Source organism: Brassica napus, chromosome C5 (assembly GCF_020379485.1).
Source record: "Brassica napus cultivar Da-Ae chromosome C5, Da-Ae, whole genome shotgun sequence".
Taxonomy (NCBI): Eukaryota; Viridiplantae; Streptophyta; class Magnoliopsida; order Brassicales; family Brassicaceae; genus Brassica; species Brassica napus.
The window spans coordinates 29,236,724-29,308,305 of record NC_063448.1 but is presented as its reverse complement, the minus strand read 5'-3'; the positions used below and the strand labels follow the sequence as shown (position 1 = coordinate 29,308,305).

General features: G+C 39.9%; 5 protein-coding genes and 1 long non-coding RNA gene across 9 annotated transcripts; 5 read left to right on the top strand and 1 right to left on the bottom strand.

Moving 5' to 3' along the window:
• The first annotated feature begins 203 nt into the window (after window positions 1-203).
• Window positions 204-3,292, top strand: LOC106431066 (aspartyl protease APCB1). Of its 3 annotated transcripts, none has more exons than XR_001286123.3 (10): window positions 204-948; window positions 1,047-1,158; window positions 1,246-1,475; window positions 1,552-1,791; window positions 1,872-2,016; window positions 2,109-2,194; window positions 2,275-2,389; window positions 2,468-2,540; window positions 2,625-2,799; window positions 2,889-3,292. XR_001286123.3 is itself a non-coding variant. In XM_022711219.2 (10 exons), exons 1-10 carry the CDS (start codon window positions 359-361, stop codon window positions 2,891-2,893), a joined length of 1,713 nt encoding a protein of 570 aa, XP_022566940.1. In that variant the 5' UTR covers window positions 204-358; the 3' UTR covers window positions 2,894-3,292. The 3 variants fall into 3 exon arrangements, 2 of the variants coding, with proteins under 2 accessions (XP_022566940.1, XP_013727325.1); XM_022711219.2 differs by having other exon boundaries at window positions 2,625-2,741; XM_013871871.1 differs by lacking the exon at window positions 2,889-3,292 and having other exon boundaries at window positions 870-964; window positions 2,625-2,887.
• A 15,292-nt stretch (window positions 3,293-18,584) lies between these two features.
• LOC106431053 lies at window positions 18,585-20,455 on the top strand. Its single transcript, XM_048757389.1, has 4 exons — window positions 18,585-19,305; window positions 19,380-19,696; window positions 19,884-20,173; window positions 20,254-20,455. The coding sequence occupies exons 1-4, from the start codon at window positions 18,585-18,587 to the stop codon at window positions 20,453-20,455; spliced, it is 1,530 nt and encodes a 509-aa protein (XP_048613346.1).
• Window positions 20,456-21,721: 1,266 nt separating this feature from the next.
• On the bottom strand, window positions 21,722-23,246 carry LOC125587194. The gene is made up of 3 exons (XM_048757388.1): window positions 23,007-23,246; window positions 22,304-22,903; window positions 21,722-21,922 (listed from the first exon to the last, which is right to left on the bottom strand). Exons 1-3 carry the CDS (start codon window positions 23,244-23,246, stop codon window positions 21,722-21,724), a joined length of 1,041 nt encoding a protein of 346 aa, XP_048613345.1.
• Window positions 23,247-26,616: 3,370 nt separating this feature from the next.
• LOC125587738 lies at window positions 26,617-34,606 on the top strand. Of its 2 annotated transcripts, none has more exons than XR_007324056.1 (2): window positions 26,617-30,707; window positions 33,821-34,606. It is a non-coding gene; the product is annotated as an uncharacterized LOC125587738 (long non-coding RNA). The 2 variants fall into 2 exon arrangements; XR_007324057.1 differs by having other exon boundaries at window positions 31,876-34,606.
• Window positions 34,607-56,553: 21,947 nt separating this feature from the next.
• On the top strand, window positions 56,554-56,880 carry LOC125587193 (uncharacterized mitochondrial protein AtMg00810-like). Its single transcript, XM_048757387.1, has one exon. It carries the CDS (start codon window positions 56,554-56,556, stop codon window positions 56,878-56,880), a length of 327 nt encoding a protein of 108 aa, XP_048613344.1.
• A 5,429-nt stretch (window positions 56,881-62,309) lies between these two features.
• Window positions 62,310-65,766, top strand: LOC106453817. Its single transcript, XM_048759182.1, has one exon. The coding sequence runs from the start codon at window positions 63,991-63,993 to the stop codon at window positions 64,843-64,845; it is 855 nt and encodes a 284-aa protein (XP_048615139.1). The 5' UTR covers window positions 62,310-63,990; the 3' UTR covers window positions 64,846-65,766.
• Window positions 65,767-71,582: the final 5,816 nt, after the last annotated feature.

Sequence of the window (71,582 nt, the reverse complement as noted above, 5' to 3'; positions counted from 1 at the left end):
CTGTTAAATTTTTCACCCACTTAATTTATAAGATTAAAAAGAACTCAATTTTCTCTAAATCTTCAAAGTAAATTATACTAATATTTTTTACGTAATTAGTATCTTTTTTTTTTGTTATCAAATAGGGTTTAAGTGTTGACAAAAAAAGAGAAGAAGATCAAATAGGATTTAAGTACCTTTTTAATTTTCAAATATTAGTAAAAAACAACAGACCTCTCTCCTTCCTCGCAACTTCGCATTGGCTTGTTGACAACGCCTCTTGACTCTTGACCACATCCCTCCTACTCTGCCATTTCAATTCTCGATCGAAATCTCCCTAAAATCAATTTTGTGTGATTTCGATCGGAGAATCACTCAAATGGAGCCACAAGTTGACGACCAGCGAGCCCATGCCGTAGTCATAATCACTCTCCCACCTTCCGATGATCCTTCCCAAGGCAAAACTATCTCTGCCTTCACCCTCACTGACCACCACTACCCACCCGAAACCCATCCGGAGGACCACCCAAACCCGAATTTTCAACCCGGCCCACTTCACCAAAACCCGGATCCCGGACTCTGGCTCTCGGATCTCTCCACGGGCTCGCCGAGACTAGTTCTGAGTCTTATCGCTATTTCGCTTCTCGCGATTGCCTTCTACGCCTCTGTTTTCCCCAACACCGTTCAGATGTTTAGGGTTTATGATGAGAGGGATCGTGACGATGAAGCCAATCGCCGTGAAACGTCGTCGTTTGTCTTCCCTGTCTACCACAAACTGGGTGCCCGGGCTATCCCAGACCGGAAGTTAGCGGAAGTTGTGGATGTAGTAAAAAGTGGAATCCTTGTGGAGTCAATCGATCAAGAGCTGGTCAACCCTGTGAAAGTCAACGATGCTTTTTCTGCTATCGCTGCTTCTTTTGACTCCTCCACTACGATTCTTCCCGTTGGTGGAGATGTCTATCCTAATGGGTAATAATAGAGCATTGTATTGAAATGTAAAATGTTGTTTTGTTACTTACAGCGCAAGTAACGAAAGCTTTTGTCTTTTTTATTTTATTTTATTGCAGGCTCTACTTCACACGGATTCTTGTTGGAAAACACTACTTCTATCTCGACATCGATACTGGAAGTGACTTGACTTGGGTCCAGTGTGACGCTCCTTGTAGGAGCTGCGCTAAGGTAAAGATTCATTGTTTAAAAAAGATTTTTAGGAGAATTGTCAATGTGAAAGTGCCGATGAACATTCTGGATTTGGTGGGTATTTAGGGAGCAAATCAATTGTATACACCAAGAAAAGGTATGTTAGTGAGATCCGCGGAGTCCTTATGTGTAGAAGTTCAAAAGAATCAAATGACACAACATTGTGAGGATTGTGAGCAATGTGACTACGAGATTGAGTATGCTGATCTTAGCTCTTCCCTTGGAGTTCTCACCAAAGATGAGTTTCATATCAATCTCCACAACGGCTCAGTTGCCGACTTGGATATTGTTTTCGGGTAACCATTACTCCCTTTTTTTAAACTATTGGTGACTTTTCTTACGGAATATCATTTTTGTGATTGAAACTTTAAGGTGTGGATATGATCAGCAAGGGCTGCTGTTAAACACTCTGGTAAAAACAGACGGGATCCTCGGTCTAAGCAGAGCTAAAATTAGCTTGCCTTCTCAACTTGCAAGCCGAGGTATCATCAGCAATGTGATTGGCCACTGCCTTCCCTCTGATCTAAACGGTGAAGGGTATATCATCATGGGAAGTGATTTGGTTCCCTCACACGGAATCACATGGGTTCCTATGCTTCACCATTCTCACTTGTAAGTATAATACTCCCAAAAGTTTTCAACCTTTGTCATTCACATAGTCAAACAATATTTGCATTTCTGGGATCTTTCAGGGAAGTTTATCAGATGCAAGTTTCAAAAGTGAGCTACGGGAATGGTATGCTTAGCTCAGACGGTAGAGTAGGCAAAGTCTTATTTGACACAGGAAGCTCTTATACATACTTCCCTAACAAGGCTTACTCTCACCTGGTCAAATCAGTAAGCTATCACATTATGAAACCAATAAACACTTTTTAGATTAAACTCTTCTTCTGGTCAATGATTTTGTTATTGTGTTCGTTGGTGAAAAGCTTAAAGAAGTTTCTGGGTTGGGACTAACACTTGACGAATCAGACAAAACACTGCCTATCTGTTGGCGAGCTGACTTCGTGATCAGGTAGTTTTCAGAACTTATTTTAACAAAAAATATCCAATTTCATATCTGTGAAGGTTAACTGTTGGTGTTTTGATATGCAGTTCCTTGTCGGATTTTAAACGGTTCTTTAGACCAATAACTCTGCAAATAGGGAGCAAATGGTGGATCATATCAAAAAAACTTGTGCTTCAGCCAGAGGATCACTTGATCATAAGCGTAAGCGTTTTTGTTAATGCTCTCACGATTATGATTTGGCTTTTGTTTATTTCAGTTTCGTACACACTTTTGATGCAGAAAAAAGGAAACGTATGTCTTGGGATATTAGATGGAAGCAGTGTTCATGATGGATCCACCATTATTCTTGGAGGTAAAATCAACATACATAATTATATGAATCTGAATCTCGCAATAATCGAACATTGAAACATCTTTTGTTTTTTGTTTTCTGTAGACGTGTCGATGCGTGGACACCTGATCGTGTACGACAATGTAAAGCGGAGAATCGGATGGATGAGATCAGACTGCGTTCGGCCTCGTGATTCTGATTTCAATGTACCTTTCTTTCAAGGTTGAGGAACATCCATAATTCTTACATCCCGACACCATGCGAGTGTTTGATATATAGTGTATGTAGTAAGTGTAATGTAACATAAGAAAGAAAAGATTACTCATGTTTTGATCTGTATCTAATTCAATTCATGTACTTTGGGATTAGGTTGAATTAGAGAGAATAGAGAAAGAGATAAGGGCGAGAAGAGAAGTGTCGTCATTGTTGTATCTCGAGAGCTCAATTGAGCTAAGATTGCTGGAACTTTCCAGCTCCAGAGAGTTATAGCGGCTCTTCCTCATCGGAGGAGTGCAGTGAACTCCGGGTGACCAAATCGCCGTGTTACTGTTTTTTTTTTCTTTCTTCGTTCTCGTATCGCACAAGTCGTTAGATCTAGGCAGAGGCGGACCTACGTACAAAGAAGGAGGTGCAATTGACACAGGTTAAATATAAAATTTAGGTTTGTAAGCCTGTTTTTGTAATTGATCTTAGCTCGGTTGGTTATAGGTTCAGCCCAGTGACCCCTTTTCCCGAGTTCAAAACACCCATCATGCAATCATTATTTTTTTTTCTTTGTTTTAGTTGGGCCTGTGACCCAGATAAAAAAGTTTTCTGGGTCCGCCACTGGATCTAGGTGAAATGAGTTAAGTTCTAAGCCGAGGTTTAACAACTCTGATCAACTTCTCAGTATGAATCCCCCATGAGAGGATCGCTTCGAGATCTTCACGATCTCACACTAATCTCCAGTTCAAAATGCATAAACCATGAAAGAGAACGATGGATAGTATTTAAAGCTTCAGCTTTCTAACAGCAAACCCTTTCATTCCAATCAGAGTTTTTGCCTCTCTCAAACTCCACGTCAGCATTATCTCACTTCCTCTTTTGACCAGAGCATGACCAAGCGTATCATGCACGCATCAAATTACAATTTTCCAAAAACATGAAAACGATGAAATTTGGAGGGTTAGATGAATCAAAGATGTGAAAGTTTAGTTAATAAATAACAGCTTTAGACCCTACTTGTTTCCCTAAATGCTAACTTTCCCCCTAAATATCTGCCTAGCGAATTTAGATAGATGCTTGCTCACAATGTTATCATGTAGAACAATGGATGTATCGGTAGATATTGCTCTTACTATCTACACTAACCACTTAAAAGGTCTCTTGCAGGCACACTGGCATTTAGTGCTGGGTTCGCGGGTCGATCCGCCCCGCCGCGGGTCGATCCGCCCCGCCGCGGGTCGATCCGCCCCGCCGCGGGTCGAATCATTTGTTTGATTCAAAAACTCGACCCGCATAAACCACAAACAAAAACTGTTATATCCCCACCCGCCCCGCCAAAACCCGCGGGTAATATTAATTATATTAAAAATAATTATTTTTAATTAAAATAATTATATAATAATTATTTTTAAAAAAATAATACTAAAATTATATATTTATAATTAAAATTATATAAGTATTTACGATATTTTATATATTTTACAAAAAAAGTTTTTTTAAAACTTTTTTTTTAATTTGCGGGTTGGCGGGTATCCGTGACTCAAATTCGACTGACCCGCATCCGCGATTCAAAATTTTCAAATTGTTCGACCCGCGGCGGGTCAAATGGGACAGGCCCGCATGCAATGATTAAAATTCCCAGCGTGACTGGCATTTCTGATATGCCCCAGTCTGACTGGCATTTCTGATATGCCCCAGTCTAAGGATCAGTTCATGGAATCAGACCAGTACGAGGATCATAACGTCAAAAGATTTCAACCGAGGTTCAGTCTCCCGACCGTACCGGACAGACTGACCGGGCCGCGTACCGGATAGACTGACCGGGCCGTGTACTGGATCGACCCGCGTACGTCCGGAGTGGAGCTTCAGCATAATCCACGACCATACGACCGAATCGACCGTACTGAAGCGCGTCTTTCTCCACCAGTTCTCCCTTTTGGCGAGTTCATATCCCCTTAGTCCGATTGAGTAATCTTTCCCTTTTTAGGGTCCTTCAAGTGGTATCAGAACCACTCTTCCGGTATCTCTTTTCATTCCATATTTCTCATCTACCATTTTCTTCATAAAATTCTTTTTCTACCTTTCTTGAATCCAGGCCCCTCTTTACCATCCATATAAAAAAAAAGATCTAATAAAAAAAAAGAGAAAAAGCTTTAAAAAAAATCATAAGTTTTCGATTGTGGATTGGTGGTGGAAGAGTAAGCCTGCTGGCTGAGGAGAAATCCAACCTTTGAGGTGGTTAATACGGATTCCCCCTTTAAATCTCTTATCTCTCTATCTTGACCCTTTGGTGGTTCACTTGGGATTCTCATTTGGGTTACCTAGTTTGTTCTCTTAGAACCTTGAGGGGAACTCTTTGTGTGATTACCAAAATCGGTGTGAAACACGTGTGTGGATGAGGATAAACACCTGAGAGTGTGAGGTTTTATCTAACTTTCCGTGTTTAAGATTTTCAGGAAACCATGAGTAGTGAAGAAGAAAGGAACCGTCCCGAAATTCTATGGCCAGATTGTCTAATTTGCAAATGAGAGCTTTGAATGATTCTATGTCTAACTTGTTGAATACAGGTTTGGAACAGATCCATAAGAGACTTGATGAGCTTCAAACCAACCCACAAACTCGTTCTCAAACCGGAGCCAGAAGAGATCAACCAAGGAGACACAGCCGGTCCGACCATGACATCCATGAGGAGGAGAGCCATGATGACGATGACAAATCCATCAACCGACCTAGGAGAGGTCCTAGAAACCAAAATCAAGGTGATGTCAATCCATTTGGTACAAATGATAGAGCTGATAATGGTTTGGGTGGATTGAAATTGAAAATTTCGAGTTTTGATGGCAAGAATGATCCGAATGCTTTTCTTGAATGTGAAAGAAAAATTGAACTTTATTTCGATTGTCAAAATTTTTCGGATCTTAGAAAGGTTAGACTTGCTGCTGCTGAATTCTCCGGCTATGCTATTAATTGGTATGATCAAGTTGTGACTCACAGGAGGGAGCAGGTGAGAGACCAATTGATACTTGGGCCGAGCTTACCATGCTGATGAGGCGACGCTTTGTTCCTGATCACTATCACCGTGATCTCCAACACAAACTGAGACGTTTGCTACAAGGAACCAAGTCAGTGGAGGACTATCACCAAGAAATGGAAATCCTCATGATCAAGGCGGATGTGGACGAGCCCTTAGACGCCACCATGGATAGATTCCTCACTGGCCTCAACCGTGACATCCAAGATCGTATGGAGCTTCAAGAGTATGACAACATGGAACAGATGTTACACAAAGCTATCCTGATCGAACAGCAAGTCAAGAGAAAGGGTCTCTCTAGACCGTCCTTTGCTCCCAAACCCTCTTTTTCGTCCAAAGCAAATTATCAAGACAAGGGTAAGTCTTCTTCCACAACAAATACTGCTTTTAAGACTACTGCCCCTGCTCATGTTGATAGAGAAAAGAAAGAGGAGGCTTCAAAAGGAACCAGAGACATTCAGTGCTTTAGATGTCATGGCCTTGGCCACTATGCTAACCGATGTCCAAACCAAAAGGTGATGGTTCTTTTGGAGAATGGTGAAGTAGAATCCGAAGATGACAAGGAGGATCTTGGACCAGTCTTTGATGATGATAATGAGGCACTTGATTACCCAGCTCATGGTCCCCTTCTTGTTGCTATAAAACCTTTGGACGATGCCTTTGGTCCCATTTTCGATGAGGAGGTCGATGGTGTGATTGATGAATTTTGTTTGACCTTTCTGGAGGATTCTGGTCCGATCTTTGATAAGGACCACCTTGAATATCCGGTTCATGGTCCACTACTGGTTATTAGAAGAGCTTTGAGTGTGCAACCAAAGACCAACTGCAAAGAACAAAGGGAGAATCTTTTTCATTCTAGATGTCTCATTTCTGAAAAAGTTTGTTCTTTGATCATATACGGAGGTAGTTGTACTAATGTGTCTAGTGACACCCTTGTAAAGAAACTTGGGCTTGTTACTTGGCCTCTTTCTCAACCTTTCAGGTTGGAATGGCTCAATGAGGCTGGAGAACAGTATGTGAAGGAACAAGTTACCGTCCCCTTTACCATTGGCCGATATGAGGACGAGGTCGTTTGCAATGTTCTTCCCATGGACGCATGCCACATTCTCTCGGGACGGCCATGGCAATTTGATAAAAGGGCCGTGTATGATGGATTCACAAACCGACACTCTTTTGATCACAAGGGAAAGAAAATCACTTTGGTTCCCTTGACACCTTTGGAGGTTCATCAAGATCAAGTTAAACTTAAGAGGGGTCGAGACAAAGAGCCTAAAACGGATAAACCAGAAACATCCACCAAAAACTCCAACTTCTTTATCAAAGAAAGTCAGGTCAGAAAATCTCTTTACTCTCAAAAGCCATTTCTTTTACTTGTGTATAAAGAATCTCTTATGGCTTTATCTTCTTCTGACCTTGCACCGGAGATTCCGAGTGAGTTACTAGCTGTCTTGTAGGACTTTTCTGATGTTTTTCCAGATGAAAATCCTAAAGGATTGCCACCAGTGAGAGGCATTGAGCATCTCTACCGAACCGACCAGCATACCGCACCAATCCGGTGGAGACCAAGAAGCTTCAGAAACAAATTGGTGAGTTGCTTGAGAAGGGATGTATCAGAGAGAGCCTCAGTTCTTATGCCGTGCCTGTTCTACTCGTACCAAAGAAAGATGACTCATGGAGGATGTGTGTAGACTGCCGTTCCATCAACAACATCACGGAAAAGTATAGGCATCCCATTCCTAGGCTAGACGACATGCTTGATGAGTTGCATGGTTCATGTGTTTTCTCTAAGATTTATTTGAAAAGTGGCTATCACCAGATTAGGATGAAAGAAGGTGATGAATGGAAAACTGCATTTAAAACAAAGCTAGGATTATATGAGTGGCTTGTCATGCCATTTGGTCTTACTAATGCACCTAGCATTTTCATGCGTTTGATGAATCATGTCTTGAGATCATTCATTGGTCATTTTGTTGTTGTCTACTTTGATGACATTCTTATCTACAGAAAAAACATTGAAGAACATAAGATGCATTTAAAATCCGTTCTTGAAGTTCTTAGAAAAGAAAAACTCTTTGCAAATCTTGGTAAATGCTCTTTTAGAACAGATCACGTGGTGTTCTTAGGTTTTATTGTAGGTGCTGATGGACTAGGGTGAACGAGGAGAAAATCAAAGCCATCCGAGACTGGCCGAGTCCAACGACCCTGAGCGAGGTGAGGAGCTTTCACGGCCTGGCCGGTTTCTATAGGCGGTTTGTTCCGAACTTCAATACCATAGCAGCCCCACTTACTGAAGTGATAAAAAAAAAACGTTGGGTTCAAGTGGGAACAAGTTCAAGAAGAGGCATTTCAGATTCTCAAAGGAAAGTTAACTCAAGCTCATTTACTTATACTTCCTAATTTCTCTAAAGCTTTTGAAATCGAATATGATGCCTCCGGAGTTGGTATTGGTGCTGTGTTGATGCAGGATAAGAAATCCATTGCTTACTTCAGGGAGAAGCTTGGTGGAGCCACGCTCAACTACCCCACTTATGACCATGAGTTGTATGCTTTGGTGAGAGCTCTCCAAACGTGGCAGCATTATCTTTGGCCTAAGAAGTTTGTGATCCACACATCATCAGTCTTTGAAACACCTTAAGGGCCATCAGAAGTTGAACAAGAGACATGCGCGTTGGGTCGAGTTTATTGAGACCTTTCCTTATGTGATCAAATACAAACAAGGTAAAGAAAACGTGGTGGCTGATGCCTTGTCTCGAAGGTATGTTCTTCTTTCGGCCCTTGAAACCAAGTTACTCAGTTTTGAATTCATCAAGGATTTGTATGCAACTGATCAGGATTTCAAAGAGATTTTTCGAAAATGTTCCAAGGTTGCCTATGGGAAATATTTTCAAAATTCTGGATTCTTATTCTTTGATAACCGCTTGTGTGTGCCCAAATGTTCTTTGAGGGAATTGTTTCTCAGGAAAGCTCATGGAGGAGGTCTTATGGGACACTTTGGTGTTAAGAAAACCTACAAGGCGGTTCATGATCATTTCTACTGGCCGAGTTTGATGAAAGATGTGGAAAGGATTTGTGGCCGATGTGTGGTGTGCAAGAAGTCTAAGTCCAAGGCCTCCAACCACGGTTTGTATTCTGCTCTTCCTATTCTTTCTCATCCTTGGGTAGACATCTCTATGGACTTTGTGTTGGGATTGCCTAGGTCTAAGGCTGGACGAGACTCAATCTTTGTTGTTGTGGATAGATTCTCAAAAATGGCACATTTCATTCCTTGCCACAAAACTGATGATGCCGTGCAAGTTGCTGATTTATTTTAGAGAAATTGTTAGATTGCATGGAATGCCTAAGACCATTGTATCTGATCGTGATGCTTAAGTTCCTTAGCTATTTTTGGAAAACCTTGTGGTCTAAGCTAGGTACGAGATTGATGTTTTCTACAACTTTTCATCCGCAAACTGATGGTCAAACTGAAGTTGTTAATCGAACCTTGTCTGCATTGCTTAGATCTTTGGTTAAAAAGAATCTTTGACTTTGGGAAGAATGCTTGCCACATGTTGAATTTTCTTATAATCATGCAATGCACTTTGCTACGAAGTTTTCTCCTTTTGAAGTTGTTTATGGTCCTTTGTGTCCACTTGATCTTTTACCTTTGCCTTTGAGTGAAAGAATTAGTACATATGGTAAGAGGAAGGCGGACACTATCAAGAAGCTACATGAACAAGTTCGTGCAAACATTGAGGCCAGACCGAGGTCTACAAAAGATATGTCAACCAGAAAAAAAAAGAGAGGTCATTTTCAAAGAAGGTGATCTTGTTTGGATTCACTTGAGAAATGAGCGATTTCTGGAGGAGAGAAAGTCCAAACTCATGCCTCGGGTTGATGGTCCATTTCAAATCCTTAAAAAGATCAATGACAATGCTTATCAGATTGATCTTCAAGATAAGTATGACATTTCTTCAAGTTTTAACGTTTCTGATCTTTCTCCTTTTCTTGTAGATGATCCGGATTTGTGGACAAATCCTTTTGAAGAAAGGGGGAATGGTGTGCCTCAGTCTGAGGATCAGTTCATGGAATCAGACCAGTACGAGGATCAGAAAGTCCGGAAGATTTCAACTGAGGTTCAGTCTCCCGGCCGTACCAGACAGACTGGCCGGGCCGTGTACCGGATCGATCCGCGTATGTCCGGAATGGAGCTTCAGCATAATCCACGACCAGACGACCAAATCGACCGTACTGAAGCGCGTCTTTCCACACCAGTTCTCCTTTTTGGCGAGTTCATATCCCCTTAGTCCGATTGAGTGATCATTCCCTTTTTAGGGTCCTTCAATTTTCCTTTCTCTTTGTCGTATGGGATGGGGGTCCTCACTCACTTGTCATTATTGTTGATGTATTTGTTATACGGGTGAGTCACTATAATTTGCATTAAAAAGTAACGAAGCATAGCTATGTAATTATTGTCTAGTAGGAAGTGACACATTGCCATAGTTCTGGGCATTTGGGTCCTCGGACAGGGTTTGGATTGGTTCTTGTCGGGTCCGGATCCTTTGGATCCTAGACATTTGGATCCAACTAGGTACTAAGAAAGAGTTATTGGTAAGCGAATTTTCATAAACTTTGAAAATTTTGAGATTTCATTGTTATTGGTTCTTAGATTTTAAAATCTTAATAGAATACATTATTATTTGTTTGAAAATTTTTAAAATCCATTCAAATCTCTTGTTATTCACAAAGTTTAGTTATTATTGATTCTCTAATTTTAACTAAATCTGGTGTTATTAGGAGATGAATTCTATTCATTTTTACTCTTAAGACTCAACTTTCAAAATACCGTATGTATCCATGTGATTTTCAAAATCCATATGATTAAAAACTCGAAAATAAAATAGTTATACTTATTAAATCCAAATTATATGTCCAAAACTATAATTCATTACAGTTTTGGATATATAGTTATTTTTTTATTGTTTTATCATTTTGAATATATAATTATATTTATAAATATTAAAAAATAAAATAAAATTTTAAAATAATTTCAAAAAGTTCTATAAAGTAAAAGGTAAAATAGTCTTTTGCCATTTGAATGAAACCTTTTTTGGGTCATTTTCCTCTTTGAGTGCTCTTTTGTGATGAAAACTTAAAAGAAACTATTTAAAGGAATTACCTAATTTTGTATGTATCACTATTATTATTTTCTTTAATTTGAAAGAATAAATAATCATATTATATGATTTAAAAAAATTATATATTTACTTTACAAAAAGAATGATAGAAAAGATGTAATACAAATTCGTGAAAATCTATACCAATCTAAAAAGTTATGATTAAATTTTCATAAATCAATGTATATAAATGTTCACAATCTATATAACTTTTTTTAAATCTATCAACTCTTAAAATTCACAAACTCTATACAAATTCATTTCCCAATAATCCTCTTTAGAAATTTCCAGTTCGGGTTGGTTCATGTGGGTGCGGTTCGGATCTAAAATTTTAATACTCATAAAAAACTCGTAAAATTTGGGTATCTTTCAGGTTTGGATCGGTTCGGATCTTTAGAACCCAAACCGGATCCAAAGTACTTGAAATACCCGAAAAAATACCTGAAGAACCGAAAATACCCAAAAATATTAAAATACCCGAAAATACCTGAAAATTTATCCAAAATCTGATCAGAAAAACGAAATATACCAGAAATTTTACCTGAATACCCAAATACCCGAACCAGACCCGAAAATATTGGTTTTACTTTTATTCGACGCTGTACGCACAATTTGTATGAGATACGATTTTAATATGTAGAATAATATGTATATTTAAGAAATATATGAAATTATGATTTGAACATCATTTTAAAGATATCTATTTTTAATACGTCTATGGACAGTAAGTCAACAAACTCCGCAAATAAAAGGGTCACATACAGATTTATCATCATTCTATATATATAGGTGTGTGTGTTATTCTATAATAAAAATAATAAAGAATATAATTAGACATTTGTTAATAGCAATTTATACATTTTTCAAAGACACTATGTCCGTTTCAATATATATGTAAATATAACATGTCATATATAGAAATATGTATATTTTCCCTTATATAATTATGATGACTGAATCAAATTGGTCAAAAATCTATAAAACTAAATAACAGGAGAAAAAAGGAAAATAGAAAAATTAAAAATTAAAGTGGTCAAAGATCTTTAAAGATATTTGTTATTCTGTAAAAATAATATAGAATTGAATGGAACATCTTGTTAGTAACAATTTATATATGGTTTAATGCTGAATTATAAATTTTTTTATGGTTGTACAAAATATTATATTCATGCTTTTAGATAAAAAAAATTTTCTGGAGAAGATTACGAGTCTTTACTATGATGTTGAGCATGGTGATGTGACTCGGATATCAAAATGGTAAATAGGTCTGACAATAGTTTTGTATTTTAAAGTGTACTAAACTTTAATCCGCGCAATCGCATAGGTATTTACCTTCATTTTTATATACGTTAAAAGAAAATTTATACATCGTTATTGATAAATATTCTTAACATTAACCATAGTTTCAAACGTTTATGGAAATTTATTTTGGTTAAGATTCGATTACGAAAATTTATAATTTCAATTAGACTAAGACAAATATACTTAAGTATAGGTTCAATAAATATCTCAATGGCATGATATTGTAAATAAGTGGTAAATCTAAGGGGTAATCTAATTTTGTAATCTCCTTTAAATAGATTAGATATTTTATTTTATGGGCCAATTACTCGCAGATTCGCGTATTGTGATGTTCACTACATGAACTGGTTGTTTTTGTAGATGCATTTATGATAGATGGAAAATTGGTTTTCTGGTGCAAGTCTTCCCACGAGAAAGACATGATGGAGTTAATATTATGGTGTTTACATTTTTCATGGTTAGGGCATTTTCAACTCCATTCTATTTTCTATTTTAAAATAGAGTTTAGAGTAAATATTTTCCAATAGTACTATATTTTTCACTCCATAATAGAGTAAAAAATGAGTTTACTCTATATATAGAGTAAGTTGTTTTTTTTGTTCATCACTCTATTTTTTACTCAAAAATAGAGTACCATTGTACTTTTCTGATGTTTATCCAGATGAAAATCCTAAAGGATTGCCACCAGTGAGAAGCATTGAGCATCAGATCGACTTCGTCCTGGGCGCATCTCTACCGAACCGACCAGCGTACCGCACCAATCCGGTGGAGACCAAGAAGCTTCAGAAACAAATTGGTGAGTTGCTTGAGAAGGGATATATCAGAGAGAGCCTCAGTTCTTATGCCGTGTCTGTTCTACTCGTACCAAAGAAAGATGGCTCATGGAGGATGTGTGTAGACTGCCGTTCCATCAACAACATCACGGTAAAGTATAGGAGTCCCATTCCTAGGCTAGACGACATGCTTGATGAGTTGCATGGTTCATGTGTTTTCTCTAAGATTTATTTGAAAAGTGACTATCACCAGATTAGGATGAAAAAAGGTGATGAATGGAAAACTGCATTTAAAACAAAGCTAGAATTGTATGAGTGGCTTGTCATGCCATTTGGTCTTACTAATGCACCTAGCACTTTCATGCGTTTGATGAATCATGTCTTGAGATCATTCATTGGTCATTTTTTTGTTGTCTACTTTGATGACATTCTTAACTACAGCAAAAACATTGAAGAACATAAGATGCATTTAAAATCCGTTCTTGAAGTTCTTAGAAAAGAAAAACTCTTTGCAAATCTTGGTAAATGCTCTTTTGGAACAGATCACGTGGTGTTCTTAGGTTTTATTGTAGGTGCTGATGGACTAGGGTGAACGAGGAGAAAATCAAAGCCATCCGAGACTGGCTGAGTCCAACGAGCCTGGGCGAGGTGAGGAGCTTTCACGGCCTGGCCGGTTTCTATAGGTGGTTTGTTCCGAACTTCAATACCATAGCAGCCCCACTTACTGAAGTGATCAAGAAAAACATTGGGTTCAAGTGGGAACAAGTTCAAGAAGAGGCATTTCAGATTCTCAAAGGAAAGTTAACTCAAGCTCATTTAGTTATACTTCCTAATTTATTTAAAGCTTTTGAAATCGAATATGATGCCTCCGGAGTTGGTATTGGTGCTGTGTTGATGCATGATAAGAAACCCATTGCTTACTTCAGTGAGAAGTTTGGTGGAGCCACGCTCAATTACCCCACTTATGACCATGAGTTGTATGCTTTGGTGAGAGCTCTCCAAACGTGGCAGCATTATCTTTGGCCTAAGAAGTTTGTGATCCACACATCATCAGTCTTTGAAACACCTTAAGGGCCATCAGAAGTTGAACAAGAGACATGCGCTTTGGGTCGAGTTAATTGAGACCTTTCCTTATGTGATCAAATACAAACAAGGTAAAGAAAACGTGGTGGCTGATGCCTTGTCTCGAAGGTATGTTCTTCTTTCGGCACTTGAAACCAAGTTGCTCGGTTTTGAATTCATCAAGGATTTGTATGCAACTGATCAGGATTTCAAAGAGATTTTTCGAAAATGTTCCAAGGTTGCCTATGGGAAATATTTTCAAAATTATGGATTCTTATTCTTTGATAACCGCTTGTGTGTGCCCCAATGTTCTTTGAGGGAATTGTTTCTCAGGGAAGCTCATGGAGGAGGTCTTATGGGACACTTTGGTGTTAAGAAAACCTACAAGGCGGTTCATGATCATTTCTACTGGCCGAGTTTGATGAAAGATGTGGAAAGGATTTGTGGCCGATGTGTGGTGTGCAAGAAGTCTAAGTCCAAGGCCTCAAACCACGGTTTGTATTATGCTCTTCCTATATCTTCTCATCCTTGGGTAGACATCTCTATGGACTTTGTGTTGGGATTGCCTAGGTCTAAGGCTGGACGAGACTCAATCTTTGTTGTTGTGGATAGATTCTCAAAAATGGCACATTTCATTCCTTGCCACAAAACTGATGATGCCGTGCAAGTTGCTGATTTATTCTTTAGAGAAATTGTTAGATTGCATTGAATGCCTAAGACCATTGTATCTGATCGTGATGCTAAGTTCCTTAGCTATTTTTCGAAAACCTTGTGGTCTAAGCTAGGTACGAGATTGATGTTTTCTACAACTTGTCATCCGCAAACTGATGGTCAAACAGAAGTTGTTAATCGAACCTTGTCCGCATTGCTTAGATCTTTGGTTAAAGAAAATCTTAGACTTTTGGAAGAATGCTTGCCACATGTTGAATTTTCTTATAATCATGCAATGCACTCTGCTACAAAGTTTTCTCCTTTTGAAGTTGTTTATGGTCCTTTGTGTCCACTTGATCTTTTACCTTTGCCTTTGAGTGAAAGAATTAGTACAGATGGTAAGGAAGGTGGACAAGAAGCTACATGAACAAGTTCGTGCAAATATTGAGACCAGACCGAGGTCTACAAAAGATATGTCAACCAGAAAAGAAAAGAGGTTATTTTCAAAGAAGGTGATCTTGTTTGGATTCACTTGAGAAAGGAGCGATTTCCAGAAGAGAGAAAGTCCAAACTCATGCCTCGGGTTGATGGTCCATTTCAAATCTTTAAAAAGATCAATGACAATGCTTATCAGATTGATCTTCAAGGTAAGTATGACATTTCTTCAATCTTTAACGTTTCTGAGATTTGTGTGGAGTCTGAAAATTTTTAAAGTTCAAAGATTTTTCAGAGTTAAGTAGATTTGATGAATTCTTGTCATATGTATTGCATAAATTGTCATTGATTATGATTGAATAGCATGAATTTCCATATATGTTTTTCTTTCCAGATTTATCTTTCTATAAAAATACTTAATTTTTTTTTTCAAGAAATATAGTTATTTGATGTTAAATTTTTTTTTTTTATTTTTAAATATTTGAATTTGTCTTGTTTGATTTTTGTTTAAAGTTTTCTAAGGTCAACCTATGATTTTTTCATGATCCTTGATTATGTTATCTTTAATAATTTTTTTATCTTTAAATTTTCTTTTTACAATTATCTTTCACATGACAACAAAAATGTAATACACAACTTTTTGTGTTTGTATATTTGTGTTTTTTGTTTCATAGATTCTAAGAATCTCATGAGTATAGATGATATTTATAAAGTTGAGTTTTATGAGTAAAACTAGAGAGAATTTATGTCCCAATAACAAAAGAGTTTACTAGAATTAGAAAATCAATAAAAACTAAACTTTTTGAATAACAAAAGATTTTATATAGAATTTAAAAGTCCATAAACCAATAACAAAGGATTCTAACAAGATTTTAAGAATACATAAACCAATGACACTAAAATCTCTAAATTTTATAACTCCTTCAAAATTTAACTACCAATAACCCCCCCCCCCCCCCCCCCCCCCCTTAGAAATTTCCGGTTCGGGTTGGTTCATGTGAGTCTGGTTCGGTTCGAATATACTCATAAAATACTCGTAAAATTTGGGTATCTTTCGGGTTTGGATCGGTTCGGATCGGTTCAGATCTTTAGGACCCAAACCGGATCCGAAGTACTCGAAATACCCGAAAAATATCTGAAGAACCGTAAATACCCAAAAATATTAAAATACCCAAAAATACCTGAAAATGTATCCAAAATCTGATCAGAAAAACTAAATATACCAGAAATTTTACCTGAATACCCAAATACCCGAACCACAACCGACCCGAAAATATTGGTTTTACTTTTATTCAATGCTGTACGCACAATTTGTATGAGATACGATTTTAATATATAGAATAATATGTATATTTAAGAAATATATGAAATTATGATTTGAACATAAGTTTAAAGATATCTATTTTTAATTCGTTATTTTTAATACGTCTATGGACAGTAAGTCAATAAACTCCGCAAATAAAAGGGTCACATACAGATTTATCATCATCCTATATATATAGGTGTGTGTGTTATTCTATAATAAAAATAATAAAGAATATAATTAGACATTTGTTAATAGCAATTTATACATTTTTCAGAGACACTATGTCCGTTTCAATATATATGTAAATATAACATGTCATATATAGAAATATGTATATTTTCCCTTATATAACATGTCAAATTGGTCAAAAATATATAAAATTAAATAACAGGAGAAAAAAGGAAAAATAGAAAAATTAAAAATTAAAGTGGTCAAAGATCTTTAAAGATATTTGTTATTCTGTAAAAATAATATAGAATGAATGGAACATCTTGTTATTAACAATTTATATATGGTTTGATGTTGAATTATAAATTTTTTGATGGTTGTACAACATATTATATTCATGCTTTTAGATAAAAAAAATTTTCTGGAGAAGTTTAGTTCAAAGATACACAATAAAGGCTACATCATATATATGAACTGGTGAAGATTACGAGTCTTTACTATGATGTTGAGCATGGTGATGTGACTCGGATATCAAAATGGTAAATAGGTTGTGTGGAACCGAAATTCACACCGTCGAGTTTTGTTAATCGAAGGAAAACCAAGTTAACCTAGCTTTCCCTGAAAGTCCCGGTTATTTGCTGGGCCACACACGACACGATCAATATGAAAGAATAAAATGAAAATAAGCAGAATAAGAGAATAAGAGGATCTTATTCTCGAATTCGCGTTTGATCATGAACAACAAGTAAAGACCTAGGCTACAAGAGCTGTCGGTACGTTCGCTAGTCTAGCGACCTAAATCTAAACTAGTTGAGTCGCAGCTCGATTAGTAAAAACGGAAAAAGATGTCTAAATTGTTCTAAGTGTTAAGTTGCTCTGATGTGCTCTGATCCCCCCTTCCTCTTCGTCCTAGGTCCTCCTTATATACTCCTCCTTAGGTCGGTTTACCTCTTCTTGGGCCGAATTTGTCGCGAAACGGGCTTTTCCATATTTCCTTCTTCTTTGTGATTATCTTCGGAAATTTGACATTTATCTCTTCCCGCGGATGAGATAAACCGTCATACCAGTATTTGGGCTCAAGTCTTTTGGGACCATAGATGGGCCGTTGTCCGCAATTCGGACCCTCTTTGGGCCTTATCGAGACTTAAGCGTTTTTACGATTTTACTCGCGAAGTAGCCGTTGTTATAGGCATGGTTCTTCCAACGGAACCCTGTTTCTTCGCAAAGTCGAGGCAGTTGGTGTTAAGTTAACCGTAACTTGCTCTACTACGAAGAATAGGAAACCGTTCGAGAGACATAACCTTCCCAACTTCCCGAATACTTTCGATGTTTTTTAGACGGAACATTGGTGTCGTATCCACGGACCCGAAGACTGAGTTATGGAAACTTCGGACGAAGATGCATGGTTATGGGAAGGGACCGGGTTCGGAATGGTCCACGGAGAATTGGCCGTGCTCGCCGGGCGAGCTGGCTCGTGTCGCGGCCGAGCTCGCCGGCGAGTCGACTGGCAACACGGTCGTGCTCGCCGGGCGAGCTGGCTCGTGTTGCGGCCGAGCTCGCCGGCGAGTCGACCGGCAACACGGTCGTGCTCGCCAGGCGAGCTGGCTCGTTTCATGGTCGAGCTCGCCGGGCGATCCGTTTTGGCTATTCGTTTTCTCGGCTTTTGAAGTTTTGACCGAGATTCGGTTTTTCTGAGGACTTTCGGACATCGATTCCGTCGTGACCGATTTTGACCCCAACAGTTAGCCCCCCAACTACCTAGGATCCGTGGACCTGGGTGTTAGGTCCTAGCTTGCGGTATGGTCTGTTCTAGGTGGAATTAGACGTAATCGTTTGTCGAAAGATTGAAGGTGAATAGTAAAAAAAATTGTATAAGTAAGGGAAGTAAGTTTTTCAAATTCTTTATTCACTTCTTCCCTTAAGAAAAGATTCCTCCAAAATAGAAATTTTTTCTCTAAGATCTCTCTTTGCTCAAAGAAAATGTCTTCAAGAAAAGGATCTTCAAAGAGGAATTCTTCCTCACATTCATCTTCGGGTGACTTTTCTGCCAATGAGGTTATCGCCCCAAAAAAAGAGTTTGAAGTTGAGGAAGAAGCAAAGGATGCGTACTACAAAGCTCTTTGCGGCTCGCCTCCACCTTCGCAAGACATTCCGATTCCTAAGAGGCCCGTGAGGTCGCCAAACGCACCCCTCACGCCGAGCATGGTCTCTCCCGACAACCTCACGACTCTCAGGGACTTTTACCATACTCCAAGTGGAGTCGTATTTCGGATCCCGAGTGGCAACGAGAGTGCGAAGAACCCTCCGGAAGGTTTCTTTACTTGCTACGAGGCCTTCCTGGTGTATTGCCGCATGTGGTTTCCGATCCCTGGTACCATCGTCCGCGCGCTTCACCACTTTGGGCTTTCGATCAGCCAGCTAAGCGTTTCGGCCTTGCAGCATTGGCTCGGTGTGTTGATCTCGAGTTACGAGCTAGGAATGGATCTTAACCCTGGCAACTTCGAGGGATTTTGGTCTACGAGAGGAACGGGGATCGATGGCTCATACCGCATGGCGCCAAAGAACGGCATGGCTATAATTCAGGGGCACACTTCACATCCTAAGACATGGTTCGAGCGCTTTTTCTTTGTCTGGATAGATGGGGAGTCTGTCGAGGAGAGCTACCTCCACCTATTCCGTCGGGAGTGGAACTTCACCCGTGGTAATACGAATAGCTATGTTTTTCGTTTTGATACCTTGAAAACATGCGAAGATGATTTTTTTATTATCTTCCAGTGAACATGATCCTTCCGCCGACTCCTGCCGATCTTTTTTCCAAGCGAGATCTTCTCCGCGGCAGGCCATTCTTCTGGAATTCCTTCACCGTTGAACGGATTCGAAGCACGGTGGAGCTCCATCGATCTCGAGCCGTCTCTCAGCCTCTTGATGTTCCGTATGACGTAGAACCGGTAATTGATGTCTTGCTTGCTCAGAGGCAGAGAACCAGGTCTCGGAAAGGCAAGGGAGTTGCCTCTGAGAACGTCTTGGGAAACCCTCCGCTGCCAGAATGGAACCCTAGTTTCTCCCTAAGGGAAAGGAGTGGAACCAGCGAGGTTACCCTCCCAGCGACTTTTTTGCCGACCTCCCTCCCGGTTTTACTACTCATGAGTCGCTGGACGAAGAATCGAGGAGGAAAGTAGTCGCCGAAGGCTCCAACTTAATCAACGAGGTTTATCCTTTGAACTTTGATCTAAATTATATATTTTTTTTGTTTCCTTTTCCGATCTTAAGTTCGTACAGGGGATGAGGGTGTTCAATGCGGCGCTCGACGGAAGTTTCTGGGAGTCGCGTATCTCTCACTTCAAAGCCGAGGAGGCTGAAAGAGAACTCTTTCGGTTTCGGAAGGAGGTCGAAGAACAGAGCCGTAGACAGGCTGAGCTCCATTCTCGGGCCCTTGTCCGTGCGGAGAGGAGAGGAAAGAGAGCGATTGTCGCCGAAATGAAGCGGAGGGCTGCTTTGTTTGCCACCAAATTCGAGAGCTTTAAGGATGCTCAAGAATTCGTGGGCAATTTCGCAAGTGCCGTGGCTCGGTTGCTATCCTCTACAAGTCGCAGAACGAGGACTTCTCTTTTCCTGCCGAGGTCGTTGAGATGTCGGGTCTTATGAACAGGTGTGCCCATGCCGAATCCTTGGTTCCTCCGATCGAAGGAAGGGTCCGACAGCTTTTGGATTCCATCGAGGTCTCGGAGGACACGGCAGAAGCGGGAACCGGTGTTGGTGATGAAGGTGCCGGAGTCGCGGACGGAGAGGTGGACCAGCCTGCGAGCTCGTTCGGGGTCTCCATGTCCGGGTTCTTCGACTTTGAGCTTTGAGGATTGTTGGGATTATTTCCCTTAGTTTTATTTCGAGGTTTGATGTATCTAGTCCGAGTGTGGCCGTATTTGATTTATGTGTGTTATGGCCTTGCGAGGCTATGTGAACTATGTGTTTGAGACCGGCCGTTTGGTGGCTTTGGGTCCTAGCCGTTTTTTGCGGCTTCTATATATATGATGAATGATTGACATTCTGTGCGTTTTAGTTTATACTTCTGCCAACTGTGAGGGAAAGATACGAGTAGTCACTTCGTATCTTAACTCTTAGTTTATCGTCTTGTTCGTTTGCTCTTACTGAACGAGGGCGTTTGGAAACGTTTAGGAGTTTCGCGAAGTTTCGTGAGCGTATTAGATATAGACGATGGGACATGTTTTTAAGATCTCGTATCATGTCTTGAGATGTTAGTGGACCAGTAGGACTGAGTTTAGGGAAAGTCCTAGGTTTACTTTCGGCTCTAAGGCTGTGCGACGACTGATCGGCTCTCGTTTTGCCTGTGGGCGATTTCCACCTGGTTCTTTCCGATTTAAAGTCCGCGACTTGGCGCCGGCTTATATGACTTGTATGGAACGAACCGAGCACTCTCCAGAGACCGTCTGGAGTGCTGACCAAAATTTCGGATTTCTTGTATAGCGCGCTATGGTATCCTCGTCGGATGTAAAAGAACCTTTAATTTTACGAAAGGTTAGACTACGAGTTCTTTTTTAAGAACGTTTTGGGTTTGTCCGTCGGGGCCAATCGACGGGCAATTTGTTTTTTTGTTTTTATTTTAGAGTCGCGGACGGACCTTGTGTTTGGATAATATCTCTCGAAAATATTTACGACGTCTCGCTTTTTCTGAAAGGTATATCCTTTGTAGTGAGAAAGTTACGATCTTCGGTTTTAGAGAAGATGTATTTGGTCTTGCTTGAACATTGATATGCAGTGATTGTTGTTTAAGTTAGTTCCCATCCAAGGACTGCTTGAAAGGTATGCGTGTTTGGAGACCCTTGTCTTGGGTGTTTCTCAGGTTAATCTCCGATTGTTGGGGCTTACTGCAAGTGAATCGGGAGACCGAAATAAAATGAGTTTTATTGGAAAAGTTTCGAAAATATCGAGTACATGTGTAGATATTCCGAACTTTGTGGGAGTATACGAGTATACGTACCCACTCCCCCCCCCCTTTTTGGAGAGGGGGATAGCTGAACTTGTCAATAGGACAAGCTGCCTACGTCCCTCTTTCGAGGATCAAGCCATCTCTTAGTTCTGCTTTGTTGTTGCGGGCGTTCCTACTCGTTGGATAGGGCCATTTCTGTTACTTTGGCCGTTGAGGCTTTAGTTAAATCGGCGGCCGTTTCGTGAGTCGGGTTTTCCGCTGGTAGGGCGATGGACTCCGGGATCGCGTCGCTGTCCGGAGCCATTGTCTGGGCGAGTGATTCCGAATCGCTCTTTGTGGAACCTTCAGGAGTACTCTGAGTTTTCTTGACTCGCTTCGGGCTAATCGCAGGGGTATTCCGAGTTTGTCATAGCTTATGCTCGGCCAAAAAGCAGAGCCTAGATTGTTTCTGGCATCCCCAGATTACTGCTGTTCCATTTGGTGTTGGGAACTTGATGCTAAGGTGGTAAGTTGACGGTACCGCCTTCATTGAGTTGATCCATGGGGTTCCCATGATAACATTATAGACGGCCGGGTTATCGACTACGGCGAAGTCAATGATTTTTGTGACTTCCCTTGCAATGACCGGAAGTTTGATCGATCCGAGGGTCATTGATGTTGTGCCCGAAAAACCGGTCAGGGGTTTTGGTTCCGGGACGACTTCCCCGAGTTCGATGTTCATTCTCCGGAGAGTGTCGCGGAAAATGACATTGACCTTGCTGCCTGTGTCGATGAGGATTCTTCCCACTTCGAGGTCTCGAATTACCAAGTCGATGACCATCGGGTCGCAGTGAGGTTTATCGAGTCCGACGGTTTCCTCCTCCTCGAAAACAATCGTATCGTTTGGAGCGTTGACGGTCGGAGACCGAGTCGTCCAGTTAGAACTTGTTTCCGCCTTTCTTCCATAGGTCTTGATGGATGAAACAGAGTCGCGGTAGAATTGCGATTCTCCGTTGATCATGTTTATCCTCCGGCGGGTACTATTGTCTCCATGGTCATCCTGCCTTATTCCGCGTTTCTCGCCAGACTGGTTTGTGCGTGTGTCCCTCTCGGGAGACTCTTTATCAGTCCTGGGAGGACGGTCGGAATCCAGGATGAGGTCTTTTATGCTAGTGACCTTCGAGAGGTTGCCAGCGAGGAGTTTTGCGGCTAGCCTTGCGCCGAGAACTTTGCAGTTCGTAGTAGAATGACCTTTGGTCTGGTGGAACTCGCAGTAGGAGTTATCCTTGTACTGGTTCCTGGTCCAGGTGTTTCCGGAGGTCTTTCCTTGTTCGGAATTGATAGTGTATTTGTGCTCGCCCTGGACATCTTCTCCCTCGTGGAGGACATACTTGTCGTTTCGAGAGCTTTTCTTTTTTTGTGGGCGTCTTCTGCGGGTTGTACTTCTGGGAGAGGATTTTCATCTCCTCTTCCATTACGAAGAAGTCCGTTGCCTTATGAAGAGCATCCTGAATCGTTCTCGGTTTTTCGAGGGATATCCATTGCCGGAATTTCGACCGGTACCAGAGAGTTTTCTTTAGAGCATCGATCGCCACTTTGTCGATGATCCCGGTGACTCTTGCCATTACTAGCTTGAATCTGTTCATGAACTCGCGAAGTGGCTCGTCTTCTCTTTGAGACAGGCTCCAGAGATCGACCTCCGAGGTTTCCCTGTCCATGAACATGGAATACTGCTTGAGAAACTCTGAAGCAAGTTGGCGGAAACTTCCGATGGAATTTCGTTTTAGGCGAGAAAACCATTAGAGTGCAGCTCCTTTGAGGTTTTCGACGAAGAGGAGGCAGTAGCCAGCGTCTCGTTCGCGTTCCTTGTGTTTGCACCTCCCCATCGCGATCTGGAAAGACTGCAGGTGCGCTTTCGGGTCAGTGGTGCCATCGTAGATGGGAATTTTGATCTTCCCTGGGTCCGAGACGTTGGTCTCAGTAATCCGGGCAGTGAACGGGGTTTTGCGTGCTTCCTCGAGAAGTCTGTCGATCTCGGGCGCAGCGCAGCGCTTGTCGCGTGGTGGATTTGTGATTTCACCGCTTTCACCTCCGCTGCGGTTTTCGCGATGTACTCGCGGAGATCATGGATCTCATCAGGATTTCTGGCAGCCTTGCGAGCTTGTCTGTGTTTGCTGCGGTGGATCATGGCCTGCTTTTCGGCCAGCTCCTCCTGTTCTACCCAATAGAGGTTTTCTTCTTCTTCGGTCATGGGTCTTTCGAAGGACACGTCCTGCCGAGCGGACTGGCTTCGCGTTCTTCTTGGGTGGATGTCAGCACCCTCGTCCGAATGATCGGACTGGTCGCTTATCTCCAGGTCGATGCGCTTGATTTCTTCTCCGTCGTTGCTCTTGGTAGGAGGTGGAAGGTTCTCCGCAGTTGACTGTGAGCGTTTCATCAGGGTTTTGGCCTGAGGAAGCCTTGTCCGCTTGTGCAGCTCGATTGTCCGGAGTCTCGAAATCAAGTCTTCTACCGCTGTGGGCTCTTGTGGTCCCGCGCGGGGCTTTGCTCCTGGCTTTCGCCGTTAAGGTTTCCACCTGTTTTGCGAGGGAGGCCACGAGTTATCCTTGTTCGTCCGACTTTTTTTTTGAGCGGAGGCAAACATTTCCTTCATCTGGTCTAGTATCACGGTGTCGGCAGTGACCGTTGATACGTTTCCAGCTGGAGTTTTATCAGCGTTGGCATCGACGGGAGTCCCGTCGTGAGTTTACGGGTCTTTGTCAGCGTTGGTCGTCATATTGGACTGAGCGTGTGTGGTTGCGAGAGAGATAGATCCGTACCCCCCCTCCTTTTAGCGCCAAACTGTGGGAACCGAAATTCACACTGTCGAGTTTTGTTAATCGGAGGAAAGTCAAATTAACCTAGCCTTCCTTGAAGGTCCCGGTTATCTGCTGGGCTACACACGACACGATCAATATGAAAGAATAAAATAAAAATAAGCTGAAAAAGAGAATAAGAGGATCTTATTCCCGAATTCGCGTTTGAGCGTGAACCACAAGTAAAGACCTAGGCTACAAGAGCTGTCGGTACATTCGCTAGTCTAGCGACCTAAATCTAAACTAGTTGAGTCGCAGCTCGATTAGTAAAAACGGAAAAAGATGCCTAAATTGCTCTAAGTGCTAAGTTGCTCTGATGTTCTCTGATCCCCCCTCCCTCTTCGTCCTAGGTCCTCCTTATATACTACTCCTTAGGTCGGTTTACCTTTTCTTGGGCCAGATTTGTCGCGAAGCGGGCTTTTCCATATTTCCTTCTTCTTTGTGATTATCTTAGGAAATTTGACATTTATCACTTCCCGCGGATGAGATAAACCGTCATACCAGTCTTTGGGATCAAGTCTTTTGGGACCATAGATGGGCCGTTGTCCGCAATTCGGACCCTCTTTGGGCCGTATCGGGACTTAAGCGTTTTTATGATTTTAGTCGCGAAGTAGCCGTTGGTATAGGCATGGTTCTTCCAACGGAACCCTGTTTCTTCGCATAGCCGAGGCAGTTGGTGTTAAGTTAACCGTAACCTGCTCTACTACGAAGAATAGGAAACCGTTCGAGAGACAAAACCTTCCCAACTTCCCGAATGCTTTCGACGATGTTTTTTAGACGGAACATTGGTGTCGTATCCACGGACCCGAAGACTGAGTTACGGAAACTTCGGACGAAGATGCATGGTTATGGGATGGGACCGGGTTCAGAATGGTCCACGGAGAATTGGCCGCACTCGTCGGGCGAGCTGATCCGTGCCACGGTCGAGCTCGCCGGCGAGCCGACCGGCAACACGGTCGTGCTCGCCGGGCGAGCTGGGTCGTGTCGCGGCCGAGCTCGCCGGCGAGTCGACCGGCAACACGGTCGTGCTCGCCGGGGGAGGTGGATCGTGTCGCGGCCGAGCTCGCCGGCGAGTCGACCGGCAACACGGTCGTGCTCGCCGGGCGAGCTGGCTCGTGTCGCGGCCGAGCTCGCCGGAGAGTCGACCGGCAACACGGTCGTGCTCGCCGGGCGAGCTGGCTCGTGTCGCGGCCGAGCTTGCCGGCGAGTCGACCGGCAACACGGTCGTGCTCGCCGGGCGAGCTGGCTCGAGTCGCGGCCGAGCTCGCCGGCGAGACGACCGGCAACACGGTCGTACTCGCCGGGCGAGCTGGCTCGTGTCATGGTCGAGCTCGCCGGGCGATCCATTTCGGCTATTCGTTTTCTCGGCTTTTGAAGTTTTGACGATTCGGTTTTTCCGAGGACTCTCGGACATCGATTCCGTCGTGACCAATTTTGACCCCAACAGGTCTGACAATAGTTTTGTATTTTAAAGTGTACTAAACTTTGATCCGCGCAACTGCACATGTATTTGCCTTCATTTTTATATATGTTAAAAGAAAATTTATACATCGTTAATGATAAATATTCTTAACATTAACCATAGTTTCAAACGTTTATGGAAATTTATTTTGGCTAAGATTCGATTAAAAAAATTTATAATTTCAATTAGACTAAGACAAATATATTTAAATATAGGTTCAATAAATATCTCATTGGCATGACATTGTAAATAAGTGGTAAAACTAAGGAATAATTAGATATTTTATTTTATGGACCAATTACTCGCAGATTCGCGTATTGTGATGTTCACTACATGAAATGGTTGTTTTTGTAGATGCATTTATGATAGATGGAAAATTGGTTTTCTGGTGCAAGACTTCCCACGAGAAAGACATGATGGAGTTAATATTTTGGTGTTTACATCTTTCATGGTTAGGGCATTTTCAACTCCACTCTGTTTTCCATTTTTAAATAGAATTTAGAGTAAAAATTCTTTAATAGTACTCTATTTTTCACTCCATAATAGAGTAAAAAATGGGTTTATTCTATATATAGAGTAAGTTGTTTTTTTTGTTCATCACTCTATTTTTTACTCTAAAATAGAGTGCCATTGAAATATATCACAACTCTATTATAGAATTACTCTAGGATGAATCATTGGAGATGGTCTTATGGGTCTTCGCTATTTCATTGGGCGCAGCGTTCCGACATTCGGCATTAAACAAGGTCATAAAAGTGGCAAGCCTTTTGAACAAAGTAAACCAATACTCATAATTCGTGAATTAGCAAATAGAATGAGGTAAAACTCTTGATGATATTTCACAACATTGGATTGGATATTGGATGATATTATGTGATTTCCTATGTTTGTTATTTGAACTTCTAATGTCACTATATGAAATTTGGCAAAGTTTTTTGGTTTTTCGGATTTGATTGATATTAAGAGTTTATGGAAATAGAGTTGGGTCAGGGAATGATTTGTTGACTTTATTGAATTTTTTTTTACACCAACATGATATCGCTATTTATTTGTGGATTGCTATTAGTTGATGGTTATCGAATGAAAGGAATGAAGACATGCTTTCGGCCTTTTGTTTCATTGATTATTCTCGGCCGTAGTTGCCATTAGTCTACCGGAAATCATTAATCGATGTTATGTTAAACAACCAGTTTTCTAGGCTTTTTTTTGGCAATTTCAGCTTTTTAATTACTTTTCCGTCTTTTTTCTTTCTAAAAAGTGGTCAATTATTATTCTTTGCTTCTCGGTATAAAAAACATCTATCTATAATAATAAAGCAGAGTTTTCTCTCACCTTAGGCCTCCACATCATCGAGAAGGAGGAGGCAATTAAGGACACGTGTCCATCTTTTATTTCCGCAAGCCAGTTTTCTTGACTTCAATTTGGGCCATTTATGTTTCTGTAGAAATGACAAGGCCCAATCTCTCATTTGACCAAAAAAACTCTAACATGTCTCCTTCACTTTGTTTGTTCGTTTCGATCTGAGGAACCCCGTCCGTTTCGATTCCTTTCCCCAGCTGAGAAATGACAATCGTTATGGAATTGGAACCTCAATACCCACTAATCTGGTTATGGTCAAGAAAGGTGGAGCGTCGATGGGTAGTGATCTGGTCCTGGCTTGATGGAAAGGTACTGAGACATTTCCTTTTCTCAATTATCGATCCCTATATTGCTATCCCATTATCCCGTTCCTTTTTTTTTTTTTTTTTTTGCGCAACTCCTTCCTTTTTCTATGATCATACTTCTTTCTCAGTGTTTATATTGTTGGTTTTGCTAGAGATTTCGATGTTCATGTTGTTGTGGAGCTCTATTTCTCTGAGCTTAAGGCTAGCCGTTGTAGGAAGGTTGTGGTGACGAGGCTTCTTATGTTTTTGGAAACTTGAATTATTAAGAAATTCTGTTCTCGGAAGCTGGAAATAATAAGAGATTGGAGAGTTGATGGGCGTGGATCTGCTAATGGTCAATCGAAAGGTAATTATTCTTACTGTCTACTTCGATTTAAAAACCTGTACACCTTCTAGATTATCCTTCTTACAAGTGTTCTTATTTGGCCGCAGTCAACAAAGCAACATAGCTTCTGCTCAGGCTCTGAGCCACCGATACCATCGCTATGTACATCATGTACCTTATGGCCGTCACAACCCTTCGGTATTTGAACTGAAATACTGATGATATGGGTCAGATGTACGAGCTATACTTCGAGCTTACTATTCAGCTTCATGCAATTTGATGGGGTTAGTTCTTTCTTTTCTTTTGTGTGTATTCACATGCCGATCCTGAAGCTGTATTTAAATCTCTAGATCAGATTTCAATTTCTATGTTTTAACTAAGAAAGTTCTATTTGGAAAAATTCATGATTTTGTAAATACCATGATTTCTGAAATTTTATTGCTATTTCGGTTTTCTCTTTCGGATTCTCAATGATGATTCATGAAGATTAAGCGTTGACTTCAAATATGTGTTTTTTGAATTGGTAATTATTGTGAAAAGCTGTGGTCGGAACATGAATTTATGAATTTTGTTGCGTTCTATTAGCTCTTTGACTCGCTCTCTATAGCATCCCATAAATGATGAGATGATGTGTGTTTACGCTCCCCTCTGTTCTTGATGCTCTCTTTTTGATTCCCGATGGATAGTTCATCAAGATATATGTGTCTGATTTCATGTATATGTTTATAGGATTGCAACATTTAGATTGCCACTGATGGGAACATGAAAGTATAATATTTTTAGTAGTGTTATATTAGCTCTTTGACTATACTTTTCAGATGCAATACTTAATGTTGTGCTCTTAGTGTGGAGAAGCAGACTCTTATTTCTCAAATATGCTAAAAATTTTCCCCGCGTACTCTACTATCAATTTGTTTTTCTTCTTAAACTTGATCAGCTTAGTTGATGACAACCAACAATCTGTCTGGCCCTTTTATCTAGGATTGTTCGGCCTTGAATCTGCTTGCATCAAAAGCCTTTGACCTTCCTCATCCTACCAAGGGTCGATCATCTTCGTAGGTATCTTATTTACGCGTTACTGCTCTCCGATGAGGCGATGACCATACATCACACTGGAAACAAAAATACCAAGCCTCTAAATGTGTCCCCAAATCTCACTACCGGCCCACCGTCTACAGATATAGCACGGTATTCAACTGTACTGCTCTCAACTCTCTTAATTTGTGCTTACAGTCATCTTTCATGGTTTTGATCTTTGGTTCTAGACTCAAGTCGGAGCGTGTTAGAGACCATGGAGAAGAAGGAACAAATGCAGTTTCTTATGAACCTGCTGCAGACAAGACAAGACACCAAGGAGAAACGCTTCGTTGAACCCCTTTTGATATGCAAGAGCCCGCACAATACTCACTCATTTCTGTTTTTAATGATTATTCCAATAGAGGAGAAACAATTAACACAAAATGTGTTGGTTGTTTAGTCTTCATGCGAGATATTCATGTGAAATACTAGCTCCTCTTTCACTTTTTTGGTGCGACGAGTATGCTGTGATTAAATTATTTGATTGTGTTGATTACTTAATTTTGTTGAGCATGAAATTTACTTGCATAATTGTAATATGATGCTTGATTTGTCGTGATTCCTTTTCTTTTCTGTAAGGTAGCCAATAGGAAAATTCAAAACCTCAATCTTTAAGACAATGACCACTGTCGGGCATGTAATATTTGTTACAAATTTTCCAACAATCAAGGTTGCACCATAACAAATCCAGGTGACCACAAATTTTGAAAACCAAAAAATAAATACCATTCATCTCTTTTTAATTTTATTATGTTTATTTTACTCCAAGTTAGATTGCAGCTTAGATTTTATCGGTCTTTAGACAAGGAACATGGCTGGATATATGCGAAGTAATTGTGTGAATTTATCAAATGATCTTATATAATAACTGACCAATTTGGCTATTATACTTTCTAAACTAAATTATTTAATTATTGAACAATTTCCAAAATATAAAAGTTAAAAACATCATATATGCTACCAATATAATAAAACAATATCACAAAATAACAAAAGAATCAAAAACAAATATAATTAATAACACAAATTATTCTATTAAATAATTTAAAATAATAACAATAATAGAAAAACTTACCTATCTCTTAATTAAAGCTAAAATAAGTTTTATAATTATAAACTTACCTCTCTCTTCCTTGCGTCACGTCAGCTAGAGCATAGGGGCAAAGATCACACGTGTCATCTTATAAAGTCTTCAACAAAACCAATTTTCGTTCTGAAATCTATAGCATGTTTATTGCATTCACAGATTCTTCGTAACTGGGCCACAACTTTTTTTTGTTTTTGGGCTTTGTAAAACTATTATGGCTAAATTTAGGTATGATCCGCTCAGTCAAACTTATGAAAGAGGTTTTGTTTGTGACGTTTGCTGTATATCTTTTATCTTCTCACTGTGAAATCTAACCCTTCCTAAGAAAACGTACGCAATTATGTCAATTAATAAACGACATCCATTTTATGAGCTTCAACGCCTCTTTGTTTCCTTATCAAACACTCTGATTGAGTACATATACACAAACTTTCATGTGAGGAAGAGAGCATTTTCTTTTATTGTTCGTGACCTTTCTTCCTCTCTCCCTAGCCTATTGTGCTTTCGTCTTCCATTGGCGTGGCCGACTCAACTACCCGGTTATCCATTGGTCTATGGATCATCACGAGTTCCCAAAAATTGCTTCAACCCACACGAAACGTTCTTTGCGTCGCTCAGTTTCTTATTCGGATTGCATCAGAGCCGTGCCCCTTCGTTTCCCTATTTCAATGACTGTAAATTTGATTGCCAAACAGATCTGAAACCTAAGGTGAGTAATCTGATCTGGGTTGGATTGTGTTGATTTGATCTGATGTAATTTTGGAATCTAATCCATGGTAAATTGAGAGAAAAAACGAGCATGGCTTCACAAACAATGCCAACATCTCTTTGCAGTGAACCCAAATTTTCTTTGTCTTCTAGAATTATTAACTTCTTACACATTGATTTTAGTATTATCTGCACCATTAGGTACACTTGTACTTGAAACGTGAATACTAAGATTGCCCTTTATAAGATAATTTGGTTCAGTTTTTTCTCTGACTAAAGTAAAATTATCCGTCTTTTGGCCAGACTTTAATCTCAAATAGGACAAATGAGTGAAAAAAAATCTACAACCACCTATTTTAATCTACATAGCACAATAATTAAAAAATTACAATATTGCCATTAATGAAAGAACAATATGAGCCATTCGATTTTTTTTTCTCTCTTTAAACTAGAGTCGTCGGATCATAAAAAAAGAAGATGATATGATATTTATGAAAACGTCATTAATGAAATATCAATCATAACCGTTAGATCATCTTGTCTACGATTTAATCATAGCCACACGATTACATCTATCTCTCCTTCTCTCTCTTTTCTCTTAATCTCAACTGCATGATCATTTCTTCTTTCTTCAATTACAACCATAGGATCTTCCTTATCTCATTCTTTAATTCGACTGGGTATAACTAGGTTAACTCGTACAACTGAACATGTTAAGAAATTTTATAAATAGTATATAAATGTTATAATCTATATATATTATGTAGCTACTATAATTAACACGACTAGTAAATCATGTTTTACATATGAAATAAACAAACAAATATCATAATTTGTATATAATGATAAAATTTCATATATTTTATTTTAGATTTATCAACTATATTAGTCATATTATAATGATAAACAAACATCGAGCATATTTTTGCAAAGCTATGAAGTGAAAATATTGGTACAATTTCTAAACCGAGACATATAAACAATTGATATCATTTTTATTATATATTAAATGAGTATTACTGGTACAACTTTGACATTTCATAAATTTGACAAAACCAATTTGGTATTCCATATGAGAAAAAATAATCAAATATCTCAATTTGTATGTACTCATAAGTTTCTCTTAATTTATTTGAAGTTTTGGAATTTTTTTTTGAAAATTATTACAGATCTCCACAAGCTTACATGATCCACCTTACACTTTTAAGGTTAGTTAACTTGTTTGTCCACTAAATTTTTGGAAAACATACATGAAATGTATTTTTACGAAATTGATGATTTCAGTGTAACCGGGCAAAGACATGTAAACATAAATAAGTGGTACAACTGATGTAATTGTATTTATTATGTGGTACAACTGATATTTTACGATTTCACTGCCAAAGTACAACTATGCACAAACTGATACAACTCAAAAACTAGTACAACTATGTACAGCCGGTACAACTAGAAAACTAGTACAACTACTTGTTATTTTATTTATTATATATGACTATATTACCCTTGATGAAAATGCATTCTCAACCATTAGATCATCTCACCTCTTATAATCTGAACCACACGATCTTTCTTCTCTTCTTCTCTCTTTCGGTTGGGACCCACTTCCTCTTTCTCTCAACCCTAGATCATTTTTCCCTTGTTCGATCATGGCCACACGATTTCTATCATTTGTATGTGTATAACTAATATAACTTGTACAACTAAACAAGCAAACAGATGATGTAACTAGTATTTACGTGACACGACTAATAAATCATGTTTTCCATATGAAATAAACAATAAAATATCTTAATTGGTTAATGGTGACAAAATTTTGTTTATTTTAATTGAGAGTTTTCAGTATTTTGTTTTATTTACCAAATGGAGATGCGGTTTCTCTCTTGCGGTTCCAAGCCTGCTTGGTTAGATTTGACGAGGACCACCGTGGACACCACCATCGAGCTTCCTCTTCTTCGTCATGACTTCACTCTTCTTTGCTGTATCTCTCTTCTTCTTCTTCACTGTGTATTTCTTCTTCTTCGTTGCGGCACCTCTCTTTTTCACAGTAGAGTCCTTTTTGTTCATCGCCGGTGAGTCATTCTTACTCATCGTCGACACTCCCTCTTTCTTCTTTTACGGGTGACTCGTGTATTTGGAACCATGGTTGAATTTTTTTCTGGCTCCGTATCTACCTTTTTGGTCTCGAGAGCAAAACGATGAAGATGGTTTTTTTCCGAAAATAGTACAACTAGTATAACTAGTACAACTTGTAACAAATCATTATCCAAATCAAATATTATTAAAAATATACTCTTCATGTATTTAATACAGGCGGGGAAGATTAGACAAACATGTCTTCTTGGTTCTACATCATCATTTTTTTATCATCTTCATACGCTGAAAACAAAAAAATAAAAACCACTATATTAATTGCAAAGTTGTACTAGTTATACATGTTTTACTTGTATCAGTTATAATGGTTATACTCAGACTATTTATACTAGTTATACTCATTGTAGTTGTACTACTTGTACCAATTTGAGTTGTACTAGCTGTACTAGTTGGAGTTGTACTAGTTGTCTTAGTAATACTCTGCGTTTCTTCTTTATCTTCAATCTCGTAAGTAAAAGATGAAATTTGATTCTAGATAAGATATAATTGATTAAACATGACTATGAGTTGATCGATTTGAGATAAGAAAAAGAAATTTGGTGGATTATTAAAGAAAATTTTTGATTTTGTTTTAAGGTGGAAGAATATTAATGGAGAAAATAAAAGAGGAATAAGAAGATTAGGGTTAAAATTGGGTCGGATTTTGGGTATGGATCCGGATCAAATCTGGGTAGGAAAGTCATGGCATAAACTAGTTAATATGTTTAATTTTGTAGGTCTTATGGTCTTTTACCCCTATTTTTGATTTATTTTTAATATATTGTTTAATTAAAAATAGAAGAGGTCCATAATAGATTTTTTTTTACCCCCTTTGTCCCATACTAGCATTTGATCCCTTTTGGCCACTGGTTGATGGAAAGGTATATACATTTAAAGTATGTCTTTTAAAAGAAAAAATTGGCACCTGAAAACACTTATTCCTGATAATAATTTTGAATCTCTGTTTGTTACTCTTTGTTTCAGCCAGAAGTTTTGCTACCAGAAGGATCGAAGTGGTGAAAGACACTGAGTTCTACAAATTGGAAATGTGGCAGATGTTCCTCTATTTACAAACCTGAGGGGGTAACAGAAGGTTTTCGTTGCTTTTTCATTTATGGTTGCCTAATCATCTAGTTCGTAATAGAACCGTGCGAGTTATTTTGAAAAACCAGAGGAGTCTGAGTCTCTGTGAGACTTAGACTGAGACTGAAGAAGTGAAATGTTTAAGATCAGGGATTTTGCAGAGAATTGTGAAACATGTGAGATGATTCTTGGCGTGGACCAACGGTCTACTTCCACCCTGAAGAGACTTACATGCCTTCATCTGTGCCATACTATATATATTTTTTTAAAACACAGCTTTTTAAACAGGTTTGGTACACCCCAAGTCAAACCGGTTAGCTCGAGTGGTTTGAATTACCCTGCAGGTGGACAAAACAATGGGTACTTCTGGATTGATCTCCCTCAAGAAGACGTGAAAGTAACAAGCAAGCTAAAATATCGGGCTTCGACTTTAACCACAAACCGCATCGGGAAGCATGTTGTCACTGCAAATGTGATCTTCATGAAAAGCAATTTTACGGCCAGCTTAAGTAGATGTTATTCTTGCAGCATAGCGGGAGCGGTGGCGGATGGGTTGATGTATCTGATCTTGAGTTTCTCAAAGCTAGCAACGCACCAGTTGTCTTGGACTTCTTTTTTGTAAAGAACTTCACATTTTAATTCATATCAACTTCTCATAGGAATAAAAATTGAGAAATTCTAGGTTCACCACCCAATAGTGTTTGAGTATTTGATATTTGATATCTTTTAAAAAATGAAATAAAATTGAATATCCAAATTAGATTATATTTTTAAAATAAAATAATAAAAATACATAAAAATAGTTAAAAAAATAAATTAATTAATATTGTTAAATCTTCAGCAAAATACTAAACCCTATACCCTAAATCCTAAACCCTAAACCCTAAACGTTAAACCTTAAACTTTGGATAAACTCTAAACCGTTGGAAAATCTTAAACCCTAAATCCTACATTAAAAACTAAATTTTACTAACACTAAACCCTAAATCCTAATCACTAAACCCTAAACCCTTGGGTAAACCCTAAACCTTTGGGTAAACTCTGAACCCTTGGATAAATCATAAACTCTAGGGTTTAATTTTAAATATTTTTGATTTAGAGTTTATGATTTATCCAAGGGTTCAGGGTTTATCCAAGGGTTTAGGGTTTAGCGATTAGGGTTTAGGGTTTAGTGTTATTAAGATTTAGTTTTTAATGTATGATTTAGGGTTTAAAATTTTCTAATGGTTTACGGTTTATCCAAGATTTAAGGTTTATAATTTAGGGTTTGGAGTTTAGGATTTAGGGTATAGGATTTAGTATTTTGCTAAAAGTTTATCAATATTTATTTATTTTTTTTTTGTAACTATTTTTATGTATTTTTATTGTTTTATTTTAAAAATATAATCTTATTTGGAAATTCAATTTTGTTTCCTTTTTTAAAAGATATCAAATATCAAATACTCAAACACTATTGGTTGGTGAATCTAGAGGTTCACCCCCTAGGGTGAACCCAAGAATTTCTCATAAAAATTTGCTGATTTAGATATTCATATCAGAAATCATCCTTTATCTCATTAACTTAAAAGTTTTTTTAAATAAGAAAACCCTTTTTAATTCTACCACTGCCTCATAAAATGATAAAATATATATGGTTTTATTGTGCCAAAAAATAACCTTTTATTTTGGAAGCAAAAACCCCTATTGATTATGGGAACAAAGAGGGGTGTATTGAATTTGAAACTTGAAGTGATTTGAATTTAGTGAGTTTTGAGATGATTTTAGGTGAATATTAGAATTTGGTGTAATTTTGGTTAAACAATTCTAGAATCTCATCTAAAAATATGGGATTTGAATTTTTATTTTTATAACTAAGAAACCCCTTTCAAACACCTTAAAAACATTTAAAGCACTATAAAATTTTCAACTTAAATTTTGTTCAATAACCGTGGATTTCAGAGTGTTTTATAAAATGACAAGTTCAATAACACCGGATTTTAAAGTGTTTTTAAAAAAATCCTCATTTAAATAACAATGGATTTGTCATTTTAATACAAATCATCCCCCCCCCCCCCCCCCCCCCCCCCAAAAAAAAAAAAACTTTCAAAGGGCAAAAAGAAAAGACACAATATCATTATATACCATATTTGTTTTCCTTTGTACTAAAGAAAGTTATCCAACAAGTAAAAAAATTATTTACTTCCCCAAGCTATTTAACTGAACCAATGTGCATTTATTAAATGGCCGGCTCCTCCTTGGGAATGTGTTGTTAGCAACTGAGTTGGTGAATGACTACCAAAAGCCTGCTGTCTCTTCACGGTCTTCAGTCAAACTCGACATTTCAAAAGCTTTCGATACGGGGAAGTGGTCATTTGTTGAATCTACGCTCAGGGCAATGCACATACCGGATCTCGTGCTTTGTTCTCAGTCTCCATTAACGGCGAGCTGGAGGATTTTTTCCGAGATCACGGGACATAAGGCAAGGCTGTTCGTTATCTCTGTATATCTATGTGATTGTAAGCAATGTGCTATCTAAACTCCTAAACAAAGCTGTGGTGAATAGGAGTATAGGCTATCACCTTATGCGTTGTGCAGTCAACCTCACACATTTGAGCTTCGCTGATGATATTGTTGTATTCACTGATGGATCACCTGCTTCACTCAACGGTACTCTGGCGGTATTTCAAGAGTTTGAACGAATGTCTGGGCTGCGAATAAATGTGTCAAAATCAACTGTATTTGCGGCAGGGAGAGGCAAACATGAGCTGGAAGTGCCTGCAGGGGAAGTTGGCCTCACTGTCTCAGCGCTTCCAATTAAGTACTTTGGTCTGCCTCTCACTACTAAGACAATGACGCGTCATGACTATGAACCCCTGCTGGTGAAGATTCGGAACAGGCTACTTAGTTGGACAAGTAAAATACTTTCCTTCGCTGGTCGACTCCAGTTGATTAAATCGGTCATTGCCAGCATTACCAACTTCTGGTGCTCAGCATTTTGTCTACCCCAAAGCTTTATTGATGAAATTGATAGTATGTGTGCAGCGTTTCTCTGGAGTGAGTCCCCCAATATCACTACTAGAGCTAAGGTTGCGTGGGAAGGGGTCTGTAGCCTTAAGAAGGAAGGGGGCTTAGGAGTACGGAGAATCAAAGATGTGTCGCTGGTTTTTGCACTTAAATTGATTTGGCGCCTTTTCACAGATTCCGAGTCCTTGTGGGGTAAGTGGGTGAAGCAAACATTTCTGCGGGGAATCTCCTTTTGGGATGTTAGGGAGGCCTCAACAGGTTCATGGGTCTGGAAAAAGCTTCTCCAACTCAGACCTGTTGCGCAAAAATTGCTCAAGATGGATATTCATGATGGTAAATTGGTGAAGTTTTCGACATATATTTGGCACCCTATTGGCCGACTGATTGAGATTGTAGGTTACTGTGGGGGGCTGAAACTAGGCGTAGACAATAGAGCTTGTATTGCGGATGTCCTTGTGGGAAATGTGTGGAGATTTAGACAAACTCGAGATACAAATGTTCAGAACATGATCACCAAGGTTAAAGAGTTACATGTTGAGCTGGAAACAAATGTACATGATGGAGTACTTTGGAAAAGGAGGGAAGATGAGTATGGACGGGAATTCTCCACAGTGGCGACATGGGAACAGATTCGTTGCAGACGGCCTACTGTAGCTTGGAGTAAGCTCATTTGGTTTGCTCAAGGAGTTCCAAGGTATGCATTTATCTCTTGGTTGGCAGTTAAAGATAGGCTCTCAACATGACGCAAAATGCGATCTTGGGGACAGGTTCAATTGCTGTATGTTTTGTGGGGAGCCAGATGAAACTAGAGATCACTTGTTTTTCGCTTGTCCATACACATATAATCTTTGGCTACAAGTGATTGGCACACTCTTGCAGCCAGAACCATCACCTGACTGAAATGAGATTGTAGCACGGATTATGGCAGGGTCTGTGGGGACGTTGCGGTCCATACTTTTGAGGCTAGCATTTCAGGTATCCATTTACTACATGCGGAAAGAACGGAATGAGAGACAACATGGGCAGCCTGTCAAGCCTGTCGTTCAATTAGGGAAGTTCATTGAGAAGACTATAAGACAAAGGGTCACGTCTACGCAGTACTATGAGAAGCAGAAACTCCAGGGATTAATACAATGTTGGTTTAGTGCACAACAGCCTTATTCATAACTAGATTTTAGCAGTTTGGGTTATGATCAAATTCTTTAGTTATTGGTATACATAAACATTATTTTTTCCGATGATCAATAAATTTAATATTTCATCAAAAAAAAATTATTTACTAAAATTTTTTTATTCTCTTACTAAAAGTAAAAGAATAAAAAATTAATTTTTCATAAAAAATAGTTTTAGGTTAAAGGTTTGACGAAGTTAAAATAAAAAATATCTGCTGACAAGAAAAATATCTCAAAGAACATACCAATTGAAAAAAAAAACAAGTAAACAATTTATTTATTTCTCCTGAGCAGCTTAAAAAATGTCGATTTTTTTTTCAAAATCAGTTAATTTTTTTGCGATTTGTGGAGGAAAAAAAAGCAAAATTGATGTTTGAAAATATGAATATGATTTTGATATTTTATTTTGAATTTTATTTCGTTTCATGGAAACATAAACATTTTATATGATTTTAGGACTTATTCTTATGATCATTTTATCGTATGCTATTGTCACATTACGATTTATCTTCAATGATGTAAGAAACATCAAAACAAAACCACAAAATAAAAGTTAATAATTGAAAAACATAATTTTAAATATTATAAGTAAGAACTTGATTGTTAGTTAATTTTTTTATCTTAAATAAAATAAAGTTTCAATTATTTGCAATTTAACAGTTTCTTTTCATGAAAATACAAATAAAAAATAGAAGAATAATTAGATCATAACTAAGATCTGATTAACTATTTACTCCGTTACTCACGATCTTATATTTGTTCTATTTCCTCGGCAATGCAATCCAAACAATATTACGATATTAACAAGCGCTGCCAACAATGCTATCTCTATAAATAAATGACTTAACTTTATTTGATATGTGGTAAACCGTCTTTTATCTTAAGATAATACTTTAAAATCCATCAACCTTTTTTTTTGCCATCTGATATTTATTATTAATGGACTAAGCCCAACAAAAAAAACCCATACAATTAACAGACACATAAAAGCCCAGAAAAACAAACATGCAAACTTAAACTAACACTGGACCGTCAGCCCATCAACCTGAAACCCATAACATTGAAACCCTAAAACGGAAGAGGTGCCGCTCGATTCACGCGTCGAGAGGTTAGAAAGGACAGAATACGTGTTGAAGCCCCAACAAACAAGGGACACGCGTCACAAGGCCATCGCTTCTTCACCGCTTAGAGTCAACACCGGAGAAACCAAACGTCGTTTCACCGGGACACTGGAAGCCGCTGGAACCATGAACTCCGACTCATTCAACTTCATCATCTTTGGTCCTTTCACCGGAGAGCATTCATCGAGTAACCTCGAGATCTCATCCAAGCGCGGAGCCACCACACCCACATGATCCAGACATCCATCACATGATCCTGGAATCACCTCACACACCTTCAGGGCTGAGCCCTTTCCACAGAGAGAATCCATCGAAACCTATTTCGAGATCTCATCCAGAGCCGTCAAGCCACTAATCACGAAGGGTCTAGAGAAAACAAACACGACCGGTCTTTTGGGAATAGCCAGCAACATAGGACTGAGAAAGTCTCCACCCCCTCATAAGCCGGCGAAGACAGAGCTAGATAAGCCTCCTCCTCCCGGAATCAGAAGTCCGATCAGATGAATCGACGACGGAAGTAAAACGTCGATCTATCTCCCTCACAAAAGAACATGCACGGAAGAAAAGAAAGAAAACTATACAAACCAAACCGACGGTGGCTGTGGAAGCCGACTCCGTCGGCTGAGAAATCGATTCACACCGGAGAAAACCTAGAGAGAAGGCAGAGCAGTTTCTTTTCTTTGATTATGTATATATTACTTGAACGTGCTTATCCCAACAACTTTTATGTACTACCACAATAACAACTATTTATAAAATTATGTTGGACATAAATAAAAAACTATATCTACTTGATGAAGTATATTTGCAAATCTCCTCAGACTCAAACATATATATTCCATTAATTAACATCGCATTTATACAATACTTTAATAAACATAATAGTTCAACTATGAACCAAACATTAAGCTTCTGGAAAAAGTTTCTCTCTTCTAATCCGATAAGGACGATTTCCGACCGTTAAGCTTCAACCGTGAGTTCTTTTGCTGCACATCTCCGACGTCTCTCACGACGTCGGAACCCGGCCCCGATACCTCCGTCGGCTCTGCCTTTCATCATGACCAAGAAGGAGAAGCCCAAACCTGTCGTCTCGGGAAAGACCTCTTCGTCGCCTTCCTCTTCCTCCTCGTCTCATACCTCCGGCGAAAACAAACAGGCATCTTCTCGGGTCCCTGCTGGTTCTTCCCCGGTCTTCTACGACCTTAAAGCCGCTACAGTCGTAGCTGGCTCGGTCACTCTCTCAACCACCGATCTGCATCTGGAAATCCCAGTTCAAATTGGTGAAGTTGAAATCGACCTTCCTCCCAACGAAGAATCCGAGATCCCGACTTCTCCTTCAAATACCATTGTTGCGGTCACGCTCGAGACGCCAGCATCCACCTCTACGCTAGTTGCTGATGCAGCAAAGCCAGAATCTTTAGCTCCGGTCCTCTCGATCCCGAGTTCCAATGAGTCACCAACAACTAACTCTGCGCTTGCTGCTCCTGCGGCCAACCCAGAAACCCAAGTTCAGTTCCCACTGACCGCTACTCTCTCGGATAAAGCCACTGTTAATACCCCTGCTCCTGATCAAGTTAAGCCAACTGATGAGTGGGTCGGGCTATTCAAAGGAAATAGAAGAGGGAAAGAGCTGGAGAAGAAAGGCACTCCCTTCACACTTCCTTCAGAGCAAATGTGTGTTAAAATTCCAAATTCTGTCATTGAAAAGAATAAGAAAGCTTGGGAGTGTTTTGTAATCGGTCAGTTCTATTCGGACCCTCCCGCACAAAGCTTAATTCACAACATAGTCAATGGCATTTGGAGAAAGCAGTATCGGGACATAACAGTTTCAAAGCTTGAAGGGAACGCTTTCCTGTTCTGTATTCCTAACGTCTCAACTCGTAACCGCGTTATTTACCAAAGACTCTGGCAGATAGAAGGACAAACAATGTTCGTCGCACACTGGGAACCAGACAACCTACCTGAAAAACCAGTGCTCACCTCTGCTCCTATCTGGCTTGAACTCCGAAACGTTCCGCTCCAGTTCTTCAATGAAGACGGTCTTGAACGAATTGCGAGTCTAGTCGGGCACCCTAAATTCCTCCACCCAGCTACAGCAAATAAAACTGACTTGGAGGTTGCCAAGGTTCTGACTCTTATTGACCCGCGACAGCCTCTCCCGGATGCTGTCAACGTCCAATTTGACTCAGGGGACATTGCTTGGGTAACAGTATCTAGTCCTTGGATGCCTCCGGTCTGTACTCATTGTAGAGAAATTGGGCACACCCTTAAGCGATGTCCCTCTGCCCCTAAGACTTGCAAGGGATGCAACTCTTCGAACCAATCTTCAGATGCTTGCCCCAAATCAAAGGACACTCACACAAGAAGCAACAGAGGAAAAAGCGCTGTGAACCTGTTTCGGTGAACTCCACTATCAACAAAACAAATCAACAAGGAAATTCAGTTGCGTACACAAAGTACCCGCCTGATCTGAAACGAAAATCCATCGCCCAACAGGAACAGCCTCCTGACTCTCAAGGTCCCTCTGATCCGGGCATTATTACTCAATCTAAGATGGCACCATCGGAGACTGCGGAACCTAGCAAAGCGAATGGAATATCATCGGTCTCTGAGGTTGAACCTGATTCATCTGATGTCCCTTCCTCTGATACTAATTCTGATATGGAGGAAGGACAATACATTCCGGTTCGAACGAAACGCAAATCCAGAGGTGGCCGGGGCAAGGGCCCCAAAAACAATTAAATCTTTTTTTAATGTGTACAGGTCCCATTTTTTGTTGGAACGTGTGGGGTTTTAATAAATTATCGCATCGTAACGGATTTAAGAAATGGATTCAGAATAAGGATAATCTCTTTGGGAGCTTAATAGAAACGCATGTACAATCTACTAAGCAACAAAAGTTTTTGAATTCAGTATTACCGGGTTGGTTGTATGATAACAACTACGTCTTCTCGGATTTAGGCAAGATTTGGATTACTTGGCATCCAAGTGTGAAAGTGGAAGTCATATCCAAGTCTCTTCAAATGATCTCTTGCCAGGTCATCTTTCCTACTTATGCGTCTCCTGTGATTGTCTGTTTTGTCTACGCTTCTACTGACGAAATAGATAGGAGGCAACTCTGGAGTGAGCTTTCTACACTAGCCTCTGATCACCGTGTTTTGGGAAAGCCTTGGGCAGTCCTCAGCGATTTTAATCAGGTCCTCAGGCCATCAGAAAACTAAGCAGCAAACGGCCCTAATGTTGACCTTCCGACCCGTCTATTTGCGGACTGTCTCATTCAGTGTGCTCTAGCTGATATTACCTTCAGGGGGTCTTCTCACACTTGGTGGAACAAAAGAAAGCTGGAACCCATTGCAAAAAAGCTAGACAGAGTTCTAGTAAATGATGAGTGGCTCCTAATGTTTCCTCTCTCGCTGGCTATGTTTGGAGAACCTGCTTTCTCTGATCACGCCTCAATGTCCCTATCCTTGCACTCCGGTGCCCCGAAGCAGAAGAAACCTTTTCGATTCTTCAATTACCTTCTTCAGAACGAAGACTTCCTGCCCCTCGTCGCAAATCACTGGTTCTCTTTCAGCATCAGAGGCTCAGCAATGTTTCGTGTGGTCAGAAATCTCAAATCCTTGAAAAAGGTTATTAGAGATTTCAGTAAACAAAACTATTCAGATATCGAGAAGAGAGTTACAGTAGCTTCTGAGGCCCTTGCTGCTGCTCAAATCCGTACTCTAGATGATCCTTCGGTTGCCAACGCAGAGACATAGTTGATGTTGCAGAAAAAGTGGGTTATTTTATCTTCTGCTGAGGAATCTTTCTTCTACCAACGCTCTAGGGTAACATGGCTAACAATGGGCGACAGAAACACTCCATACTTCCATCGTATGGCACACGAAAGGCAGGCCATAAACCATATTCACTATCTCCTTGATGATGAGGGTGTTCGCCATGAATATCAGGAGGATGTCCAAGCTCTTTGTGTCAACTACTTCTCCAACCTTTTGGGTAAGCCGATGGATCCTCCTATGTTTGTGCAGCAAGATATCTCTTCTCTCGTGGAGTTCTCTTGCTCAGCGTCTCAGCAAGCTCTTCTAACATCACCATTCACTAGCGAAGACTTCAGAGCTGCATTTTTCTCTCTTCCTCGAAACAAAGCTAGTGGACCTGATGGTTACTCCCCAGTGTTCTTCATGAGCTGCTGGTCTGTTGTGGGTGGAGAGGTAACTGCAGCAGTTGCAGATTTTTTTAACTCAGGGTGCCTTCTCAAGCGGATGAACGCCACTAACCTCGTGCTAATCCCGAAGATTCCCAACGCTTCAAAGACGACAGATTTCAGGCCCATCTCCTGTTTGAACACAATATATAATGTGATCTCCAAGTTATTAGCAGATCGTTTAAAAGAAATTCTTAACTTGGCAATAGGGCACTCACAATCTGCGTTTCTCCCTGGCCGATTGCTCACCGAAAATGTCCTCCTAGCCACTAAAATCGTGCATGGTTACGGCTACAATAATGTCGAGCCTAGTGGGATGTTAAAAGTTGATCTCCGGAAAGCTTTTGATACTATTCGATGGGATTTTGTGATAGCTTCTTTGTGAGCAATTCACATCCCTGAAGATTTTATTGGTTGGATATCTACCTGTATAAGCTCAGCAACGTTCTCTATCTTTGTTAACGGACACACAGGTGGCTACTTCGAGAGTACTCAAGGGCTTCGCCAAGGCGACCCACTATCGCCGTACCTATTCGTCATAGCTATGGAAGTCTTCCCCGGCCTTCTTCGTTCTAGGTTCAGTTCTGGATACATCCGCTATCACCCTAACACCGAGACGCTGGGAATCACGCACCTCATGTTCGCTGATGATGTCATGGTATTCTTCGATAGCGGTAGTTCATCTCTTCATGGCATCAATGAAACTCTTGACGATTTTGCTGGCTGGTCGGGTCTCCATATGAATAGGGATAAGACTCAATTGTTCTATGCAGGATTGAGCCAAGACGAAAGCACTGCGCTTGCTACATACGGTTTCTCGGTTGGCTCTCTCCCCATAAGGTACTTAGGCCTCCCGCTGATGCATAGAAAATTGAAGATATCAGAGTACTCGCCCTTGATCGATAAACTCAACAGCAGATTCAACTTCTTGGCCACCAAGTCGCTTTCATTTGCTGGTCGATGCCTTCTGATCAAAACAGTGATTAGAGGGACTGTAAACTTTTGGACATCCACCTTCCTCTTACCTAGAAGCTGTATAAAAACGATTGAATCTTTATGCTCTCGTTTCCTATGGTCGGGGGCAACAGACAGACGCGCTATCGCAAAGGTCTCATGGAAAATAGTATGTTTCCAAAGGCTGAGGGAGGTCTTGGTCTCAGAAACTTCAGACTATGGAATATTACTCTGTTATTGCGGCTTGCTTGGCTTCTATTTTCAGGAAGCAGCTCCCTCTGAGTGGCTTGACATCGTCACCGCAACTGCCCTACCTCATACCGCTTCTGGAGTCAAACCGAATCTCCCCTCATGTCCTGGAACTGGCGTTGCATTCTTCGTCTCAGAGATTTAATTTCAAGATTCATCACTAGTGATGTCCGTACTGGGTGCAGTATTAGCTTCTGGTATGATAACTGGTCGCCTCTCGGGACGCTGATAAAGGTACTTGGTACCAACGGCCCTCGCAACCTGAGAACTCCAATTGAAGCAACAGTGTCACAGGCGTGCGATGAGAGAGGCTGGAGACTGCCGCACCCTAGGTCAGACATGGAAGTTCTCCTCCACTCCTTCCTCACAACCTTCCCATCACCAACTCTGGACAGAGGCCCAAACACCTTCAACAGGTCGACGAACGGCGTCTCCTGCTGCAACTTCTCTTCTTCTAAGACTTGGGAAGTTATTCGGCCAAGAGCTCCAATCCAGGATATAGCAAAGCATATCTGGTTTAGTGGAGCAACTCCTAAACACGCCTTCCATTTGTGGGTGACCAACCTAAATAGGTTTCCTACTCGAAGCCGTCTTGCCTCTTGGGGCCTTCACATTGACACGGCCTGCTGCATCTGTTCGACTTAGCAGGAAACAAGGAAGCACTTGGTGCTATCTTGCCCTTATGCAATGGTCTTATGGTCTGAAATTAAGCACAGGTTCAGGGACACAGTCCCAACCTTCTCTAACTGGTCAGCTCTTATGCAGTGGACGTCTACCTCCTCTGCAACTACGCCCTCAACCTTGCGTATGCTCGTTATTCAAGCTTTTGTTTACACCATCTGGCAGCAGCGAAACAACATGCTCCACAACCAAGTTCTGCTCCCTCCTATGGTGGCTTTCAAAAGGATCAACAGGCACGTAATTGACTCCATATATGCAGCAAGGAAACAGAAGAAATTTTTCTCCCTCCTGCAACTTTGGCTCATATAATGTTATGACCCATCTCTATGTTTCTCTTATTTCTCCTTGAAGTTTGTTCTTGGAGATAGCCTATGGTTAGCTGATTGATACCCTGTTTTTTACATCCTTTTTTTGCCAGGGTATCTCTTGAAAAGGTTTACTGCTTTTGTAGAACAGCCTCTTATCTTAAATGAAATTAACAGTATTAGCAAAAACAAAAAAAGACAAAGAACTAAACACATCCACCATAATAGTTACTATTCCTTACATGTAAAATCGGAACATAGAAATACAGTAGTTCTGTATTAACAAACACATTTCATAAAAAACACAATATCAGCAAAACGAAATACACATGTGAATAACACAAAAAAAATATCAAACAATCACACAAGATAATCACAAAACAAACAAATGAATTTATATGTGGAACATCAGCTTTACTTGATGTTTTAAGTTCATTATTTTTATTTTGGTTCAACTTTCATTTATTTATTCTATTTTATTGAACTGATCAGTGAAACCATTTATGATATTTCTTTTTGACCTAAGCAGGTTCAAAACAAAGTAAGATACTACTATCACTAAGCATAGGCATGGGCATGGGCATAATATTCGTAACCCGAAATCCAAACCGAACCCAAACCGAAAAACCCGATCTGTATCCGGTCCGAAATGTAAAAAAATTCCGAATGGGTCCTGTAAGGTGGTACAAAACATATCCGAATCCGAAGTGTTATTAACCGAACCCGAAAAACAAAAAAAAACCGAAAAATCCGAAAAAATATCCGAAGAAACCGATCCGAATGTCCAAAATAATATACAATATAATTATATGAAATATGAATATATACTTCAAATATTCAATTTCATATTTATTTTGATATGTTACCTAACAATAAATATTTAAAATTTAAATAACTACTTTAAATACTTAATTATATATAAATAAATATATATTTCTTATGTTTTACTTTAAAATTTTAGATTTTTTTTCGGGTATATCTGAACCGATCCGATATAACCCAAATCCGAATGATATATGATTACTTTATGGGTTCTATGATGTGATACAAAACTGATCCGAACCCGATGTGTTATATCTGAACCCGGTCCGTATTTGCAAATTTACTAGAATGGGACTTAGGAGGTGTTATAAAAGAGAACTGAAATCCGAAAAACCCGACCCGAACGCCAACGGGTACCCAAACGCTCATGCCTAACTACCACTAACCACTATTAAATGGATTAAAAAATAATTTTAAATTCATTAGATAATAAAACATACGAATTCGGCGCGTAGAGCCGAAATACTAGTTTAATAATATAATGTGTTATGTGATTTAAAACCTTGAATAGATTAGACAGACTCTGTCTGACAGAGTATCACATGGTTCAGTCTTTAGCATCTGAAAAGCATTAATGTAATTTGTCCATTTGGAAAGTCTCTGGCCGAAATCAATTTAATAAAAATTTAAAGTGGATACATGTGTTCTTTTTTTTATAAGAATGTTAAATGTTTATATTGTTATGAACCAGATTGTGGATGACTCATAACCAAGAGATTATGATTTGTAATCTTTTCATTTATCTATGACGGTGTAATCTCCTATATAAGGAACCTCTATGTTATGAATAAAGATAGACTTTTCCATTACTTTTATAACACGTTATCAGCACGAAACTCTAAATCCTTAAGCTAATACCCAAATCGAAAAATCCTAAAACCCTAACCCTAGCCGGCGATCCGACGAACCCTAAACTCCGATCGCGTCTCTTGTTCCGCATCTGTTCCAGCTCGCGTCCCCGATCAGCTTCAGCCCAAAGCGTTCCTGATCCTAGCTCAGACGTTTGCGACCGAGAGCAGCTCCATCACGTGACCTCTTCCTCGTTCGCGACAGCATCAGACAGCTCGCGTCCCGTTCGTGTCCAGCTCGCGTCCCGTTCGTGTCCAGCTCGCGACTCAACTCCTTTGGTGGTCCGATTCAACAATCATCTAAGGTTAAAAGGTAATTCAAAACCTAAGAACCCATAATCGAACATGGATTGATTGATAAAGAATGAAACTCTAAAACCCTAATCTTTATGAATCAAAACCATAGGGTAATAGATCAAAAATCCTAATTGAGTAAATCGAAGCTCTAAAAGTTCGATACCCCAAACCTTAAATCATGTTCCTACATGATTAAAACCCAAAATCGGTTTTTACAAGTTAAAATCCGATAAACCCTAACCCTATATCTATAAACCCTAAATAATATAAGTATCAGAATTAATTATACTATAATTATCAAATCACATATTAAAACCCTAATCGAATATTTTGAAATCAAAACTGTTTTCGGTTTTGATCATTGAAGTTTTAAATCTGATTGAATCTGATGCTATGTTGCTAGAATTGTTTGACCGTTAAATTGATAGATTTATTTTCTCATCCTGCTTGGTTAATTGTTCATCTGATTTAAAATTGTTTAAACCGACCAGCCTGTTAAAACATTGATTGAATCCGATAGTTTGCTAGCTTGCTTTGCTTATATAATCCGATAGGTTGATAGATTGATTGAGGTTTACTTGTTTAAAATCCGAATGATCTGATTGCATGATTCTTGAGGTTTAATATCATCTGCTAGGATTGATAGTTTTATAATATGATCTGTTTTAAATAGAAACCCTAAATAATCCGTATGATAGGTTATATTGATCTGATTTGGATGTCTTTGAGAATTGAGAATCTGTATGCTAGGTTGATAGATTCATGATAAAATCTAATGTCTTAAGGTTTAAGATTGTATGCTAAGTTCGATTAAATTGATTGGTCTGATTATATGTTTTTGAGGTTTGATAAATTCGGATACTAGATAAATTATTTACACATGGTTTATGCTAAATACCAATCAGCCTTGAAACTGATTCATTGAAATTCATGCTTGAAATCTATATTCTAGTATTGCTAAAATCAGCCTTGAAACTGATTCATTGAAATTCATGCTTGAAATCTATATTCTAGTAATGCTAAAATTAGCCTTGAAACTGATTGAGTGATTAATAAATCTTTTTACTAGTCTTGCTAAAATCCATTGATTGTTAAACCCTAATTGCATGATTAATTGAATCCGTTTTTGCTAGTCTTGATAAACCATAATATTATGAGCACATAGAAATAGTATTGTTGAGACTTGTTAGAAATTGACTGATTGATTAAATGCCTTTAAGATTGATAGTCTCATTGTCCTCACAAGATTGAAATCCGAATTGATTATTTTTAAGAGTAAGGCTGCATGAAAATTATACCTAAATATTGAGTGATATATGATTTGAGATGTCGAAAATCAACCTGGATTTTGCTGCCCTAAATCTCTCTGGAGATAATTATTTATGGTGGGCATTGGATACAAAGATTATCCTAAAGTCAAAGGACTTGGTGAATGAATCACAAAAGGCGATAATACCAAATGAGGAAGTTTGATACATGGCAATATTAATTATTAGCCATCATCTTATTAAGAGTCTCAAAGATCAGTATCTGACTATAGAGAATCATCTAGACCTTTGGGCATAGTTAAAAAAAAAATCGAGATATGATCACCAAAAAACGGTGTTATTACCAAAGGCCCTATTTGATTGGAGGAATCCCAGAATCCAGGACTATAAGTCCATGGATGAGTCTATTGCTAGCTGGAAAAAATAATGGATTACTGATAAGAAACAGTGAATTAAGACCTCTTGGATTAACCCCATTACCTGATACCAATAAGGCCGCAAGAAAAAAAAGGTAACCACGTCCAGAATTATAGACCACACGGTCATAGCCGTGGAGGGTGGAAAGGACGTGACCATGGCCATTATAACACATTTGGCTGTGGGAATCACTATGGCAGAGGCCGTGGGTATCAACCCAATTTGAGCCATGGCCAAGGCAGTGGCCATGGTATATCCTTTAAACCACAAAGCTCGGCCAAATCAGTGTGCCATAGATGTGGAATGGGGAACCATTGGGCTAAGATATGAAGGACTCCCAAACATTTTTGTGACCTCTATCAAAGAGAGTCTGAAAGGGAAGAATCCTGAAACCCACTTGGTCTATAAAGATGGTGAAAATAATTTTGAACATGATCAAGATGATCTTATGGAATATGAGACTTATGATTGCCTAAAAGAATCAAGTTGATAATCTGATTTCGACATCAAACTTGTGTGATTGCTTTACTTGTATGTTTCTCTGATTTTTATCTCCTTGAATTTATTTCTATTACATTATCTGCTTAGATTAAATGAATGAATGATTTTTCTATTTGAGTACACTGAAAAACACCAATATAAGTACTAAAGCAGGTATCGCCAGTCTGAAAGAAAACTATGGCTAGGCTAATAAATTATTGCCTAAGGGTATGCATCTAGAAATCAGTGATGCCTTATATTCACCCAGCTCTAAGAGCAAGAGCAGCCTATTGAGTTTTAAAGATATAAGAATGAATGGTTTCCATATTGAAACAATGGGCGAAGGAAACAAAGAGTTCCTTCAGATATATGTATAAACTCGCCCAATGCCATAATAAGTCCTAAAGACTATACCTGCATTCTCTACTGACCTAGACTATGCATAGATCAGTATGATATAGGCTAAAAGTCTGCGAAAATATACACTTTATGGGACAACCGGATTGGCCATCCTGGTCCAAACATGATGCGAAAATTGATATTCAAAAGGCACACATTAAAAAATAAGAAGAGTTATCCCAAAGAATCTCACGTGTGTAGCATGTACACAAGAGAAACTCATTAGGTCATCACCAGTAAAACGGCTACGAACCCCTTTTTCATAATAAAGACTATATGTCTAGATAATACTGGTGAATACATGTCCCAAGCGTTTAAATGATTATGGTATGTCCGTGGGGGTAAGTGTGGACAATTCTGTGATACATGTCCATACCAAGAACAGCTTGGCCAAAATCTTTTAAAATGCAAATAGCTGATTGATAGACCATAACTTATGAGGTCAAAACTCCCATTCACAGCTTGGACCACACGAAATTTACATGCACCTAAGTTAATACGCATCAGGCCATTTAGTGAGCATAGATATCCCCTATCACAATTATTAATGGGTCAAGAGCCAGACATACCCCATCATAAGACATTTGGATGTGCTGTCTATGTACTAATTGCTCCACCACAGAGAACTAAGATGGGACCTCAAAAGGAGGATGGAGATATATGTTGGATATGATTCTCCCACAATAATAAAGTACTTTGAGCCAACTATGGGTGATTATATTTGAGGCCAGATACACAGATTATTTTAAGACCAGGAGGAGAAAAAAATAATAAAGCTGGTAAAAGAATGGTAAAAGAAATAGAATGGAATCAACCATCAATGTCTTGGCAAGATCCTCGGACTAAAGAATGTGAAATAGACGTCCAAAGATTATACATTTACAAAGCTAGCTAATCAAATGCCAGACACATTTGCTGACCCGAAAAAGAATGACTAAGTCATATATAAACCAGCTTGTAAAGCACCAACGAATTTGATGTCCAAGAAGAGACACAGTCAAGTTGCTACAGAGTCTAGACAACACATGAAACGTGGTAGACCAAATAGGTTCCAAAAGATAAGAATCCTCGGAAACAAAAGAAAGGTGCAGAGAATGATAATCAAAATCCAAATCCGAGGTTACTAAGGAAACCATCCAAGACATGGAGATAAGGCCGGCCGGCTCTAAGGTACATGTACCAAACAATGTAGCTTGGGACGCCAAGCTGCAAAGTATTAAAGGTCCTGATAATAATGAATCTCAATCGATAATATCATGTCTGGAACATAATGGAACCAATAAGGAATGTCGACATAAGATGATTTATTTGCATACAAGGTAGCACTTGAATTTATGAATATAAGCGAGGATCATGAACCCACGTCAATATAAGAGTGCGCACTTGTAGAACAGATTGGATTGAATGGAAACGTGGGGTTAAATAGTTTAAGGAAGAAAGACGTATTTGGCCATATGATTAAGACGCCATATGATGTTAAAACCAGTGGATATAAATTGGTCTTGTGAGGAATAGAAATCGTGAGATATAAAGCTGATGTTGCACAAGGATTCTCACAAAGACCAGTAATAGATTATGAGGAGACATACTCCCATGTGGTGGATGCAACTACTTTTAGATTTCTCATAAGTCTGGCTATATAAGAGAAAAAATTAAACTTGCAGCAAGTTGATGTATTGACTGCATATTTATATGGTCTACTGGATAATGAAAGTACTAGAGGGTATTGAGCTGAAAGTACATCAAGTTCTCGAGAACAATATTGATAATCATCAAAGTATATGATCTGTATATCCTAGGAATCTCTGGATACAATTTCCCAAACATTTGAATATCTCAAGAAAGAGTTTCAGATGAAAGATCTTTGAAAACAAAGTTTTTTTTGGGATTACAGCTTGAGTACATTAACAATGAAATCCTTGTGCAACAAATAGTATATACAGAAAAGGGTACTCAAGAGATTTAATATGGACCAGTCTCACCCATTTTCTAGTACATGGGCGTGAGATCACTTGTTTAGGACACTGATCCATTCAGTCCAAAGGTGGACGATAAAGAAGTCCATTTAGTCCTGAGATGGACGATGCAGAAATCTTGTTTTAGACACTGATCTGATTGGTTCATAAGAAGGACGATGAAAAAGCCTTTGATTTTGGTTTATTTTATACTAACCAGCCCAAAGAGGGGTTATTTGGTTTTGTTGATTTGTTTTCAGACAGGTTATGTTTTACACATGGCGGTACACGCATATCACAGCAACATCATCCAAGATTTCGTGTGTGTATTTGAGGTCGATGACTCAATATGTTCGATAGGATTGTGACATGGCCGATGGTAAAGAAGAACCAACTATCATGTTCGAGGACGAAGCATATTCTGCCCAAGATATTCATCACCCACTGATTGCAGAAAATTGGAGAGGTCCAAGGGACCTTCAGTAATGTCCAAATCAGGGGGAGTAATGTGTGTTGTACTCTTTTTCCTTCACCATGGTTTTGTCCTAATTGAGTTTTCCTGGTAAAGTTTTAATGAGGCGACATTAAAGCACATTACAAGCTCTAAATGGTTATGGCATCCAAGGGGGAGTGTTATGAACCAGATTGTGGATGGCTCATAACCAAGAGATTATGATTTGTAATCTTTCCATTTATCTATGACAGTGTAATCTCTTATATAAGGAACCTCTATGTTATGAATAAAGATAGACTTTTCCATTACTTTTATAACATATATCAAAACATTTTTACAATGAATGCATCTTAGACTCTTAGTTTAAAAGTTTTGAAACTAAACCTTTATTACCATTAACACATCAAACCATCACCGGGTGCTATGCCACATCTCGATTGCCTTATCATGTCGACATCCTGTTGAAAAGTAAAATTGATTTGGGTTAAGCATTATTGGGCTAATCATGTGTTGATCCAAAACCGTAACCCAAATTCTAGAATAATCTTCCACCTCCTTAAGTTAAAAAATCTAGATATTGTTATAGAAAAATCTAGATAATTAGAATAAAAAATCTACATATTATGTTAGAATTATCTAGATTTAAGATTAAAATATTTGAGATATTTTGTATTATGGAGGCTATAAATACCTCAACTTCCTTTCATTTTGTATCATCAAGAAATCATCCAAGTTTGTAAGAATCATCTAAGTAATAAAAATCCTTTTCTAAGTTATAAAAGCTTTCTTCTTCACAAAGCTTCTTTCTCTTCAAACACTTAAACACTTTCTCCATCTTTATAAAGTTTTTCATTCCAACAAAGTGGTATCAGAGCTATAAGTTCCTTTTGAAGATGGCAAATAGTGGTGTTCCCTTCCAAGTTCCATTGCTCATAAAGAGCAACTATGACAATTGGAGTCTTAGGATGATGGCGATCTTAGGAGCACATGATGTGTGGGAGATAGTCGAGAAAAGGCTTCAATGAACCGAAAAATGATGGTGATCTATCTCAAACTCAAAAGGATGGTTTGAGAGATTCAAGGAAGAGAGACAAGAAGACTCTCTGTCTAATCTATCAAGGATTAGATGAAGATACATTTGAGAAGGTTGCTGGTGCAAGGACGTCCAAAGAAGCATGGGAGAAGCTTCGGACATCTTACAAGGGAGCGGAACAAGTTAAGAAGGTACGTCTTCAAACTCTAAGAGGAGAATTTGAAGCGTTACAAATGAAGGAAGGAGAACTAATCTCAGATTACTTCTCAAGAGTCTTGACGGTTACTAATAACCTAAAGAGAAATGGTGAGAAGTTAGATGATGTGAGAATCATGGAGAAAGTTCTTAGATCATTGGATTCGAAATTCGAGCACATTTTTACGGTGATTGAAGAGACAAAAGACTTGGAGACTATGACGATGGAGCAACTTCTTGGATCACTACAAGCTTATGAAGAAAAGAAGAAGAAGAAAAAAGATATTGTGGAGCAAGTTCTCAAGATGAGAATTGATCACAAGGAAGAAAGTGGCCGAAGCAATCCTAGACGTGGTGGCGGTCATATCCGAGGACGAGGCCGTGGTGTAAATGAACGAGGTTGGAGACCATATGAAGTTAACTTCAACCAAATAGGAGAGAACTCATCAAGAGGTCGTGGAAGAGGAAATGCAAAATCAAGGTACGATAAATCAAGAATCAAATGCTATAGTTGTGGGAAGTTTGGACATTATGCTTCTGAGTGCAAAACTCCAAACAACAATAGAGTTGAAGAGAGGTCCAACTATGTTGAAGAAAGGAGTAAAGAAGAAGATATGCTATTGATGGCTTATAAGAAGGATGAACCAAATGAGGTTCACAAGTGTCACCTTGATAGTGGTGCAAGCAACCACATGTGTGGGAATAAAAGCATGTTCGTGGAGCTCGATGAATCGGTGAAAACCAATGTGGCTTTGGGAGATGAATCGAAGATGGAGGTGAAAGGTAAATGAAATATTCTCATCTGCTTGAAGAATGGAGATCATCAATTCATTTCCAATGTTTACTACATTCCAAGCATGAAGACCAACATCTTGAGCCTAGGATAACTCTTAGAGAAAGGTTATGACATTCGACTAAAAGATAATAGTCTTTCTTTAATAGATAATGCAAATAATCTCATCACAAATGTGCCAATGTCAAGCAATATAATGTTTGTCCTAAACATGCAAAATGACATTGCACGATGTCTCAAGATGTGATACAAGGAGGAATCTTGGCTTTAGCATCTTCGATTTTGGCATCTCAACTTTGGAAGCTTAGAGCTACTTTCCAAGAAATAGATGGTAAAAGGATTACCTTGCATCAACCATCCAAATCAAGTGTGTGAAGGTTGCTTACTTGGAAAGCAATTCAAGATGAGTTTTCCAAAGGAGTCAGAGACAAGAGCAAGAAAGCCACTAGAACTCATACATACAAATGTATGTGGTCCGATCAAACCAAGTTCACTTGGTAAGAGTAACTACTTCCTTCTCTTTATCGATGACTTTTCAAGAAAAACATGGGTTTACTTTTTGAAACAAAAATCAGAAGTGTTTGAAAATTTCAAAAAGTTCAAAGCCCATGTTGAGAAGGAAAGTGATCTTAAGATCAAGTCCATGAGATCAGATCGAGGAGGAGAATTTATGTCTAAAGGGTTTCTGAAGTATTGTGAAGATAATGGCATCCGAAGACAGTTGACGGTACCAAGAACCCCTCAACAAAATGGAGTAGCGGAAAGAAAGAATAGGACAATACTTGAGATGGCAAGGAGCATGCGCAAGAGTAAGAAGCTACCAAAGGAGTTGTGGGCAGAAGCAGTTGCTTGTGCAGTTTATATATCAAACCGTTCTCCAACAAAGAGTGTTTTAGAAAAGACACCACAAGAAGCTTGGATCGGAAGGAAGTCTGGAGTCTCACACCTAAGAGTCTTTGGAAGCATTGCTCACGCTCATGTTCGAGACGAGAAGTGGAGCAAACTAGATGATAAAAGTGAGAAGTACATCTTCATTGGATATGACGCTAACTCCAAAGGCTACAAGCTCTACAATCCTGAAACAAAGAAGACAATCATTAGCCGGAATGTCATCTTTGATGAAGAAGGAGAATGGGATTGGAGATCAAATAATGAAGACTACAACTTCTTTCCATCCTTTGAAGAAGATAATGTGGAGCAACCGAGAGAAGAGCCAGCTACACCACCAACTTCACCAACAACAAGTTTTCAAGGAGATGAAAGCTCAAGTGAAAGGACTTCACGTTTTAGAAGTCTACAAGACATCTTCGAGGTAACCGAAAATCAAGACAATCTTACTCTATTTTGTCTATTTGCGGATTGCGAGCCTATGAACTTTGAAGAAGCCCAAGAAAAGAAGTCATGGAGAAGTGCAATGGATGAGGAAATCAAGTCGATTCAAAAGAATGATACATGAGAGTTAGCTTCACTTCCAAATGGACACAAGGTAATTGGTGTGAAGTGGGTGTACAAGGTAAAGAAGAACTCTAAAGGAGAAGTTGAAAGGTACAAGGCAAGATTGGTGGCAAAAGGCTATAGTCAAAGAGCCGGGATCGACTATGATGAGGTATTTGCTCCAGTTGCTCGCTTAGAAACGGTTAGACTAATCATTTCATTGGCAGCCCAAAAGAGTTGGAGGATACATCAAATGGATGTAAAATCAGCCTTCTTAAATGGAGACCTTGAGGAAGAAGTCTACATTGAGCAACCACAAGGCTACATAGTTAAAGGAGAAGAAGATAAAGTCTTGAGGCTGAAGAAGGCGCTTTATGGATTAAAGCAAGCATCAAGAGCATGGAACACTCGGATTGATAAGTACTTCAAGGAGAAAGGCTTCATCAAGTGTCCATATGAGCATGCACTTTATATCAAAACTCAAAACAATGATATATTGATTGCATGCTTATATGTTGATGACTTGATATTCACTGGCAACAATCCGATTATGTTTGAAGATTTCAAGATGAAGATGACAAAGGAGTTCGAGATGACCGACATTGGATTGATGTCATACTACCTTGGCATTGAAGTAAAACAAGAAGAAAATGGAATCTTCATTGCTCAAGAAGGCTATGCTAAAGAGGTGCTTAAGAAGTTCAAGATGGATGACTCAAATCCAGTTTGCACGCCAATGGAATGTGGAGTCAAGTTATCAAAGGAAGAAAAAGGAGAGAGTGTGGATCCAACACTCTTTAAGAGTCTAGTTGGAAGCTTAAGCTATCTAACGTGCACAAGGCCCGACATCCTACACGCAGTTGGAGTTGTGAGTTGATACATGGAGCATCCAACAACAACTCATTTCAAGGCACCCAAGAGGATCCTACGCTATATCAAAGGTACACTCAACTCTTGCTTGTACTACTCTATTTCTGACGATTATAAGCTTGTTGGATATAGCGATAGCGATTGGGGTGGAGACGCAGATGACCGGAAAAGCACAAGTTGCTTTGTGTTTTTCATTGGAGAAACCACTTTCACATGGATGTCAAAGAAGCAACCAATAGTCACCCTTTCTACTTGTGAAGCGGAATATGTGGCAGCTACTTCATGTGTTTGCCATGCTATTTGGTTACAAAACTTGCTAAAGGAGTTGAAACAACCACAAGAGGAGCCAACGAAGATATTTGTGGATAACAAGTCGGCAATAGCATTGGCGAAGAATCCAGTCTTCCATGATCCAAGTAAGCATATCGATACTCGTTATCACTACATTAGAGAATGTGTTACCAGGATGGATGTGCAATTGGAGTATGTGAAGACAAATGATCAAGTAGATGATATCTTCACCAAGCCACTCGGGCAGGAAGATTTTATCAAGATGAGGAGCTTACTCGGAGTAACCAAATCAAGTTTAAGAGGGGGTGTTGAAAAGTAAACTTGAATTGGGTTAAGCATTATTGGGCTAATCATGTGTTGATCTAAAACCTTAACCCAAATTCTATAATAATCTTCCACCTCCTTAAGTTTAACAATGTAGATATTGTTAGAGAAAAATCTAGATAATTAGAATAAAAAATCTAGATATTATGTTAGAATTATCTAGATTTAAGATTAAAATATTTGAGATATTTTGTATTATGGAGGCTATAAATACCTCCACTTCCTTTCATTTTGTATCATCAATAAATCATCCAAGTTTGTAAGAATCATCTAAGTAATAAAAAGCCTCTTCTAAGTTATAAAAGCTTTCTTCTTCACAAAGCTTTCTCTTCAAACACTTAAACACTTTCTCCATCTTTATAGAGTTTTTCATTCCAACACATCGTCCTTGTCCTTGTATAGAAGTGATTCGATTACAGACTTGCTTGTCAAGAAAGCGAATAAGAGATGTAGGAGTCGCTGCCACCTCTCCATGTCGTCGCCTATTACGCCCTCGCTATATGGAATGCACAGCCGCTTGACAAGCGTAACGGATAAGGAAAAAATTGATCTGATCTCGTGAGCTCACCAAAATCTCCACAAGCTGACTCCATTGATTTGTATAGATAGAACCATGACGATTCCAAGTGAGACTTTCCATACTTTCTCTGTAAACTTGCAGGCGAACGTGGTCACTGTAAGTCAAAGAACACGTTTTTTCTGTTGGTCGGTGATGGACGGTGAAGTTGGACGGTGAAAGAGGAGGCCATTTTGTCAATAATTATGGCTTTCCCATGTCCAAGCTTCTGCTATAAATACTCAACGTAAGGTGAAGAGCAAAGCATCCCAAATCAAGAAAACACAGAGAGAACACAGAAAGAGAAGAAGAGAGGGAGAAAAAAAAAATTTCTCACAAAAAATCTTCTTTAAGAAATTGCGAGTAATTTTTTGAGTGTATTTGGGATCGGGGTGTGAGTTGATAGCTTGTAAGAATTTCACGGGTTGATAATAAAAGATCGGTAGCATGTCCGGAGACGTAGGCAACATTGGCCGAACTCCGTTAACAATTTTGTTTGTGTGCTATTTTCCCGCTCCCATAAATTCTGGTTTACTGCAAAATTTGACCGCGTATTTCCTAACAACAGGTATCAGAGCTTGAGTTACGGTGATCAGTCAAATTTTTTTGCGGAGTTACTATTCACGTGAACAGTAATTCGTGAGTAGTGAATTTTGTTGGTAACATTAGTTTGTCGACAAAGGTGTTCTAATACACGGTGATTCCAGAAACGATGGGAGGCGGAGACGGTTCGGCACACAGTACTGGGAAATTTGACTGTACAGATTATGCATTTTGGAGAATGAAAATTGAAGATTATCTGTACGGAAAGAAGCTTCATCAACCGCTGAGCAAGAAGCCTGAGAAGATGGATCAGGATGAGTGGGAGCTCCTTGACAGACAAGTTCTGGGTGTTATAAGGTTAACACTGTCGAAAAACGTTGCTCACAACGTTACGAAGGAGAAGACCACAGAAGGACTCATGAAAGTTCTCTCGGATATGTATGAGAAACCTTCGGCAAACAATAAGGTGTTTCTCATGAAGAAACTCTTTCATTTCAAGATGGAAGAAGGTGGCCTGGTTGCCGCACATGTGAACGAGTTCAACACGATTGTGAACCAACTGTCATCAGTTGAAATCGCGTTTGATGATGAAGTGCGAGCACTGATTTTGTTGGCATCTCTGCCAAATAGTTGGGAGCCAATGAGGGCAGCAGTTAGTAATTATGTGGGTAATCAAAAGCTCAAATTCAATGATGTTAGAGATCGTATCCTTTCTGAGGAAGTTCGAAGGATAGACTCTAGGGAGGCATCAACGAGCTCTGCTTTCAACGTAGAAAACAGAGGGAGAAACCCAGATAGAAATAACCGGAGTAATGGCAGATCGAAGTCAAGGAATGGACGGGGTCAGTCCAAATTCAGACAGCCTGCAGAGTGCTGGAATTGTGGAAAGACGGGTCACATTAAGAAGAATTGCCGAGCACCACCGAAGAAGGAAGACAACACTAGAGGCGGAGCCAATGCAGTGACACGTGAAATCACTGATGCATTGGTAGTGTCTGTTGATTCCCCGAGGAAAATTGAAGCTCGTGATGCAACTGCAAATACCACCAAAGCGTCAATCTCCTATGTCGATTCATGGGTGCTTGACTCAGGAGCGTCGTTCCACACCATACCGCACCATAACATCATGGAAAATTATGTTGCGGAAAATTACGGAAAGGTATATCTTGCTGATGGATTACCTTTGGACATAGTTGGTATTGGAGATATCAACCTGAAGATGTCAGACGGACGTGTGTGGAAGATTACGAAGGTCAGACATGTGCCAAAGTTGATGCGAAATCTGATCTCAGTAGGTCAACTTGATGATACGGGGCACGATGTTAATTTTGGTGGTGGAGCCTGGAGAGTCAAGAAAGGTTCCATGGTGGTGGCTAGAGGTCATAAAAAAGTCACTCTTTATATGACGACGAGTTATCAAGACACTGTTGCTGTTGTCGAGAATGCCAAACAGACCAAGTTGTGGCATTGCAAGTTGGGGCACATGAGTGAGATAGGAATGAAACTCATGGTGGAAAATGGCGCTCTTCCGGATCTGAAGACGGTGGATCATCAGATGTGTGAAAGCTGCATCCTTGGGAAACAGAAACGAGTTAGTTTCTCTAAAGGGGGAAGAGAGCCAAAATCTGAGAAGTTAGAGCTGGTGCACACTGACGTGTGGGGACCCGCTCCTGTTGCATCGCTGGGAGGTTCATACTAATATGTGACCTTTATCGACGACTCCACAAGAAAGGTGTGGGTTTACTTCATGAAAAACAAGCATGAAGTGATTTCGGTTTTCAAAATATGGAAAGCCATGGTTGAGATTGAGACGAATCTCAAGTTGAAGTATTTAAGGTCTGATAATGGTGGAGAGTACATCAGCGACGAGTTCAAGCGATATTGCGCTGATAATGGGATCAAGATGGAGAAGACTATTCCTGGAACGCCTCAACAGAATGGAATAGCGGAAAGGATGAACCGAACCTTGAATGAGCGTGCAAGGAGCATGAGATTGCACTGTGGATTGCCAAAGACGTTTTGGGCAGATGCAATCAATACTGCAGCCTTCTTAATAAACAGAGGACCGTCTGTACCGTTGGGATTTAAGATCCCTGAAGAAGTTTGGAGCGGAAAGAAAGTAAATCTTTCTTATCTAAAGGTGTTTGGATGCTTAGCTTATGTTCATCTTGATGATCCTGCAAGAAGTAAACTTCACTCGAAGTCTAACATGTGTTACTTCATTGGCTATGGTAACGCGGAGTTCGGTTACCGGTTTTTGGATGACGAAAATCGAAAGATCATCCGCAGCAAGAATGTTGTGTTCAACGAAGAAGTTCTGTACAAGGATAAGCTAAGAGAAGGCTCGGAGAGGAAAGAGCCTGGAGCTGTTGACTTAGAAGATATCCTGACACCGGAGTTGCCACAGGATACCGCAACAGCAGAAGAAGAAATCTCTCAAGACGAGAGTGGTGAAGCTGAAGAAAGTGATGATTCTGAAGTGGTCCCATATACACCAGTCACGGAGTTACGACGGTCAAGCAGAATCATCAGAAAGCCAGTAAGATTTTCTCCATCGCTCAACTACATTCTGCTAACAGACAGAGGCGAGCCTGAATGTTATGAGGAAGCTATGCAAGTTGATGAGTCGATCAAGGGGGAGCTTGCAATGAACGACGAGATGGACTCGTTGTTATCCAATCACACGTGGGAGTTAGCAGATTTGCCTAAAGAGAAATATGCATTGCATAACAAGTGAGTCTACCGAATAAAAGAAGAACCTGATGGGAGTAAGCGCTATAAAGCGAGGCTTGTTGTGAAGGGATTCCAACAAAAAGAAGGCGTTGACTACACTGAAATCGTCTCTCCTGTAGTCAAGATGGTAACCATCAGAACGGTTCTTGGGCTGGTAGCACAAGAAGATCTGCATCTTCAACAGATGGATGTGAAGACGGCATTTCTTCACGGTGATTTGGATGAGGAAATTTATATGAAGCAACCCGAAGGCTTTGAGATCAAAGGGAAGGAATGCCTTGTTTGCAAGCTTAAAAGGAGTTTGGCTTAAAACAAGCTCCAAGACAGTGGTATAAACGGTTTGACAGCTTTATTAAAGGTGTTGGTTTCTTAAGGTGTGAAGCTGACCACTGTTGTTACTTCAAGAGGCTTGAAGAGTCCTACTTGATATTGCTCCTATATGTCGATGACATGCTGATAGTAGAAGCAGACTTGCACGAGATCAATAGCTTGAAGACGAAACTCTCAGAAGAGTTTGCGATGAAAGACCTTGGAGAAGCAAGACAGATTCTAGGGATGAGAATCAGTAGAAGAAAGGAAGGTCTTAAGTTATCACAAGAGGAGTATGTGAAGAAAGTCCTCAAGAGGTTTAACATAGATGACGCAAAGCCAGTTAGTACTCCCCTGGCAAGTCACTTTCGGTTATCCAGAGAACAGTCTCCAAAGACGGAAGAAGATATGGCATATATGGATAAAGTTCCATATGCTTCTGCTATTGGCAGCTTGATGTACGCGATGATATGTACAAGGCCAGACATTGCACATGCAGTGGGAGTCGTCAGCAGATTTCTGAGCAATCCAGGAAAGGAACATTGGGAAGCCGTTAAGTGGATTTTCAGATATCTAAAAGGAAATCCAAGCTTATCGCTATGTTTCACGAAGTCTAAGCCGGGATTGCGGGGATAAGTTAATGCTGACAATGGAGGTGACATTGACAGCACGAAGAGCACAACCGGATATGTCTACACCTTTGGCGGTACTGCAATTTGTTGTGTTTCAAAGTTGCAGAAAATTGTATCTCTGTCAAGCTGTGAAGCTGAGTATGTTGCGGTAACGGAGGCAACAAAAGAGATGATGTGGCTACAGTCTTTTCTAGAAGAGCTAGGCTATGACCAAGAGAAAAGTGTGTTATACTGTAATAGTAAAAGTTCCATCGGTTTGGCAAAGAATCCGGTTTACCATGCTCAGACGAAGCACATACATCGTCGGTATCATTTCATCAGATCAGCGTTGAAAGATGAAATGTTGGTGCTTGAGAAGATCTCACGAAGCAAGAATCCGACAGACATGTTGACGAAGGTCATGCCATGTGATAAGCTGAGGTTGTGTGCAACCTTAGTTGGCTTGTTGGAGTAACAAACTGAGAAGACCTGCGACATTGATCAAGGTGTTAAGACAGATTGAAATCAGTCTTCAAGTGGGAGATTGTAAGTCAAAGAACACGTTTTTTTTGTGTTGGCCGGTGATGGACGGTGAAGTTGGACGGTGAAAGAGGAGGCCATTTTGTCAATAATTATGGCTTTCACATGTCCAAGCTTCTGCTATAAATACTCAACGTAAGGTGAAGAGCAAAGCATCCCAAATCAAGAAAACACAGAGAGAACAAAGAAAGAGAAGAAGAGAAGGAGAGAAAAAAAAATTCACAAAAAATCTTCTTAAAAAAATTACGAGTAATTTTTTAAGTGTATTTGGGATCGGGGTGTGAGTTGAGAGCTTGTAAAAATTTTCCGGGTTGATAATAAAAGATCCGTAGCAGGTCCGGAGACGTAGGCAACATTGGCCGAACTCTGTTAACAATTTTATGTGTATGCTCTTTTTCCGTTCCCATAAATTCTGGTTTACCGCAAAATTTGACCGCGTATTTCCTAACGGTCACGGGATTCTAGATGTTCATGGCAAAGCAAGCAAGAAGCATCCACTTGAGGATTCAACTTGAGAACTCTGTCACCTGTTGACCGTTGATCCTTAGTAGCCAACCAAGTGAACATAATACTTTGGAGTTGCAGCAGAGAACCAATCTCCTTTATACCAGACCACTTCCTATTATTAAAACATAATGAAAATAATCAAATAATTATAATAAGAAATCAATTGATATGTTTATTTATTTTCATATTTTTTTCTAATTTTTAATTATTAATATTATATATTTTTTTATAATAAATTAAATAATATAAAAATATTTTGATTAATATATTTATATTTTGCTATTCCATAAATTATCCATTCGTACAACTAAATCATTTTGCACCAACTAAAATTTTTTTTTTCTCCAAATTTTTTTTATTATTTTCCAAGTTTAATTTTTTTCCATGATCTCCCGATTAAGTAACCGGAGCCACGTGCACACATTTCCCATCTAATGGACTTTTTTCATATTCTTCTTATTCTATTTCTACATTTTATTGATTGGCTAAATACACAAATCACATTTTTACTTTTAATGGACAATTCAAGTTACAAGAAGAAAAGAAATTGAATCACACCGTCTTTTCGTATGCCTGATGGGAAATCGGAGCAGCGTGCTTAAATAAAAGTAATAAAGGCGGTCATTGATTGAATGGTACTGCACATGCCTAGTTCCTTTATTTAACTGTGTTTTATAACGTTTCTATCTACAAAAGTGTCGACATGGCTTCTGCAAATCGTCAACAGAACAAGCTTGATGCCACGTTCAAAGCTATGTTCAAAACTGATGCAGATAACTTTCAGAAGCTTCTAGAATGCTTAGAGCCGCTACGCCAGAACCATGTACAAGTTGACAGCTTTATGCTTTCCGATTTGCTCAGCTTCTTTCTGACACCAACCCGAATGGTTAAGCACGTACAAGTCCTAACAACGATCCCTTACAAAGATGTACGCGATAGTGTGTTATCCAAGGCATATTCCTTAGGGATTTGTCCTCAAAGCCATGAAATGAATCTACTTCACATCTACGAAGTTTGCGAGTGGATGAAAACTAGAACAGGTACTGAAGCTATTGTCGAAGTACAACGTACCGAGAAGCTAAAAAGACGAGCCATTTCGCAAGGGAGGACAGTGGCAGAATCGGCTATGATCAGAGCGTTTAACGCTCAGTTGGCTGAATATAGCTCTGAGCTCAAGAAAGCTCTGCAGGATGATAGTGTCGGTCTCCAGGATAAGTACTGGCCAGTTTCTGTATTTAATGTAGACACCAATATTTCCCAAGAAGAAGCTGTTCTTGCTTATTGTAGGAACGATGGAGTGAAAGGTGGTTTATTCAAGTATGTTGAAGGATTGATTGAGCGTAAGATGAAAAATTTTGCTATACGCGAAGCGAGTAAGCTTCGGGTTGTTCTCAAGGAGATGCAATGTTTCGGAGTTCCGGTTGATGAAGATGTAGAAGTTGAGTTTTCTCCGACTAAAGATGCGAATTGTCGTGTGGGTGGGAAGAGGAAGTCTGTACTTGGTCATAGCGGAGAAACATCTTATGAGATGAAGAAACGTCCTAAACAAAATAAGTAGATTTAACTTCAGAAAAGGTTTCATTAATGTTTTTTTTTGTCTCTCGAGTCTCTTTGTCCTACGACCATCTCCAACCCACCTCTATTTTCATCTTTATATTTTCTTCTAAAATAGAGAATCTCTATTATAGAGGTGAATTTGCTCCAATGTATGCCTCTATAATAGAGTTTTTCTATTTATAGAGAAAAATATAGATGTGCTATTTTCACTTTTAAATATAGAGGTAAAAAGTAATATTCCTCTATATTTTCCTCTAAAATAGAAGAACTCTATTATAGAATTATACATTGAAGCAAATCCATCTCTATAATAGAGATCTCTATTTTAGAAAAAAATATAGAGGCATACATTAGAGATGCTCTAACGTGTATGTCTCGTCTTTTGTTGTACTGGTGTCTTTAGATGTTAATTCAAATATTTTCTTTGAAAGTAAATTCAATGTTTTTAAACAGGCTAACATCAACCAGATAGTTGTTGTTACTAAGCTCAGATTTATATCCACAGTAATTGTAGGGGATGAATTCGACCATCCCTCAAGGCCCGAAGAATAGACGGTCCGGCCCGTATAAGACATAGCGACAGCTCGGGTTGATGGCTTGGAGCGCCGATCCCTCGGCGCGACGCGAGAGTGCTTTTGGTCGATCGCAGGTCGACTAAAAGCATCCAGCTCGACGGCTCCTCGAAGCAACGTGGACTTTTCGGCCCAACGAGTTAAAAGCCCACGAAGGCGACGCGAGCAAGGTCACGAAAGAGCACCAAATCGGCTATATAAGGAGAGAAGGGTGCGACGTAAAGAGGATCCGAAATCACTCACACATACTTGGCGGCTAGATTAGGGTTTTACCTTTATTCTCTCGCCATATTGTACTTTCCCGGCAAGCTTTCCGAGCTCCGGTTTCCTTTCTGGCGCAGTACCGAAGACATCTGTTTAATACAGATCGAGCGACCGGCGCGACACCGGCACATGCTGAAGACCAAGATATGAACGACGGCGATACGGCTCAAACCCGTGGAGGCCTTGATGCCCAGACCATAAACGAACTCGCCACGTTAAAGCAATGAGTGCTCGATATCAACTCTAAGATTCACAATGTAACGATGTCTGCTCCGTAAATCGAGCGTGTCCTCGCAGAATCTCTCCGGATGCCGTTCACAGAAAAAATAACGGGGGTTTGACTCCGAAATATGGAAAAGCTCCGTCTTCCGACCTTCGATGGCGTTTCTGACCCCTCCGCCCACGTCACATCCTTCAACATCGCGATGCGACGCGCAAACCTCTCCGACGAAGAGAAAGACGCCGGCTTTTGCCAGCTTTTCGTCGAAACCCGTGATGGACCGGCCGTTAACTGGTTCACCGGCCTCCAAAAGAACTCAGTCAACTGCTTTCACGATCTCTCGACGGCCTTCCTCAAGAACATATCATGTTTACTCGTCAGGAAGCTACCGCCACAGACCTCTGGAATCTCAATCACGCTAATGGGCAGAGCCTCCAGGATTTCATGGAGAAGTTTAAATCCGTCGTCTCAAAGGTCGATGTACGAGACCACATAGCTGTGGAATCGTTGATGAACACCCTCCATATTAAATCACCGTTTCGATCCGACCTCTACCGGCACCCGACGAGATCCGTGCCAGAAGCTATCGCCCGATCCAACAACTTTATCCGTATGGAAGAATATACCAGGGCGAAGGCGGAAAAAAAAGCGGCGGGAGAACAAACACTCGCCCGAACGAACGACACCCGTCAGGAACCTCGCCAGCATTCTTCGAGAGGAAAACCGAACCAGAAAAGGGGTTACATGAACGACATGGACGAAGAAGAACCCCCGGGCTCCGCAGTTGTCGTGTGAGAGAAGGTATGGAATCACTGGGACCGAGACTCCGCACATAAGTCATCCAGCTCCTCCGAACCAACGAGTTCAAACGCTGCCGAGCCTAACAAGTGGTGCTCGTATCACAAGGTCAAGTCACACGACACGAAGGATTGCAAGGTTCTTTATTGACATTTCCTCGAGTCGGTCGAAAGTGGTAAAATCGAGATAGAGTCTCCCCCGCAGAAGCCGAAGAACAATAAAAGCTGGAGCAAGAACAAAGAAAAGAAAACTCAGAAGTCTCAAGCCAGGGCTCCTCAAAACGAAGAAAGACCCAGCCCCGAGAAAGCTCCCATGACCAACCTGAAGGACCCTAAGATCGGATTGCCCTCGACTGGATTCGTTTGGATATGAACTCCGGAAAGGAGAACTGATGGAGTGAAGGGTCGCACAAGGGTTGCGGAAGTTCCCTTGATATTTCCGGCTTCAAGGGTGCTTGATATGACTCACAAGTCCGCCAAGGAAGAACTTGAACTGGTTGCTTGATATGACACACAAGACCAACTAGTTGAGAAGTGAATTGCTCGGATATGACTCACCAAGACAATCGACAACAAGTTCTAAAGAGAACAAATAGTATAAACTCAGAAACTTAATCCAAAATGATCTAATATTGTTAATGAGAAAGAACACTTATTCATAGTACAAGTAGGAGACAAAGAGACAACTTGACTAGAAGTTTGAAAGACAAATAAAATTAAAGACAATTGACTAGAATTTTGAAAGACATACGAAAAAGACTCTTCAATTTGTGGACTGGTCAAAGTGATCCTTAGGCTGGCTTGTGTCCGGCTGGCTGAACCGCGGTAAGGATCAGTACTGTCGCGGGCTGGTCCGTCTGTACCGAATTGTTCGTCTTCCGAACCATCTTTGACCACAAACGTCCTAAGTCTTCTGAAAGATGAAGAATCTGTGCCTTAGAGAGATTCGGATGATCAAAGTTGCATAAACTGATCAAACTGATCGATCAGTTCGTCCATCGATCAGTTCGTCCATATGGCCGGTATGTTCCAAATGGGCGAGTAGAGAGAAGTCGCGTCCTGTTCCTTGTTCAGCTCGGCCCAAGTTGCTTCTGGCTTGACCGTCAGTCTGAGATTGGCGAGTTGTCCGGGAGAGAGACGATCCGGTACTGTCAGTTCGGTTGATAGGTCGAGGATCCAGTCTAAGCTCCTTTCCGTCCATCCGTGGATCGATCCGGTACACAGCTCGGCCTTGCTGATCGGTTCGGCTGGGATGATGAACCTCGGTTGGAATGTCCTGATCTTACTGATGGTCGGGTTCCTCGGACTGAGGCACATCATTCCCTCCCTCTTCAAAAGGATTTGTCCACAAATCTGGATCATCTACAAGAAAAGGAGATAGATCAGCAACATTAAAACTTGAAGAGATATCATACTTACCTTCCAAGTCAAGCTGGTAAGCATTATCATTGATCTTCCTAAGAATCTGGAATGGACCATCGACTCTAGGCATAAGTTTGGACTTTCTTTCTTCCGGGAATCGTTCCTTCCTCAAATGAACCCAAACCAAGTCACCTTCTTTGAAAACCAACTCCTTTCGCTTCTTGTTGGCATATCTTTTGTAACCCTCGGTTTTGGTTTCAATGTTGACTCGAACATGTTCATGAAGCTTTTTGATGGTGTCCGCCCTTCTTTTACCATCTGTACTAACTCTTTCACTCAAAGGCAAAGGTAAAAGATCAAGTGAAGATAAGGGATTAAAACCATAAACAACTTCAAAAGGAGAGAACTTTGTAGCTGAATGCATAGCATGATTATAAGCAAACTCAACATGAGGCAAGCAATCTTCCCAAGACTTAAGATTTTTCTTGACCAAAGATCTAAGCAAAGCAGACAAAGTTCGATTTACAACTTCAGTTTGACCATCAGTTTGCGGATGACAAGTTGTGGAAAACATCAATCTCGTTCCTAACTTAGACCACAAAGTTTTCCAAAAATAACTAAGAAACTTAGCATCACGATCAGAAACAATGGTCTTAGGCATTCCATGCAATCTCACAATTTCCCTAAAGAACAGATCAGCAACTTGTACAGCATCATCAGTTTTATGGCAAGGAATAAAGTGAGCCATTTTCGAAAATCTATCTACAACCACAAAGATAGAGTCTCGGCCATTCTTAGTTCTAGGCAAACCAAGAACAAAATCCATCGAAATATCAATCCAAGGATGAGAAGGAATGGGTAAGGCCGAGTACAAACCATGATTGGATGCCTTGGCTTTAGACTTCTTGCACACCACACATCGGCCACAAATTCTCTCAACATCCTTCATCAAGCTAGGCCAATAGAAATGATCATACACGGGCTTGTATGTCTTCTTGATTCCAAAGTGTCCCATAAGACCTCCTCCATGAGATTCCCTGAGAAACAACTCCCTCAAAGAACATTGGGGCACACACAAACGGTTATCATAGAAAAGAAAACCAGAATTTCGATAGTATTTGCCGTAAGCCACTCTGGAACACTTGTTAAAAATTTCTTTAAAATCCGGATCAGAAGCATACAAGTCTTTGATAAATTCAAAACCAAGAAGTTTTGTTTCGAGGGCCGAAAGAAGAGTATACCTTCGGGACAAGGCATCAGCCACAACGTTTTCCTTACCTTGCTTGTATTTGATGACATAAGGAAATGTCTAAATGAACTCAACCCAGCGGGCATGCCTCTTGTTCAACTTCTGTTGGCCCTTAAGGTGTTTCAGAGACTGGTGATCCGTGTGGATAACGAACTCCTTAGGCCAAAGATAGTGTTGCCACGTTTGGAGGGCTCTTACCAAAGCATACAGCTCTTGATCATAAGTTGGGTAGTTGAGTGTGGCGCCACCAAGCCTCTCACTGAAGTAAGCAATGGGGTTCCTATCCTGCATTAAGACTGCACCAATACCAACATCAGAGGCATCACATTCGATCTCAAACGTTTTAGAAAAGTCAGGAAGAACAAGTAAAGGGGCATTAGTCAACTTCCCTTTAAGAATTTGGAAGGCTTCTTCTTGAGCTTGTTCCCATTTGAACCCAACATTCTTTTTAATGACTTCGGTCAATGGGGCCGCTATGGTACTGAAGTCTTGGACGAACCGTCGATAGAATCCGGCAAGGCCGTGGAAGCTCCTTACTTCACTCACGTTCGTTGGACTTGGCCAGTCTCGGATGGCTTTGATTTTCTCCTCGTCCACTCTAAGTCCTTCAGCACCTACAACAAAACCTAAGAACACCACATGATCTGTGCCAAAAGAACACTTTCCAAGGTTAGCAAACAAATGTTCCTTTCTAAGAACTTCAAGGACAGATTTCAAGTGTTTCTTATGTTCATCCATGTTCTTGCTGTAAACAAGAATATCATCAAAGTAAACTACCACAAAATGACCAATGAAAGCTCTCAAGATATGGTTCATCAAGCGCATGAAAGTGCTAGTTGCATTAGTAAGACCAAATGGCATGACCAACCATTCATACAATCCTAGCTTTGTTTTAAATGCAGTTTTCCATTCATCTCCTTCTTTTATACGGATTTGGTGATAGCCACTTTTCAAATCTATTTTAGAAAAGACAAATGAACCGTAAAGTTCATCAAGCATGTCGTCTAGTCTAGGAATGGGATGCCTATACTTTACCGTAATGTTGTTGATGGCATGGCAGTCCACACACATGCACCATGATCCATCCTTTTTGGGGACAAGTAGAACTGCTACGGCACAAGGACTGAGGCTTTCCCTGATGTAACCTTTCTCCATAAGGTCTCCAATTTATTTCTCGAGTTCCTTGGTCTCCACCGGATTGGTTCTGTAAGCTGGCCGGTTAGGTAGAGATGCACCCGGAACAAAGTCAATCTGATGTTCAATTCCTCGCACTGGTGGCAAACCCTTTGGGTTCTTATCTGGAAAGACATCAGAAAATTCCTGCAAAACATCTAGCAAATCACTCGGAACTTCTGGTGCAAGGGTAGAAGAAGTAGAAGCCATCAGAGATTTTTTGTACACAAGTAAAAGAAAGGGATTTTGAGAGTAAAGAGACTTCTTAACCTGACTTTGCTTGATAAAGAAGTTGGAGTTCCGGATTGATGACTCAGGTTTGTCCGGTTTGGACTCTTGTTCACGGTTCTTTTTGAGTTGGAGCTGGTCTTGATGGACTTCCAAGGGCGAGAGAGGTACAAGCGTGATCTTCTTTCCTTTATGGTCAAAGGAGTGCTTGTTTGTGTAACCATCATGGACGGTTCTTTTATCAAACTGCCATGGACGTCCCAACAGGACATGACAAGCATCCATGGGAAGAACGTTGCACACAATCTCGTCTTCATAACGTCCAATGGTGAGAGGGATCGTGACTTGCTCCTTAACATACTGTTCACCAGTTTCATTGAGCCATTCCAACCTGAAAGGACGAGAAAGAGGTCGAGTAGCTAGACCTAGTTTCCTGACAAGAGTATCACTAGCAACATTAGTACAACTCCCACCATCAATGATCAAAGAACAAACTTTTTCAGAGATTAAACAACGAGAATGAAAGAGATTCTCCCTTTGTTCTTTTTCATTGGTTTTGGGCTGAACACTCAAGGAACGTCTAGTGACCAGTACTGGTCCGTGAGCTGGATAGTCAAAGCTATCTTCCTCATCAAAGATCGGCTCAGAATCCAGATCAAAGGTCGGGTCAAGGTCATTGTTCGTGTAGCCGTTCGCGTGGCCATCCGTCTCATCGAAGATGGGATCGTTCCAAACCTTCCTAGTAACGAGCAATGGTCCGTGATGTGGGTAGTCAAAGGATTCCTCTTCCTCATCAAAGATGGGACCAAGATCCTCCTTGTCTTCTTGTTCATCCTCGGACTCAACTTCACCATTTTCCATGAGAATCATCAC

Coding starts and splice junctions, on each gene's coding strand:
- LOC106431066 (XM_022711219.2), top strand. CDS start 359: ATGGAGCCACAAGTTGACGACCAGCGAGCCCATGCCGTAGTCATAATC. Junction 1,159..1,245: donor CTTGTAGGAGCTGCGCTAAG/GTAAAGATTCAT, acceptor GTGGGTATTTAG/GGAGCAAATCAATTGTATAC. Junction 2,195..2,274: donor CGAGCTGACTTCGTGATCAG/GTAGTTTTCAGA, acceptor TTTGATATGCAG/TTCCTTGTCGGATTTTAAAC.
- LOC106431053 (XM_048757389.1), top strand. CDS start 18,585: ATGTCTTCAAGAAAAGGATCTTCAAAGAGGAATTCTTCCTCACATTCA. Junction 19,306..19,379: donor GGAGTGGAACTTCACCCGTG/GTAATACGAATA, acceptor ATTATCTTCCAG/TGAACATGATCCTTCCGCCG. Junction 20,174..20,253: donor TTCGCAAGTGCCGTGGCTCG/GTTGCTATCCTC, acceptor TCTTATGAACAG/GTGTGCCCATGCCGAATCCT.
- LOC125587194 (XM_048757388.1), bottom strand. CDS start 23,246: ATGGACAGGGAAACCTCGGAGGTCGATCTCTGGAGCCTGTCTCAAAGA. Junction 22,904..23,006: donor ATAAGGCAACGGACTTCTTC/GTAATGGAAGAG, acceptor GTCCTCCACGAG/GGAGAAGATGTCCAGGGCGA. Junction 21,923..22,303: donor TCATCGACACAGGCAGCAAG/GTCAATGTCATT, acceptor ATTAGCCCGAAG/CGAGTCAAGAAAACTCAGAG.
- LOC125587193 (XM_048757387.1), top strand. CDS start 56,554: ATGTTTGAAGATTTCAAGATGAAGATGACAAAGGAGTTCGAGATGACC.
- LOC106453817 (XM_048759182.1), top strand. CDS start 63,991: ATGGCTTCTGCAAATCGTCAACAGAACAAGCTTGATGCCACGTTCAAA.